We start from the raw sequence: 72,089 nt of genomic DNA, 5'->3' as shown, positions 1-72,089 counted from the left end.
CTGTGCATCTCTCTCCAACCAGGCACAGAGGCTCGACAGCTTTCTGGTATTGCTAGCTTAATTAAGCTGCTGTGACAAAATGAAAGCCAGGAGCCTAGGGAGACATTAGGGATGGAGAGGGAGGAAAGGAGGACGCACGGGTGGGGTGTTGAAGGAAGATGCAACCTGGCCGGGACAGAGTGGAAGGCGTGACTGCACCTTCTTCACGCCAGTCTTGGTCAGGGCTGAATGACTCCGTGGCCACCTGTGTGGCTGGAGGCTTCCAGAGTCTCCTTTGTCACCCAGGCTCTGTCATAGTTGGTGTCAGTTCTTCATGCTCAAGAATAGACCCAGAGCTGTGGCAGGGACATGACACTGTGGTCAACAAATACGGCCGAACAGGCAGAAGATTTCCAAGCCTGAATAATTATAGATCAGTAGCTTCAAATATGCAAAGGGGCATAAATTATATGCACTGAGAGCCAAGTTGTGATGTTCCCATCCCTGTTAAACTTGATTCTGCGATCTCAGGTCTCAAACCAAATTGATTTAATCACTAAAAAGTATGTTGCCTTCAGGTAGTAACGGCATGCTACAACTGTAGCTTCAAATGTTAAGGTTTATTTCTTACACTGAAAAGGAAATTAATACACTTAGAATTTTTAAGTCAAAGACAACATAAACAGAACCAAAATTTGTTTATAAGCCATTCAATTCAAGTTAAACTGAGCATGATATTTTGGAATAATATTTTGCTGTTATTTAAAACATCTATTATTTTATTTAAAACATTTCACCAAAGAGAAATATAAAGAATAAAACAAAACTGGCACCATTCGAATAACTTTTGCTGACATTTTAGGAACAAATTTTAAGTATAGAGAATGAAAAGACAAGCTATACACTGGGAAAAAAGATTTGCAAATCATAATCAGACAAAGCATTTCTATCCAGAATATATAAAGAACTCTCAGAACTCAGCAATAAGAAATCTCAATAAAGTCTGTCTGGAGCTTACCTAATCCTAATGTGCTTATGTCATCTTAACATTTGACAACTATGCCTCCATGATGAAATACAGTAACAATAGGAGAAACTGAGTAAGAGTGCCAAGGCAGCGCTCTGTTCTATTTCTGTACCTTTTCTGTAAACCTGAAGTTTGAGAAAACTCAACAGAATGGAAAGAACGAAGGAAAGAAGGGGGGGAGAGAGATAAAGAAAGAGAGAGAGAAGGAAGGAAGGAAGGAAGGAAGGAAGGAAGGAAGGAAGGAAGGAAGGAAGGAAACAAGGAAGAAAGAAAGAAAGAAAGAAAAAGAAAGAAAGAAAGAAAGAAAGAAAGAAAGAAAGAAAGAAAGAAAGAAAGAAAGAAAGAAAGAAAGAAAGAAAAAGAAAGAAAGGAAGGAAGGAAGGAAGGAAGAAGAAGAAGAAGAAGAAGAAGAAGAAGAAGAAGAAGAAGAAGAAGAAGAAGAAGAAAAAGAAAGAAAGGAAGGAAGGAAGGAAGGAAGGAAGGAAGGAAGAAGAAGAGGAAGAAGAAGAAGAAGAAGAAGAAGAAGAAGAAGAAGAAGAAGAAGAAGAAGAAGAAGAAGAAGAAGAAGAAGAAGAAAAAGAAAGAAAGAAAGAAAGAAAGAAAGAAAGAAAGAAAGAAAGAGAAAGAAAGAAATGACAGACAAGTCCTAGGTATACAGGGTATCTGCAAACAATCTCAATAGGCCAATAAACCAGCAAAGAGATTGAAGCAGTGATCAAAAACCTCCCAAAAAACAAGAGTCCAGGGCCTGATGGATTCCCTGGGGAATTCTACCAAACATTCAAAGAAGAAATAATACCTATTCTCCTGAAACTGTTTCAAAAAATAAAAACAGAAGGAAAGCTTCCAGACTCATTCTATGAGATCAGCATTACCTTAATCCCCAAACCAGGCAAAGACCCCATCAAAAAGGAGAATTTCAGACCGATATCCCTGATGAATATGGATGCCAAAATTCTCAACAAAATCCTAGCTAATAGGATCCAATAATACAAAAGGATCATCCACCATGACCAAGTGGGATTTATCCCTGGATTCAAGGGTGGTTCAACATTCCCAAATCAATCAATGTGATAGAACACATTAATAAGAGGAAAGAGAAGAACCATATGGTCCTCTCAATTGATGCAGAAAAAGCATTTGACAAAATACAGCATCCTGTTCTGATTAAAACTCTTCAGAGTATAGGGATAGAGGGAACACTCCTCAAGTTCATAAAACCTATCTATGAAAAGCCCACAGTGAATATCATCCTCAATGGGGAAAAGCTGAGAGCTTTTCCCTTAAGATCAGGAACATGTCAAGGATGCCCACTCTCACCACTATTGTTCAACATAGTACTACAAGTCCCAGCAACAGCAATCAGACAACAAAAAGAAATACAAGGTATTCAAATTGGCAAAGAAGAAGTCAAACTCTCTGTCTTCGCAGATGACATGATACTTCATGTGGAAAATCCAAAAGAATCCACCCCCAAATTACTAGAACTCAAATAGCAATTTATTAATGTGGCAGGATACAAAATCAGTGCACAGAAATCAGTTGCTTTCTTATACACTAACAATGTAACTGTAGAAAGAGAAATTAAAGAATCGATTCCATTTACAATAGCACCAAAAACCATAAGATACCTTGGAATAAACCTAACCAAAGAGGTAAAGGATCTATACACTAGCAACTACAGAACACTCATGAAAGAAATGGAAGAAGACACAAAAAGATGGAAAAACATTCCATGCTCATGGATCGGAAGAATAAACCTTGTTAAAATGTCTATGCTACCCAGAGCAATCTATACCTTCAACGCCATCCCGATCAAAATCCCAATGACATTTTTCAAAGTGCTGGAACAAACAATCCTAAAATTTGTATGGAATCAGAAAAGACCCCGAATCGCCAAGGAAATGTCAAAAAAGAAAAACAAAGCTGGGGGCATCACGTTGCCTGATTTCAAGCTATATTACAAAGCAGTGATCACCAAGACAGCATGGTACTGGCACAAAAACAGACATATAGACCAATGGAACAGAAGAGAGAGCCCAGATAATGGACCCTCAACTCTATGGTCAAATAATCTTCAACAAAGCAGGAAAAAATATGCAATGGAAAAAAGTCTCTTCAATAAATGGTGCTGGGAAAATTGGACAGCTATATACAGAAGAATGAAACTCGAACATTCTCTAACACCATACACAAAGATAAACTTAAAATGGATGAAAGACCTCAATGTGAGACAGGAATCCATCAAAATCCTAGAGGAAAACATAGGCAGTAACCTCTTTGACACCAGCCACAGCAACTTCTTTCAAGATACATCTCCAAAGGCTAGTAAAACAAAAGCAAAAATGAACTTTTGGGACTTCATCAAGATAAAAAGCTTCTGCACAGCAAAAGAAACAGTCCACAAAACCAAAAGACAACCGACAGAATGGGAGAAAATATTTGCAAATGACATATCAGATAAAGGGCTAGTATCCAAAATCTATAAAGAACTTATCAAACTCAACACCCAAAGAACAAATAATCCAATCAAGAAATGGGCAGAAGACATGAACAGACATTTCTCCAAAGAAGACATCCAAATGGCCAACAGGCACATGAAAAAGTGCTCAACATCGCTTGGCATCAGGGAAATCCAAATCAAAACCTCAATGAGATACCACCTCACACCCGTCAGAATGGCTAAAATTAACAAGTCAGGGAACGACAGATGTTGGCGGGGATGTGGAGAAAGGGGAACCCTCCTACACTGTTGGTGGGAATGCAAGCTGGTGCAACCCCTCTGGAAAACAGTATGGAGGTTCCTCAAACAGTTGAAATTAGAGCTACCGTTCGATCCAGCAATTGCACTACTGGGTATTTACCACAAAGATACAAATGTAGGGACCCGAAGGGGTACGTGTACCCCAATGTTTATAGCAGCAATGTCCACCATAGCCAAACTGTGGAAAGAGCCAAGATGCCCATCGACAGATGAATGGATAAAGAAGATGTGGTATATATACACAATGGAATATTATGCAGCCATCAAAAGGAATGAGATCTTGCCATTTGCAACGACGTGGATGGAACTGGAGGGTGTTATGCTGAGTGAAATAAGTCAATCAGAGAAAGACATGTATCACATGACCTCACTGATATGAGGAATTCTTAATCTCAGGAAACAACTGAGGGTTGCTGGAGTGGTGGGGGGTGGGAGGGATGGGGTGGCTGGATGATAGATATTGGGGAGGGTATGTGCTACGGTGAGCACTGTGAATTGTGCAAGACTGATGAATCACAGATCTGTACTTCTGAAACAAATAATGCAACATATTTTAAGAAAAAAGAAAAAGAAGAAGATAACAGGAGAGGAAGAAAAGGGGAGTATGTCAGAGGGGGAGACGAACCATGAGAGATGATGGACTCTAAAAAACAAACTGAGGGTTCTAGAGGGGAGGGGGGTAGGGGGATGGGTTAGCCTGGTGATGGGTATTGAGGAGGGCACGTTCTGCATGGAGCACTGGGTGTTATGAACAAACAATGAATCATGGAACACTGCACCAAAAACTAATGATGTAATATATGGTGATTAACATAACAATAAAAAATTAAAAAAAAAAAAAAAAAAAAAAAGATAAAAAGCTTCTGCACAGCAAAGGAAACAGTCGACAAAACAAAGAGGCAACCCACAGAATGGGAGAAGATATTTGCAAATGACACTACAGACAAAGCGCTGATTTCCAAGATCTATGAAGAACTTCTCAAACTCAACACCCAAAAAACAAATAATCCAGTCAAAAAATGGGTAGAGGACATGAACAGACATTTCTCCCATCCAAGTACTAACCAGGCCCGACCCCGCTTAGCTTCCAAGATCAGACAAGATCGGGCGTGTTCAGGGTAAGTTATGGCCGTAGACGAACAGACACTTCTCAAAAGAAGACACACAAATGGCTAACAGACACATGAAAAAATGTTCATCATCATTAGCCATCAGGGAAATTCAAATTAAAACCACATTGAGATACCACCTTACACCAGTTAGAATGGCAAAAATGGACAGGGAAAGAAACAACAAATGTTGGAGAGGTTGGTGGAGAAAGGGGAACCCTCTTACACTGTTGGTGGGAATGCAAGTTGGTACAGCCACTTTGGAAAACAGTGTGGAGGTTCCTCAAAAAATTAAAAATAGAGCTACCCTATGGCCCAGCAATTGCACTACTGGGTATTTACCCCAAAGACACAGATGTAGTGAAAAGAAGGGCCATATGCACCCCAATGTTCATAGCAGCAGTGTCCGCAATAGCCAAGCTGTGGAAAGAGCTGAGATGCCCTTCAACAGATGAATGGATAAAGAAGATGTGGTCCATATATACAATGGAATATTACTCAGCCATCAGAAAGGATGAATACCCAACTTCTACATCAACATGGATGGGACTGGAGGAGATTATGCTAAGTGAAATAAGTCAGGCAGAGAAAGTCAATTATCATATGGTTTCACTTATTTGTGGAACATAAGGAATAGCATGGAGGACATTAGGAGAAGGAAGGGAAAAATGAAGGCGGGGGGAACCGGAGGGAGAAATGAACCATGAGAGACTGTGGATGCTGAGAAACAAACTGAGGATTTTAGAGGGGAGGGGGGTGGGGAGATGGGTTAGCCCGGTGATGGGTATTAAGGAGGGCACGTACTGCATGGAGCACTGGATGTTATACGAAAACAATGGATCGTGGATCACTACATCAAAGACTAATGATGTACTGTATGGTGACTAACATAACATGATAAATTAAATTTAAAAAAATAAACACAATAAACAGTTTAGGCTTAAAAAAACCCCACAGGTAAGCTCACACTTAGTGGTGAAAGACTGAATGTTTTCCCCTTAAGATCAGGAGCAAGACAAAGATGTCAAAAGTCATCCTCATACCATATTCTATTCAACATTGTACTGGAGGTTCTAGCCAGGGCAATTAAGCAAGAAAAGAAATAAAAGCATCCAGATTGGAAAGGAAGAAGTAAAACTATTTCTGTTTGCATATGAAATAATAATATATATAGGAAATCCTACGAATCAAAAAAAAAATTACTGGAACTAATGAATGGGTTCAACAATCCAAAAATGAAGTTAAGAAAACAACTGTTTACAATACCATCAAAAAGAATGAAACATTTAGGGATACTTTCAACAAAGTAAATGAAAACTTCCATTCTAAAACTACGAAACATCGTTGAAAGAAATTAAGGAAGATCTAAGGAATGGAAAAACATCCCATGTAACGCTGTTAAATTTATCTCCAGATTCAAAGCAACCCCTACCCGAATCCCAGCTGTGACTTCTTTATGGAAATTGATGAGCTTTTCCTAAATCTGTTATGGAATTGCAAGTAACCCAGAATAGCCAGAGCAATTTTGAAAAAGAACAATGTAGGAGGACTCATATGCTCTAATTTCAAATCTTACTACAAAGCAACAGTGATCAGGAGAGTGTGGTACTCGTGTAAGGTATGTATATATATATACCCTACATATATATATATATTCATATATATATATGAAATAGAATTATAGTCCAGAAATAAATCCATACTGCACAGTCAACTCAAATTTACAAGGATGCCAGGACCATGTACTGGAGAAAGAGCAGTTTTCTAAATCCTCCCCTCCGTCACCCTTCACACTGATGCCATTCTCCTATTGATTAGGCCTAATACACAACGGAGTAAGAAGCAGGTTTCTCATCACAATCATTCTGGAGAGTGATTGTTCTGTGTTTGCTTTTGAAAATAAAGTCATATGGCAAATCTTGGAATTCTGGAAACTAAAAGGGACAAAAATCATCACGTAGGAGCTTACCTAATCTCTGCACTTTATAACTAAGGAACTCAGCAGTTTGCTCAAGGACACACAACCTACTATTGCCTTTGGAGAGAGGACTAGTCAGGTTTCCTGCCTCCTGATGCTGGGTTCTTTCCATGTCTTGAGTTTGCCTCTCTAAACTATGTCTCTTCCATGGAGATAGGAAGAAAACGACAAACCAGGTCAATATATCAAAGTGACTAAAAAAATAGACACACCACCCCCTTCTTGTTCTCCTTCTGCTGGCCTGGGAATTCATGAGCAAGCACCTCTTCTTGTTTAAAACATGCACAAATCTGGAAAGAATTTTTAAGAATATTAACGGTCTGATTGAGAAAAGGAAATTGGTTCTCTATTCAAAATGTAACTCAATATTCCATTTGAATTAACGCGTGGGTTTATGTGTCAGCTGCCGAAGATTTGACTTTTCCATGAATCATAAAGATCATCCAAAGGATGGGTTGTGTGCTACCCGTTCCTAGTTCCTCCCCTCTTCCCTCCAGACCCCGTGCCCTGTGGCCCACTTCTGAGACTGGGAGTTGTGCCAGAGGAGAGGGCCCACGTCCACACAGGGTGCTGGGGGCTTTCACACCATGAAATTTATCCTACGTTGATGGTAGAGAAGGTTACAGACATCCTCCCTTCCTCCCTCCTTCTTCCTTAACACAAAGTGTGCCACCTCATTCTCTTGGGAAAAGACTGAAGCATTCCTCTCCAATCACGCCTCCCATCCCCCCCACACCCCGCGAGCTAACAGGGTGATGGGCTGTCCTGAACCCGGTCTTTTCCTCTATTCATGTCCATACATGCGTATGCTAATATGTGCTTACTTTATTAGAATGGAACCCCACTCTAACACTGTCCCACCTTTGTAATAACACATCTGAGGTCGCCCTGCACACTGGCCTGCCTTCTTCTTGAGTGTCCCATGGTGAGACAGCCTGGACGGGCGTGTATGTTGCTCACTGCATGGAAGGACCTATTCCCAGGGCTTCCTGTGATTAGCTCTCTCTCCATCCCCACAGTAACTCTGTGAGACAAAGTCATTAGGCTGAATTTGTAGATGAGGAACCAGAAGAAGTTAGGTCGTTTTCCCAAAGACATGCAGCTAAGTGATGCAGAGGCAAATCAGGCCCGGCCCGTGTAGTGCAAGGATGCCACGCTTTTAACCGCGACGCTGCGTGACTTCTTCATGATGGAAATGCTCAACGATGCACTTAAATCCTTCCTTATTACAGAATCTTTAGATTGCTTCTAATTTTTCACCGTTATCAACAATGCTGTAATTACATTCTCGTCCATGTAATCAAGCCCATCAATCTTCCCTCGTACAGCTTCTGAATGTGCATCTTGTGTGGGAAGGCCTCTTTGGCCCTAGGTTATAAATAATCCTTCCCATCTTCCTCTAGAACGTCTATGGTTTGGCTTTATTCATTCAGCACTTGAGTCCCTCCAGAATTTGTTTTGATATATGGCATAAGTTAGAGGTTTAATTTGATTCTTTTCCATGTGGATAGCCAATTGTCCCAATATCATTTCTGAATAATCTTTCAAGGGCAGGGGTAAGGATATATTTCCCAAGAAAAATCTCTTAAGATTTAAAAACACTTTACGTCAACACATTAAAATCTACCCATGCTTAACCAACTGTTGAGAAATATCATCATAACATGGTTCATTACACAGACAGGAAAAAATCCAGTCTACAGAATGGGGAAAAGGAGGGTAGAAGCCAGGGATTCTTCCCCATGCCAAACGCACTGAGTGGATAATGTTATAATGGACAGACGCTGGACTTAGTTCAGGTGCTGGCTCTACCATTAAAAAAACAGGCGGTCGGAAGAACTCCCACAACATCTGTGCCTCTGTTCCCCCACGTGTGAAAGCCGTGACACTGACACTTGTCTCAGAAAGAAGGCATTGTGGTCAGCGCACCTGGCCCGCACTAGGTGTACCATTCACCATGAAAGTTCTGAGGTCCCATTTTATGTCGAGGAACTAAAGTGTCCCCATAGGCAGTCCTGCTTGTATACCCAAAAGCCTACATGGTGCAATGACCACTATTCGAGAAGTGCTGTTTGCTTCCATGGGACATTGTTCAAGGTGCTCAGTTGGACCCTGGCTTCCAGGGACAGGTTTCCAGAAGTAGGTGCAAACGTGCTTGTTGATTTCGCGTGTGCGCTGCACCCTGCCTGACCACCCCTGCCCCTCTCTTCAGCCTCTCCTTCTCTCCACTGACTCCTCTCGATCAAGTCCTAGGCATGTCTGGTCTTCACCACCACAACCCCCACTCCACACACCCCTCCAGTTGCTGCCCACCCAACAACCTAAAAGAGGGGGTGTAGCCTTGCTGTACTCACTTCCTGTCCTCCCTGGAACTCTCCGCCGGTTGCAACCTGGCTGTCACCCCCACCTCCAGACCAGCCTCATCAGGGTCGACAGGAATGTCCCTGTGCCCAATCCAGTGGATACACCCCAGTCCTTCTCCAGCTTGACCTCTTGGCATCTGTGAGCCCTTCTGACTACTTCCTTCTTCTTAAGATGCCCTGTTATCTGGGATGTCAGGATGCTAGTGCTTCTTGCTGGTGCTCTAAGCATTTTGCCACTTCTTCCTAGTCTTCTTTGGAGCAGCTTGCCCTCTGCCTGTAGCTTACCTGCAGTTCTGGTCTGGTCCGTCTTCCCTTTCCCCACAAACATTCCCTGAGAACGCCTATACCACGGCTGTAATGAACCTTCATGTGCTGGTGACTTCCAAAGCCATAAATCCATCCATATGCCCTTCTCATGTGTATGTCCAACTTCCTGATAGACAGTTCTGTTTGGCCACTCACCGTAGCACAATATAACCAAGTCAAATGTCACCATCACCCCCACCCCACCCATTAGCTCTGACAATGGCTGGATGCTCAAGCCATCCTTGTCCCTCTTCCCAAGTCCTGTCCGTGCTACCTCTAAACATCTCCCAAATCTGTCTCCTTCTCTCTGGCTCCATGGCCACCATCCCCATGAAACCACCTCATGTTGCAACTGGATCTCTGCTGCCACCTCCCAACTGGCCCCTCCCTGCCACCACCCCTCCTTTTTCCTGCCCTGTCCAACCTTGTGCTCAGCTCCAAAATCTCAAATCTGATCTTGTTATTCTTTGTCTTAAGTCCATCAGTGTGATTCCTTATTGTGCTTAGGAGAAATCAGAGTTTTTTAAACAGCTTACAACCCTGCATAATTCTGAATCTCTCTCCAGCATTACCCTTTACCACCCCCACTCCATTTCCCTGGCGCACACACACACACACACACACACACACACACACGCATGCGCACACTCACACATGCATATTCCACTTATACTGAACATTTTCTATTTCCCCAAATACCCCTTTTGCTGTTCCCTCTGCCTGAAATATTCTCTATCCAGCCCCACCATGACCACAACCACCTTCTACCCAACTCATGCTTCAGATTTCAGGATACAGCTCACCTCCTCAGGAAAGTCCTCCTGAACCCTCTCCGATGGGCTCCTGTGGCCACCGAGGCCATCCTTTATCGGGATTAGGTCCGCCACACTCAGTTACAAGCTCTGCTCAGCTGTCTGCCTCCCTCACTGGTCTGAGAGCACGGGAACCAGTCTTTTGCTACCTAGCACAACACTGGATCAGAGTAGAAACTCAGAACACTGAAGGGAACCAGAATCTGTCACCCCAAAACATGCTTCCTTGACATAAAAATTATTTTGAGCTGAAGGCAATTAAGAAGCAGCAAACAGGTGACAAGCTCTCTCTACCCTCCTTTTCTGCCTGAAGGCAGGATGTACGTTCTCCTTCCCCTGAAGACAACGGATGTACCAGAGGCGTCTGCAAGCATGGGCTGCTCCACTGGCTTCCTCCTGGGTATCCACCTTCCCGCAGCCCGCCCCCTCGGACGCCTACCACTCCCTTCCCGCGTCCTGTCCCTTCTCTGCAAATGCAAATGCAGAATAAGCCAGAGTTCTAAGACACTGTGTTGAGTTACTCTTCACTTGAGGCTTCTCCCATATGATGCATAATGCATGAGTTAGTCAACTTGATCTGTTAATCAGTCTCTGTGTTACAGAGTTCCAGCTGAAAATCTAAGGTGGGTGGGGGTGAGGGCCTGTCTCCTCCTCAGCATATTTCCACATGGGTGAGTGAAACCTGCTTTCGGGGTACTCACCATTTTATCAGGATATATCGTATCAACAACCATGGTCTTCTAACCAGATAGATAGGCGAGGTTAAGAGGGACATTTAATTAATATGGTCTTTTTTATTTGAAAAAAATCACCATCAGCATTTACCAAAACAAATTCAATTTTAAAATTATCATAGATGAAATGCCATTTATAGCAAGAATTGTCTTTAGAACAACACCCCTGGGTGCTTGGAGTGCCTTCCATCCCCCACTGCTCCACAGATGACCATTTCCAGGCTGACCCACGTAGGAAGCACCTCACGCATGGACCCCACAAGCCTGTCCCTGTCTTCAGGAGGCCTGGGGCATTTTGTCCTAATGACTGGACCAGAGGCATCAGGACTGAGCAGAGAAGTGGCCTCTTGAGGTCTTGAATCCTCTGGTTTTCCAGCTGTAGTATTCAACACCATAATACCTTATATTCCAGCTGTGTTCTCTGACACACTAGTGAACAGAATCACATTTTCCTGACATGGTCCTCTGAGCTGAAAATAACCCTGCATCCCATGTGTGCCCCTTCCTATGTCCATTGAGGATGACTGACCACTTGTCACAGCATCTCTCAGTGCTTTCTCCCAGCGAGGAGCAACCTAAAGAGTTACTTTACAAAATCACTGGAAATTTGCATTTTTCCCTGTCCAACTTGTCTATTAGGCATTGAAAGAGGCAACACTTTGCAGAGAACATGGAGTTGCAGTAGTATAGATCCTAGTTTGATCCTGATGATTTACCTAACCTGTCTGGGATTCAGCTCTCTTATCTGAAAGAATAGGAAGAATATATCAACTTCATAAGGTTGATTTGAGGATTAAATGAGATCACATATGTAAAACACCTAAAAATACATACCTTCTTTCTCTTCCCCCATATCCTGGGGATTCAGTAAGGTCAGGCCCAAAGAAAGGCTCCTGAGCTCAAGCACAGATTAGCAAACAATGCTTCCTAATTGTCAAGGCTCCAAGCTAGGCTCTAAACAAACTCTGAGGAAATCCCTTTTCACAACACAATTAAATGACTGAGCAGAGAAACCGTAGTGGGTCTGGGTATCCATCCAAGGGAGGGCCCCAAATGAGCTCAGAAATCCAGGTGGTGTCAGCCAAGAGACGAAAGCCACAGAGTCACACAGCCTTCAATGCAGAGGATCCACAACACTTTCTCTTGACCCGCAGTTGGGTGACCACCCTCATTCTCCTGAGACTCTCCTGTTTTCATACAAAAAGTTCTGTGTTCTGGGAAACCCCACAGCCCCAGGGAAACCAACATGACTGGTCACTCTACCCAAGACAGTGAAACCCCCGGGTAATGAGCATCCAACGGCAGTTTCTATTCGTAGGAACGTAGCAGCTATGATGGGGTTTTCAGGGCTTTCTGAGTCCCCTCTGGTGCCTGGAAGAGTCAACATCCCCCTGGCCAGGCCTTAGAATTCAGTGACTCACACCCATGGCCGCACATGTGGATCTCCTGGGGAGTCGCCCCCAGAGTCTGTGACTTACTTATTCTGATATGGGACCTGGGCGGGTAGTTTCAAAGTACCTCAGGTGATTTTAAAGCAGAGCCAGGGTTCAGGACCACTGGGTACATTCTTCACAAAAGTTTGTCTCCACGCTCATCCTCCAGAAACTTCAAAATGGCTTTTGAATATTAAAAGGGAGAGTTAAGAATATAAAAGGACCTTTTTACACATGTGTAAGCAAAACTAGGATACTTACGAACGGAAAATGCTAAGATTCATAGTAAAACTGTCCAACAATTAAGAATGAATACACAAGAAAGGGCTTTTCAACAAAGATCCTAGGGTTATTTATTTGAATTATATTGTCCCTTCAAAGTAGTTACTACATGAAGACAAGCCATAAAACCTATTTTAATGATGCTGCCACTATGGAAACATAAATTTATTAGAGAGAAATTGCCCTTTGAGACTGAGGTAGGTTTATTAAAGTGTCCTGATATTTGGCGGCAGATTTAACTTCTGGAATAAAATAACCTCTAGAACCAAGTTAGGTGAGTTGGTAGTTAACCAAACTGGGAGCTCTCATTGTGGGTGTGAGGGGCTCCCGCTGAATACTACAGCCCTCAGTGACTAGCTCCAGCTGGCACAAGGTACAGGTTCAGTGACTGAACTTAAATGAAGAACTATGACAGTGATCACAAGTGGCCTTGAAGGTCATTCTCAAAGAGGAGATGAGATGGTTGGGGCAATGTTGGCCTCAATGGAAGGTAGAAAACCCTGGGTAGTGTTCATGCCATGCGTTTGTTACAAAGACTACTTTAGCTCTTCCCAAAGATGTTGAGTGTCAAAGTCATGGTAGCTCCAAGAGATGATGGTGGCTGTGTCTTTCTTTGGTGCCTTCACAGGGGGACATTCATTACAGTAAACAACCCAGAGTGTAAGTCATACTCATGTCCACGCAGGTGCAACACCATAATTGCTAGCATGTGGAGAATGAGGCTGGACTCCCATTAGCCAGGATGCTGAGAAGAATGTACAACACTAGAATTCCAATTAGTTATGTTACAAGGAGACATACAACAGCTGACAGCCCAGGGGCCTCTGCTAGTTATGACCAGCGTGCTTTCTCCAAAAAAGCAGACCCGGGTGGGAAGCTAAGTTACCATAAGAAAATGGCATGGTGAGCAGGAACTCACGATGAGGTGGGTGAGCGGGTAAATTAAGGACTACTTCTCGTGGTAGGGAGGGTTCTCCAACGGGAACACAACACTCGACCACAATGGCCAGGATGCATGAGGACAAAATGGCCCATGTTCACTCCTCCAACTATGTTTTCATTTGTATTTCCAACATCTTCCAGCCTCGTTTCTGCTCATCTTGTCTTTTATCTGTTACACATTCAGTCGTGTTACATCAGATCCTGTGAGCCTTAAGAAATTTTTGTCTTTTTAAGATGATTTACACTTTTTGCTCTATTATGAATTGACCTTATTTATTATGAACTTACCTCTTATTTCCCTGTTTTCCAAGTCTATGAAGGTTGGGAGATATGCCTAGCCCATTATATTCTGACAACACTTAGTAGTATTGGAAGTCTGTCATGTAAAAAAAATTTTTTTAAGGAAAAACTCATTCATTCATTCACTCATTCAATGAATATTGATTGTGCCAGGTGCTTTTCTTAATGCTGGCGATTCAGTGATAAATAAAACAGAAAAGTCTTAAAACCTCATGGGGCTTACATTATAGGTGAACAAAGCAAATACATGGGAGAATAAATAGTTACAAGAAATAATTTCATATGGTGAAAAAATGAAAATAAGAGCACTGGGTATTAAAGAGGGCACGTACTGCATGGAGCACTGCGTGTTACACGCAAACAATGAATCATGGAACACTACAGCAAAAACTAATGGTGTAATGTATGGTGATTAACATAACATAAGAAAATTAAATTTAAAATAAAGAAACTCCTGTGAAAATGTTCATTTGTAAATAGGAGAAAACTGTCTCGCCTGGGAGATTCTAGAGTGTCTGTTATGTGAACCCAGGATGACTAGAAATAGCATTGTCAAGGCAGAAACTTGGAAGGGAGGGTCCTGCTCAAAAGAATACAGAAGTACGTGGGCTCAGGGGCCATGGGAGCTTGCGCACCCTGGATAAGATGGGCTTGTGTGCTCGGCAGTCCCAGAAATCAAGCCAGGAGTGTTCCTCCTGCCGGCGCTGCTGGGATTTCTGACAGTTTGCTCAGGATCTAGGGCCTTTAGTGATGCATGGAGAAGGGGAAAGGAAATGACATTTTTGTGCCTCACCTGAATGTAATGTCCAGCAGATATTATAATATCTCACAATGAGGGGTGGACAAAAATGGGGGCGAGAAGCACCTAAACGCCTAGAAATAGACCCATCATATTTAGCCTATGGGGAAGCAGCAGCCGGAAGTAAAGACGACCACTGTGGCAGGTGTCCCTCATCCGGGGCCGGCTGTGTCGGGCGTCCAGAAGAGGCATCGACACACTTTGCCCAAATGAATCCAAGGACCAGTGTAGGCCAATCTCCACGTGGTCACACCGAAGAAATAGATCCAACAGTCAGAGAAGTTTTAAAATAGTTCTGTTCATTATTTGCATTTTGAAATAAACTCCTTCAAACCCCCGTTTGTCTCCCCTCTGCGTTCACTCACCCTCTGAGGTCTGGAGCCCTTCCCGTCCTTCCCCACCATCTGCACCCAGAGCCGCCTGAACACCCACCCCAGGGACAGGCTCTTGTGCTTCTTTCTCTCTCCTTCTCCTCCCATTTCTCTGGTCCTCTATCGCTAGTCTTTCTCCCAGCTCTGCACCACCCAGAGGATGAGACAAGCAAGCCAGAAGTCGTCATTCAAGGTAGGGAGGGGTGACGTTGGAAAGACAAAGACAATGGTAACTTCACTAGGTTGGGACCAGGGCAAGTGTCAGTAAGAGGAAAGGCGGAGAACATCCACATGTTAATACGTATGAGAAACGATTACCATAATGGCCCCGGGGATCCCCGTCCCCATTTCCAGGTCCTTTGCAATGGGACACACCTCTCCCAAAGGAGCCCTGAGCTGGGAAGGAGCCCGGTCCAGCCTGCTGGAGTGTGAGCCTCCACAAGGGAGAGGAACCGAGGCAGCACCGGGGATCAGACACGCCAGCAAGGCAGGTGAACTCTGCAGCCCCAGCTCGGCCGCCTGATGACACGGCCCCACGGGGGCTCCTGGCAGAGGGCATCCGCATACACAGCATTAGCTCACGCAATCCTTCCAGCACAACGTCGTTCTCTTTAGTCTGGACATGAGACAGTGAAGGTCTACAAAGCTCAGTGCCTCGCCGAGTAAAACTAGGCTTGGCTCCCTGGTCTGCCTGACTTCAGGTCTCATTCCCACGTGGTCCTTCAGCTCCCTTTCTGTGAAAGCCAGGAGTGACGTCTCCTGAGGGCCCTTCCTTCTGTCTGCCGGGAGCAGTCTCTCACTGCCCATCCCCCACTTCCCCGCATCTGCCCGACTCGCTCACGCACGTCCGGACTGCCGGCACGCATCCCCCGAGTTCCAGCTGGTGTCTCGGTGGCGCTGTTTATGTGGTTAAGGACACCGTTCTGTCTCCACTTCAAGACATTCTAGTGGCTGTCCTAACTTCTTCATTTTTGTTCCCTGTTCACTCTCGTTTATTAGCTCTAATAATCAATAGCCATCATTGAGCATTCACAAGGGGCCACCCTACAAGCACTCGACGTGCATTGTTTCACCTGCCCCCCACACCAACCGGATCATGTTGCCGTTAGGATCCCTGTGTTGCCCATGAGGAAACTGGTGCTGAGAGTCATCCAGCTGGTAGGGGTGTAGCTGGGATGCGCTCCCAGGCCTTTGATGATAAAGTCTGTGCACTAAACCGGTGGATTATATTCGGTGCTGTTCTGGCTAGTGGTTCATGACTGGCTCTGTGAGAATAAGAAAGCCGTGCTGTGTAGCCTTTGCTGATTCCCACAGTGTAAACGCCCCCGTCACCAACGTCAGGCTGACAGAGTGACGTCACTGAAGCCAGAGCTGCGAAAAGCAGAGAACGTAGGAAGCACCCACACCCCAGGCCCCTCTCCAAGACACAGACATGGCCTAGGGCATGGAACGTGCCAAATCCTGGCTGGTGGCACCGCTGTCCACCGGCTGTCTTGAAGCGGAAACGCTGATAAAGAGCATGATCCAGAAAGCCCAGCCGACATTTAGATGTCCCAAACATGTTTGTTTTCCTATGGTGCCTCAACTGGTCGAGGCCACCGTCCCTGGCCACCATAGGGCAGGCCACATTCCAGGATGTGTCATACAAACTACCTTGTCCCGAGCTGGGAGGGATGAGTTCCTCCTCCGGATAAACCCTTTTCCCCCCACGGCCAGCAGAGGGTGGCCCAGCGAGGGTGTTGGCGTCATGACTTGGGGGTTCCAAAGGAGTGCAAGTAACGGTGTGGATGTCTCTCCGGGTGAGCACAGGGCGTGGACACTAAGGGGAAGCAAGTCAAGTCAAAGAAGAATGCAAGGCGTGTGGGCTCTGAAACCAGACACACCTGCACAGGATTCCCAATTCCACTCAGTATTAGTTGTGGGACCTCAGACGAGTTACTTATTCCTCCTGTACCTCAGTGTCTCCATCTATAAAATGAGGATACCAGTAACATCATCCTCACAGAGTTATGAGAAATATATATATCTTAACGTATACAAGGCTCCTAGCACAGTGTCTGGCACATAAAAACACTCAAGAAGGAATAGCTCTTGTTAGCAAGGATGTGGAGAAAAGGGAACCCCCTTGCACTGCTGGTGGGAATGCAAGCTGGTGCAACCACTCTGGAAAACAGTATGGAGGTTCCTCAAGAAGTTAAAAATAGAGCTACCCTAAGACCCAGTAATTACAGTGCTGGGAATTTACCCAAAGGTTATGAAAATACTAATTCAAAGGGATGTATGCACCCCCATGTTTATAGCAGCATTATCTACAATAGCCAAACTATGGAAACAGCCCCAGGGTCCATGGACTGATGAATGGATACAGAAGATGTTGAGATAGATAGATAGATAAGGGAATATGATTCAGCCATCAAAAAGAATGAAATCCTGCCATTTGCAGTGACATGAATGGAGCTAGAGAGTATGATGCTAAGTGAAATAAGTCAGTCAGAGAAAGACAAATACAATATGCTTTCACTCATATCTGGAATTTAAGAAACAAAACAAATGAGCAAAGAGGGGAAATGGGAGAGAGACACCAAGAAACAGACATAGACACTTAACTCTAGAGAATACACTGCTGTTCAGCAGAGGGGCGGTCAGGGGAGGGCAGAAATAGGGGACAGGGATTAAGGAGCACACTTATCATGATAAAAAAAAATACAAACAATAGCTCTGAGCGTTATTAGCTATTGCTCTAGGAAATACTGAAGCCCAGACGGCAAGAGTATGGAATGTGAACACTGATCAGCAGGAGCAGACAGATGACAGGGGAGCAGAATCAAACAGGGAGCTTTATGCAAACATCCTGATCTGAACTTTGTGTTCTAGAAAGAAGGCCTGGCAGGCAGGAAGAGTAGATCAGACCAGAGAAGGGCAGACCCACTCAACGAGTGCGCTCGGAGCGTAGGCACTAGGAGCGTTTGGGGGCTCCGAGGGGTGGAGGAGCCTGGTGGAGCTGATGGTGCAGGCAGTTGGGGCAGAGGAGGAATTCCAGGTTCGGGCGGGCCTGGCACCCAGCACGACGGAGAGGGTTTGGGAAGGACACAGAGGCGGCGGGTGTGCGGGAGGAGAAAAAACACGGCAGGTGGGGACTGTGGCAGAGGCCGCCGGGGAGGCGAGTCTGGAGCTCTGGGGGCGGAGTCAGGAGCTGGCCGGCCAGGGGTGGGGGTCCGAGCTCCTGCAGCCAGCCTCCTGCGGCTTCCCCGTCAGAGGCTCAAGCTTTCACCAAAATTGATCTAAACCTCCGTAGAGACTGAGTCCTGAAAAGCCAGCAAAAGGATAGAAGCGTCTTTGTGTGAGTAAGTCAGGAGGTGATAAACAGCAGGGGTGGCACGATGGGGGCTTTGCGGGCAGTAAATAGAAGAGAAATTAGAAAACCAAGACTCCATTTTAGGATGAATCTTTTCCCCATAAAATAAATTAGTTTTCCATTATTGTGGATATGAGAAGATTTTGAAAATGACCAAAAATGGAAGGATGGAGGAAACAATAAAAGAGCTTCATACAAACACTGCAGCTGTTAATGTTTTAGGGTTTTGTTTTGTTTTTGTTTTTTAATTCCAGTCCGTTTTGACTATAGTTACTCCTTCACGAGGTGAAAGTCCTCTCTTTGTACAGTTGACCTGTGTGTGTGTGAAATCTTTGTATTTTGCTTTTTCACTTACCACTGTAACAAAGGCATTTTGCAAGAATAATCAGGATAATCCATGCAGCAGAAAAATTAGCCTGAAAATGGACCATTTCGATGCAGAAGAATTTATCAGACTATAAGAGAAGTATTAATAACACAATGGGAGAGGGGAAATTTATCAACAAATGGTTGGAGAAAAGCATCCACTCATCTTCTCCCTTGCACTTAGATTGCTGATGGATTAAAATATGTTTTTAAATCAAATGCAAAAACTAGAGCAAATATAACTGAATATTTACCGAACTTCTGGGAAAGGACTGTCTCCGTTCTAAGCTGAGACTTGGTAGAATAAATCAAATATAAACTACAAACGATTAATATTCTCTGTCCTTGGAGAACTCAATCAAATCAATAAGAAAATCACTAAACCCGTCATGATAAAATGGCAAAAAAATATAAACAGACAAAAGAGAAATAAAACCAGTCAACAAATGGAAAAATGGTGGGACTCCAGAAATAACGGAAGAAATATAAATTAAACACAATGTTACCCTATTTTTTTTACCGATTAAATTAACAAGCTTTAAAAACTGTACTCAGTAAGCAATTGGGAGAGGCTGGTTATGTTGCATTAAGAACCAACCACAAGAATTCAGTGGCTGAAAACAAGGGTTGATAAACTCTCTCTGTAAAAGGCCGAATAGTAAATATTTCAGGGCTTTGTGAGCCAGAATCTTTGTTACAACTATTCAACTGTCATTGTAGGGAAACAGCAACCACAGATAATCCATAAATGACTGGGAATGCTGTATTCCAATAAAACTTTATTTAAAGAACATAGTGGGCCAGATTTGGATTGCAGGCTGTAATTTATCAACCTCCGACTTAAAATGGGTTTATTTCTCCCTAATTTCACGGATCTGCTGTTCATTACAGGCAGTAAGGGATCTGAGCCTACATGGCGGCTCCAGATTCACTTCTGTTCCTACAGTTACTTCATTGGGGGATTCTAGAAAGTCACACACAGGCTATTAAATGCTCCAATCTAGAAATGACCCACTCACTTCTGCTCACTGGCCAGAAGGAGTTATCCAGCCTGCCCAACAACAACGGGGCCGGGAAGATCAGGTTTGCCCCCAGCCAGAGCCGGTGACCCCCAAGTGGCACTATCGCCTCCTTTGGTACTAGTGAGGATAAGGGGAAGCCCAGCTCATGCATGTGAGGAGGTTGCTGACGTAGCAAATAAAGAGACAGGACACTCAGTCAAATTGAATTTCAAGTAGATAGCAAATAGCTTTCTAGTACCCAAGCACGGAATGCCCCATGTCTCCAAGATTGTGGCCGTGAGGTGACAAACCTTCATTCTGAGGACGTCAGACTGAGACAGGAGAAAGAGCTCAATCTTCAAAGAGTGCATTTTCCAGGTTCTTCGGTCCATTCAGACGTCTGGGTGTCTCCTGTCATGTGTGAAATGAATTCTCTGAAGTTACCCTCTACTGTCTGCTGGGCATACACGGTTGCAGACCACGCACAATAGGACATTGACGTCGACTTCTCTCTTTGCAATGAAATGTAGATTTTCCATTGAAAGTCAAGTCCTTCGTTTCTAAATGCTGAATAGGATGGCGCTTTAAAAAGAATCCCAGCTGGTTAAATTAGGAGGCTGAGAATTAAAAAAAAAAAAAAAAGAGCAGCCCAAGATTACTCACCCATCCCGAAGCCTTTAATTTGGTTATGAATGAAATGCATTTTCATTTATCTTAAGTGTGCAACTTTTCATAGTTTGTTCTGAAATCACTGCCAAACCCATGGCAGTGAGCCCTCGGGCATTTTATGGGTCCTGGCTATGTCTGCAATGGTTCTTCTGACAAATCCAAATTCTCCACCCTGAGATAAATGTACCATGAGCTTCCTGGGAGTGAAGAGGAAACACCGGGGAGGTAAGACTGGGGACCTGGGCAGAGAAATGGGGCTGTCCTCAAACCCCTCGTGCTGGCAGGTACTGATGGGCGAGCCCATCAGGGGTGATGCTGCCCAAGTCCCAGGTCTGTTGCTGTAGGTTGCCACAAGACCACGTCTGAGGGTAACTATAGAGCAAAACAGCAAGGCCTGTTGCTGAGATGCAAAAACCAAAAAGATGGAGCCTAGATCCAAAGGGAACTTGACATTTACTTATCATTTTTCCTTCTAGAACATTTAAGATCTTAGGGCTAAAGTCTCAGAGATTTTCTTGGCCATTCCCTCATGAACCCAAAATAACTACTGTAACTCCAACCATCACATCTGCATTCCAGGCCAAAAGAAAAAGCACATCAGCTGCATCTGCTCCTCAGTGGACAAGAGAGATCTTCTCAGAGAACAAAATGAAGGGTAGCCAGTATGACTGATTGATGAACCACTGCACTGTCAGAGAAGGACACTGTTTCCTCCCGTATGGTAGGACTAGCGATCACAGCATGTGGTTTCCCCGCTTCTCTCCTCGGGTGAGGTTTTACTGTGATTATCTGGTAGAGCAGGTATCGTGTTTTCTGCAAGTGGTGACACATGACAGGGGCTCAAGCAGTGAAGACATTGATGGTCTCACGGAGCAAGATGTCTGGAGGAGATGAGTTCCGGTTTTGGTGAGTAGTTCAAGGACGTTGTCAGGAACAAAGCTTTGTCAGTAAGTGGGCTTCTCCCCCTCATTGTATGTGATTAACACAGAGTCTGGGGAGGGCTGTTCTCTCGCCCCTGCTGGGGTTCCCATGCTGGGAAGATGGGAAACGGAGGCGTCTGGAAGCCAATTCCCCCAGCACACTGAGTCTGAGTGTCAGCAAGAGAAAATCAGTGCGTGGAGGGACGAGCCAGGCCTCAGACGGACAGACAGCACCATGGCAATGCCGTCTGAGCCCCGGGGCCCCACTGGCTGGAAGCCCACGTCCAGGTGTCCCTGTTTCCCTGCCCAAAGCTCTTCCTCCTTATTCTCTCTTCTCCTTTGTGCTTTAGACTGGGTGGCCCAGCAGCCCCGCTTCTGTGCGCACACCCAAGAGCACAGAAAGCAGGGGTTCAGACAGGCGTTTGCACACGCATGTTCACAGCAGCACCGTTCACAAGAGCTAAGCCATGGAAGCCGCCCAGGTGTCCAGCGATGGATGGACAGATAGACCAAACACGGCACACACCTGCGCTGGAATACTGCTCAGCCTTAACGGGGAAGGAGCTCCTGACACCTGCCACAACGTGGATGGACCCGGGCACGCCACGCCCAGTGAAGTAAGCCGGTCACCGAAGGACAGACACTGCAGGATTCCACTCAAGTGAGGTCCCGGGAGGAGCCGAGTTCACAGAGACAGAAAGGAGGTGGTGGGGCCAGGGCCCGGCTGCTGAATGGGGCCCCGAGTGTCAGTTCTGCAGGACGAAGAGCTCTGGAGCTGGATGCACAACCATGTGAATATGCTCCTGCTCACGAAGTGCAAGATGAATGTACCGGATTCTTATTTTTAAAGAACTGAGTGGGGTTCTATCATGTACAACTGAACGAAGAGGAAGAGGAGACGGAAGCCTGCTGTAGAGACACACCGGGGCAGGGGGCAGCGGGAAAAAGAGCAGATGGTGGAGCTGCCTGGGGTGGACGCTCCCACAGACAGACGTGAAGAGACAAGAGAACCCAGAGCCGGAGAGAGTCTCAGGCAGGACGGACTGGTCAGCAGGGGAGAGTGGCCTTCCCGGCCGTCAGTGTTGGCAGAGCTGACTCGGGGACACCCCAGAGAAGACCTCGACTGCAGTGGGTCCAAGAGCGAAGGGAGGTGAGGGGACAGGGAGCCTAACTCTGAGACCGCCCCCTGCCCGCGTAGTGGGCGGGCAAAGAGTGGAAGCAGGGCTGCCCGCGGCCCCAGTGGCAGCAAAGGCCAGGAGGCCCATCCCAGGGCCCGTCCAGGGAAGCTGCCCCATGCACCCTGCTCTGGGGTCCTGGGCTGGCCTGCTTGCTGCCCTGGCCTCTCCCCTCCCTTAGCGTGCCCCGTGGACCCCACCCCTGGCTGGAGTCCGATGGTGGGCAGGAGGGCTGTAAGCAGGGCCAGCCTCACACCATGGCTCGGAGCCCCCACCCCTCAGCTGCTAAGCTGACCCCACCCTTTCTGCCTCTTCCTGCTATGGAGCCCCCTCCTCATGCCCCTCCTGCCCCAGGGAGGCAGTGGGGGCTCTGCCTTGCTCCTTCTAGTTATGGCAAACACCTGTCCCCTCCTGCTAGTACCGGGAGACCTGCCCATCCTCCCTGGTCTCTCTCCTCCCTAACCCCGCCCTGGGCAGGACCCCCGCCACTACCACCACGAGCCCCTCCCACAAGGCAGACCCCTCTGAGACCCTGTGCATGTGGTGGCTTATGAAACAGTCACAATAATCCAAGAAGGGTTGTATCGAGTGGGAACTGGTGTCTGGACAGACTAACGGAAGGATGGCGCCCAAAGCGGTGGGAGTGAGCTGACCTGGGCGTCACAGCCGAGTCCTGTGTCCTTCCATGCCACACCCCATCAGCCCCAGTGACAGACTCCTGCAAGGGCAGAACCCCGCACCCGAAGACCACCCGCTCTCTGTCCCTGCTAACCATCCCTCACCACCTGTGCCAACGCGCTGGCCGCCCCTTCACTCTCGGACGACCGCTTTGCGCCTGAACGCCCCATGCCTGCCACCACCCCGAGTACCCCACCCATCGTGGTCCACGGACCAGCGGCACCAGACATCATCGGGAGCTGGTCAGAAACAGAACGTGGGCCCCCCCCCCCCCGGATGCCCCGGATCTACCGAGTCGGAACCTGCATTTCAGCAGGACCCCGGTGCTGCTGTGTTTTCCCCGCTCACCGGCTTCCTCTACCAGCTGTGGCCACACCCTCCCAGGCCCTCCACCCAGTGGGGCAGATCTCCTCCCAGGCCCACTGGCCTCTGGTTAGCCCTGTGCACACTGCAGGGCGACCATGCCGTACGGAGCAGCCCAGTAAGACCTTCTGGAAGAACCTCTCTCTGTAAGCTGGCCTGCATGCGTCTCTTCTTGAGTTCCTTCGTAGGATGTGAGTATTTGCATCTGGAAGGGATTTTCATTTTTAGCCCACTAAAAATAAGCCAAGGCATGCTGTCCTTCCTCGCACTGTGTGCCTGGCGGCCCCTCATTCATTCCTCGGCGCTCACAGCTGGAGCAGCCCGTGCCCCACCCTGTCCACCCTCCCCGGCTGCGGGACCGTGTCACCACCCCCCCCAGGCCTGCGGGCCTGACCTGGCTGAGTGCCCGGGCCTCATGCAGGGCTCTTGCTTGCATCCTGAGCCCCATCGACCTGCCTCAGCTTCTGCTTCTGGTTGGAGGCTCCCGTCCTGAGTCTCAGGGTTGTTGCCTCCCCAAGCCTGGCCTTCCTGGCTCGGTCTGCCAGGCGCAGAATCGACGGGCGTCCCCCCTGGCAAAGACACCTGCCACTCATCTTGCCAGTGTCTGTGGTATCCCCCAGAGTCTGCCATAACCTTGGAGGCCCACTCTGACTTCAGTCTCGGACTGATGGGCGGAGGGAGAACATCTTGGCAGGAGGTCTGAGAGGAATTTCAACAGGATGTGGCGAGCTTGTTTTTTCTGAGATGAACGGAACTGACTTTGTGTCACCCCAGCTTTCCCATGAATTCTTAACACCCTGCAAACCATCCTACTTCAGATCACTTTCCTTGCGAGGCTGTCTGGGTGCCCCCGACATGGGGGGCTGCCCAGGGTTGATGGGGACAGTGTCTGTGGGACGTGGACGGCACCAGCATGGAGAGGCGCTCACACTCACCGCCCGGGCGTGCTGCACATTTGAGTCAAAAGAGCCCTGGGATGAAGGTGGCCCTAGAGTCACAGCCCAAAAATGTCAAATGGAAAAGGGAGGCAGACAAAGAATTAAAAGTCAGGTCTAAAGTAAAGTATCTACCACTGAAATCAGCCAGACAGGACAGGAACAGGGGGCAGAGTCTAGAAAGTTCCTGGAGGTGCAGGTGCCGAGACAGTGGGAGGGGAGGGTGGTTAATGGAGAGCCCATACACCTGCCAGAGCAGGGGTGATGTGGAAGGGTGAAGCTGGTTCTGACCAAGCAAAGCGGGACGGGGATGCTTGCTGGTGCTACCATTCATAGATCCTGGGCCAATCACCTCACTGGAAAGAGATCAGATGTAGGTCATTCCACCAAGCTGACATACCCGCCAAAGTCAGCAGTGTGGCATGACTCGATAAACCATGGAGAACACCCAACATCATTACTCATGAGTAAAATGCAAATTAAAACGACATGAGATATCACTACCCACTCATTAGGATGGCTAAAATTTTTAAAACTGACCATAGTAAGTGTTGGCAAGGATGTGGAGCAACGGGAACTCCCCTAAACCACTTGCGGGGGCAGGAGGGTATAAACTGGTACAACCACTTTGGAAAACCGCCACTCCCAGGTATGTGCCCGAGATAAATAAGAGCCTAAGTCTCCACAGATATCTGCACCCAAATGTTCTCACCGTCTCCATTTGTAATAGCCCAAAGCTGGAAACAACCCGAGTTTCCATCAACAGGTGAATGAATGAACGATCTATCTGTGCAGATTAGTCACAAGAGTCCGGGGATGCCTACAAACCATGATCTGAAAGAAGCCAGTTGAAAAAGAGCCCTGTAGGATTCCCTTTACAAAAAATTCCAGGATGTGGGAAGCCATGTGCAGTGGCAGAAAGCAGGTCCGTGTGGCGGGAGGATGAGGTCGAGGGAAACGAAGGGAACGGGAGACGGAACGGTTCATTTTCTTCATTGTGGTGATGGCGTCGGACGCACGCAGGCGCCAAAATTCGTCAAGTTGTGCCCTTCACGTATGTCGTTTATGATACTCCAGTTATACCCGCCCCCAAACTGAATGAAAGCAAGACAACACAAAACAAACAAAACTCCAGTGCACAATCCACCACCTTCCCTCTTCCCTCCCGCCACGATGACCAGGGACTGACAGAGGGCGGGGAAGCCCCTGTTGGCCTCCGTTCCTGGAGGACACGCGGGAAAGGTCTTGAGTCTCTGCGTGGGAGGAACATGCAGGACACAATCCGTTGGTGTCATACGCAAGTGAAGTTTGGGGCTATCTATTACTGGAGCACAACCTAACCCCCTGAACGATGACAGCCCCAAACCCAGCGTATTGCCTACAGTCTCACAGAAATAAGAAGCTGGCGGTCCAAGCCACCACAGAGGGTGGGACTCCACGGTATATATGAGACTTGCCCGTAGAGTTTGTGAAGCATGAATCAGACCGCTAGGTGTGCAAGTGAAGTAATAATCAAGTCTACCCATCAAAACGTGTGTGGTTACTCGGGTACAGTGGGAACGCTGATGTGCCACACCCACCTGCGTGTGACATGTGGCAGACCGAGGGGCACGGGGTACTTTCTGAAAAAAGAAAAGGCAGTATTATAACGACTGCCGAGGTGAGGTGAACGGAACTGTCCTTCTGCTCTTGGGGAAGAAATGGGAGGCCACACACTCTGATGGCCCCGTCCAACCCAGACGTTTTAGACGAGACTTTCTCGGGTAATATGGGTGTAGAAATGACATCAAGATCAATGCTTAGGAGAGATGCAAACTCCTGACAAGACACTAGACTGCTGACCCAGGAGAAAGTTAATACTTGGTTTGATAAAGTATTTTTCATCTCAGGCATTTCAAGAAGGAACCGGATGCCGTCATCCCTAAAGAAGGGAGACCGGAATGGGGGTCCAGCCGGGGCTCAGGAGGAGATGGGACAACAGAAGGTGCTTTTGGCATGGAGCATTCCACCTGCAGCCCGTCAGCAAACCCACAGCCTCAGCCAAGTAACTGACTCTTCCCAACAGACTGTGTATAGGACACGTTTGTGTCGGAAGTGTTCGTCTGTCAAATGTTAAGTTTTGAAATGTGATCATCCCGGCAACGACGCTCACCTTCCCTTCACTCCGGCCACAGTGAGGATGGCCCGGTGTTCTCCGTGGCTGAGCAGCTGCAGACGGCGTGCACGCTCGCCCCTCAGCCCTGACCCTTGGGACGAGGGCGCCGCTGCCTGCCTCGGGCCCGCGACAGTTCAGAGCAGGACTGCTGTGCTGGTGGAGGCCGTCAGAGGACGGAGCCCTGGGGGGCGCCTGGGGGGCTCAGTCGGTGAAGCCATCGGCTCAGGTCATGATCCCAGGGTCCTGGGGTTGAGCCCCGCATCGGGCTCCCTGCTCAGCGGGGAGTCTGCTTCTCCCTCTCCCTCCACCTGCCGCTCCCCCGGCTCGTGCTCTCGCTCTCTGCCAAATAAATTAATAAAATCTTAAAAAAAAAAAAAAAGAAGAAGATGGTGCCCCTCTGAAGTGGGCTACAGGCGCGACAGGAAGAGGCCCGTGCAGAAGAAATGAAGGAAATAAGGGCATTCACGGAGGAACCCCCGCCCCGGCCCGAAGGCCTCCCCTGATGCCACAGTGTTCCAGGCGATGAGTCGTTGGTACAAATTCTCCAACGCTGGGCTGTCATAGGACACTCACTGGGGTGCCCTCCACATGGGTCACCTCAACACCCACCAGAACTCGGAGCTTCCCCCCCAGATTTGCCCGCGGTTCAGCCTCTGGATGCCTGGAGTCACATGCTCTCCCTCCCTAGTTCCCTGCACTCGCCCCCACACCAGGGACGGCCCAAAGACGTCAGCCGTCCCCCAGGGGTCACGGGGCTGGAAGGACAGCCCGGCCACAGACTCGGAGGGTCCGCCCGAGCTCGGGGTGGAGGGGCATCGTGACTGAGCCCCGACGTCTTCCCCGGGACGGCGGGCCAGGCCGGACCCCTACGCTGCCTGAGACTCACTTCCCGACCCTGGGTCTGGACTCAGCCTTATTTTAAGACCAATCTCTAATTAGACTGCACACAGCCTCAGTCTCCAAACCACCTGATTCCTGTGGGAAGTATACAGGGAATAGAGTCAGGGAAAATATATGGACAATTAACATAGCAAGACCATAAGGGGGAAACATTCTGCAGAATTCTTCCTCTGGAGACGTGGAAATCATGCTGCATCCGGACAGCCCGCCCTCCTTCACCCAAGAGCGGCGACTCCCTCCTACGAAGACAAACAGGAAGTGGGAAACTTCACCTCAAATCAATTCCAAATCCAGCTGGAATGGAGGGGAGAGAGTGAGGGCATGGTTGGTCAAAGATGGCCACTGATTTTCATTTTTTAGAAATCCAACAGCCATTAAGAAGGCATAATTATGACGATCACAGAGTAAACAGAACAGGCTCACAATATGCCAACATAAATGATGACGTCCCACGGTCGAATTTTGTGTGTGCTCAGGCAAAAGCTGGGGCCAAGCCTGAATAAATATGAGTAGCTGATCTGTCGTAGCATTCGGAGTACGTTTTTTTTTTTTCTCAGTTTGGTTTCCGTCAATGCTGTTTGCACGACAAATAATTTGTAAAATGCCATTAAGGTGCCTTGGTGACAACTGGCAAACCAATTATAAATTCCTGCATCTCTGAAATGAGCCCAGTCCAGTGGTGCAGAGCCAGAGCATGGGGAAGCCAAGCCTCTGCACCCGGGCTTTTTCTTTTTCCTGAATAAAAGGAAGGCTTGATTTAAAGAGAAAAGACATTTTTATCTGAGCATCACTTACCTATGTTTCATTCTAAGAACATGGCCTATTTACAAAGGATTGTTCAAGTGGCCCCTCGGCTTCAGCGCACATACTCACCACTGGGTGGCTTTGTGAGATGCTGACCCACTGCCTCTGTGCCCAGGGGTCACTGTTATGAGTGTCCTGGGCAGACCATAGCTCTCTACAGGGCCTTCCAAGGGCACCACGCTGGTACCTGAGGGAGTCACATGACATTAACTGCCCCATCCCCAGGGCCCCGGCAAAGCTGGCTTCATTGCTACTCCCCAAGCAAAGTCCCCCCGTGTCCTGAGGGCAGGGGCCAGGACTCAGGGCCCAGGAACTAGCTCACCACACCCCCCAGGACTCAGGGCCCAGGAACTAGCTCACCACACCCCCCAGCGTGTAGACCAGTCTGAGTCAATCATGGTGCTCCCCATCTCTTACCCATGAATGTGTGGAGACCCAGGGCGAGTTTATCAGCACAGGGTTCTCCTCCACCGTTGGGTCGACCTACTGGGGGGGCCAACCACTCTAGGAAAGAAGCTGCTAGAGTTTCTCTCTTTTGAATGTGGCCGCATCCATGCATGAGGTCTGGAACTCCGTGCGGGCCGGGGAAGAGCGAAGCCAGCAGGATTGCGGGAAGACAGAACAGGCGCCCCTGGATCAGGTCAACCTCGGGAGAGCCCCACCTCGGAATTCCAAGTCACGTGGCCCCTGCCGCTCATACCAGCTCAGATTCCTCTGTGTTGTACCTACTCGGTGTCTACATTGCATCTCTGGCCTCCCTCCTGGGCAGGACAGGGGAACCCAGATGACAGTGAAAGGCAGGCAGACGAGATGCAGCTCCAGAGATGCTCTTCCCCTCTGTGCCCCCAATCATCTGCACACTCACACACACACTCCTGGAACTCTCAGTTCAAAGGACAAGAAGAGTGAGATGGGCTGGAGACACCACCTTCACAACTTCTCACAATACTGATGAGGAAACTGAGATTTAGGGCCAGAAGGAACTTGCCAAGTACTCTTCAGAGAGGCAGAACCACCTCAGCTGATACACAAACAAAAGTTCAACTTCTTGGCAAACCTTTCCCCAGTGATCGCCTCCCCCACCACCACCGCCCAGAGCAGGATTGGTTTTGCCTTGTTCACTGACACCAAGACATGTTGCACCCACCTTTACTGTAAACAACCTCTATGACTTTGCACCAACATTGGTCCCCACTGGACCGTGTAGCTGAGCTCTGACATATAACATTATGTTAGTTTCAGGTGTACAACAAAACGATGCGATGTTTGTATATACTGTGAAATGATCACCACGGTTAGTCTAGGTAACATCCGTCACCACACAGAACTACAGAATCTTTTTCTTGTGATGAGAACGTTTTTAGGATCTACTCTCTGAGCAACTTTCAAATATACAATACAGAATTATTAACCATAGTCACCATGGTGTACGTGACATCCCCAGGGCTTGTTTATTTTATAACTGGACGTGTGTACCTCTGGCCCCCTCCACCCCCCACCTCTGGCAACCACCAATCTGTTCCCTGTATCTGTGAACTTGTATCAGTGGTTTGTTTGTTTTAAATTCACATATTTTCCACTCATATTTCTATGAGTTTAGTTTTGGTTTTGGTTTTGGATTCCACGTATAAGTGAGATCATATGGTATTTGTTTTCTCTGTCTGACTTATTTCACTTAGCATGATACCCTCAGGGCCCATCTGTTTGTCACAAATGGCAGGATTTCTTCCTTTTTTATGGCAAAATAGTATTCCATTTTATATCTGTACCACATCTTCATCCATTCATCTGTCAATGGATATTCAGGTTTTTTCCATGTCCTGAGTATTATAAATGTTTCACTGAACATGGGTGTGCGGATATCTTTCAGTTAGTGTTTTTGCTTTCTTCAGATAAATACACTGCAGTAGAATTACTGGATCATAGGGTAGCTCTATTTTTCATTTTTGGAGGAACCCCCATACTGTTTTCCGCAGTGGCTGCACCAGTTTGCATTCCCACCAACAGTGTAGGAGGGTTCCTTTCTCTCCACATCTTCGCCAACACTTCCTATTTCTTGTCTTTTTGATAATAGCCATTCTGACTGGTGTGAGGTAGTAGCTCATTGTGGTTTTGATTTGCATTTCCCGGCTCATAGTCAGCAAGCAAATAGGGACCGCAGTCCTACAGCCATTCAGGACCGAATTCTGCCAACAACCTGAAGAGCCTGGAGGTAGACTTACTTCCAGAACCTCCAGATAAGAGTGCAGGCCACAGACACTGTGATTCCAGCCTGATGAGACTCTATGCAGAGAAATAGCAAGCTTGCCTGGCTTCCAAACTATGAAACTGTAAGATGATGAATAGAGAGGAAATGCTGCTTTAAGCTACTAAATTTATGGAAGACTAATGCAGAGGGGGCTTATTTGGTGCCTGGAGGTAAACAGGGAGTGTTGCTAAGCACATGATCAGAATAAACCAGATTTCAATTCTGATGTTAACCTACTTAGAAACAACTGGTTTCCAGGCATTTAGTAGGAGGGACTTGGGAGTCATTTGGCCCTGGGGAAATAGGATGCATCTCAAGCCAAACCCAGTCCCAACCAGCATGACTACTAGGTGTGCCCTGTTGTGGGGGCCAAGCCTGGATTCAGGGTAAAATAAATCTGTGGTTAAGTAGCAGCACCTGCCAGGAGCCATGAACGTGGGGTAGTCACAAATAGCTCCTGTTCCTACTCTAATCTTAACCTACCAATTTGGGAACCGCAGATCCAGGGAAAGGACAAGATGACACAGTCAGTAAGAGTAGAACTAGGAACTCAAGCCTCCTAGCACCCAAATCTAATTTTCTTTGCACTGTGCAGCTTACTACCCTCTGCTGAGCTAGAGTATTGATGCTGTTCTAATGCACACCTCATGACTCCCCAGACTGGCAGCAGCCAATGGCTCACACTGTGAGCACTAATGTCCATCCAGGGCCAGAACCCTTCCCCGGGCACCTACCACCCTGCAACCCACTGCCTGTGGTCAGAGCTGGCCAAGGGAAGGAGGACATCTCTCCCTCTCCACTCCCTCACGTCTCCCAGGAAGGTAGAAATAAGCCACAGACCTGGGATGAAGTGACAAGGCTGAGAATGGAGACGTCAGTCCACTGGGGACACGAAAGAAGCCTCAGAGACACAAGGTGAAAGCGGAGAAGCAGAGAGGAAGCAAGCAGCTCACAGACCATAGGGAACTCCCTGAGCTGCCCAACTCGGCGTTGGTGGGCCCCCCTCCGGGCAGCTGAAACGATTCTCCTGGGCTCTTATCAGGGTCCAGACAACGGCCATTTCTTACTCAGGGAGGTGTCCGCTGTTTGGTTTCTTCTGGAAAGCCTGTGATGACAACTGAACAAACTGAAAAGCAGCTCCTGCCAAGGTCTGTCAGAGTCTCTCTCCACAGACTTATTTCTGGGGTGAGGTAGATTCCAGACCCATCTGTGTGCTCTGGAAGCCTGCTCCCTCTTCCTGGTTTCTTTGGGCTCTGCCTAATGGACTTCTGATTATAGCGGTCGCAGAGTGAGCCCAGCTTATATGTGAGGAGAGGAAATCAGCAGGGAACACTCACCTTATGATGCATAGAGAATGAGCTTCTCACGGGAAATGCAAATTTTGAAGGATGAAAATCTTACTTTTGAATACATAATGGTCCCTAATTAGCTCACAGGTAATTAGAGCAATTACCAGGGGCCAGCACACTCTTAAAGGCTTTGTGCCTAGATCTCCTTTCCCTAGGGAACATGTACCCAAATGGTTAAAATCCCTTTTCAGCGAAGATTACATTTTCCCATATATTAACACTGAACCAACTTTGGTTGTGTAAGTGTGGTCACATACATTCCTACTTACAGCCTTCTCTGTAAGTCATTGCTGGTAGGATCTTAACTGCACTCTTGGCTCTGTAATGAGGAATGACAATCTGACTCAAAGACATAGAGACACTCACCCATGGTGTAAGCCAAGGGTCATGGGTGGGCTGATTTGAAGTCAGTTATAAAGTTCTCAAGGTCTGAAAACACTAGTGCGTAATGCGACACAACACGAGTCACTCTTCTTTTTTGTTGGAAGAACTCCAAATTCATTCAGAATGCAATGTGCCCACTCCCTGATCATCATTTATTTGAACCAACCTGGGAGATCCTTTTCTCTAAGCTCCGAAGCTCCCCTGCAGCTAGAAAAGTTCATGTGATACTTTTGGGGGAAAAATGATCTAATGGGAAGTCAGCCATGTGGAATCCAGGCAAGCTTTGCCTTCCTGATAAAAAGTGGAGTAATATGACAGGCACTTCCCCTTTCCCTTTCTTTCCACGTTGGATGTAGATGTGAAGTCCAGGGCTACTGCAGCCATCTCGTGAGCATGAGGTGACCGGCATGAGGAAAGGACCAAGAAATTCAGCCCTGTCTTTTTGAGTCACTTGAACCAACATCAAAAACTACTTTCCGTTTCTATACATTTATTTGTTTAAAACTCTGTGGTCAGGTTTTCTATTACTTGTAACCAAACACACACCAACTTATCTAGGATGCTGTACTTGTCGATTTATATTCCTATCTCACTGGATTTTTACAGGAGGGGTTTAATGCTTGTTTTGTATTTCCCACTCACAGATAAGTTAACTGAGCCTAAGTGCCTTACCCAAGATCATCTCATTGTTAAATCTCCAAACCAGAATTCATACTCAATCTTTATCCTGGAGCCCGTTTCACCACTTCAAGAGCAAACAGTGTACAGAATACAAGGGGACTGAACCGCAGAGAAAGGGATGCCAAACCGTGAGGCTGGTGAGAGGTGTCGAGTCCAGGTCGTGGAGGGTGATGTGTGCCATGCCTGCCATGCTTGGCAGGTTCTGACCTTATTGTGTTGGTGACGGAGAGCAGCAGTGTGGGAGGACCTACACTTCAGCAAAAGTTGCTGCCATGCTCCTAAAGCCTCATGCAAGCTAGAGCTCAATAAATATTGAATGAATGAATGAATGAATGAATGGACTGAGCAATAATTGGACAGCTTGTCTTCTTCAGAGAACATTTTCACTGGGCCATGTGGCTGACCACGATCTTCAGTGGTTTCTAACTCCCCCTAGAATACACCCTACAGTTCGCCACCTGGTGTTCACGGCCCTTCATTAGCTTCCAGTTCTAAATCTTCTCCACGGCAACTACTCATCCAGTGCCACGGAATAGAAACGGAAGTCAATTAATTGATTAATTTGCATAACATATAATCATTTACAAATGCCTCCATGTACACTATTTATTTGTTTGGATCTCCCCTCATTTGCTATTTATTGTCTCCCAACAACTGTGTGAATTACGCAGGGGCGGGACAGGGCAGTGACAAGTTACACGGTCTTACGGATGAAGACACCAAGATTCAAAAAGACCAACTGTCAAGTTGACCTCTTGGTCAGACCCTCCCATCTGCTGTCCCTGCAGCTTGGCCGGTTCATTCCTGGCCCCAAGGTCATGGTCAGCTCGCTGAGCTTATGGCCCCTGAACAGAACTCATGCCTGGTATCCGCCCGTCTCTGTCCAGACCTGAGATGAACTCATGATCAAATCCCACACCCAGACAAATTTCCTAGCAAAAAAATTGAAGTCATCACTCTTAACCCAGAAATTGGTTTATAGATCTTTGTCCCACACAGATGGATCATAACACTCTGTCAAATATGAAACTTCAGAGAGCTTTTTAATGGACAAAGATGATTCTAAATCTTTCACGAATCCTCTCATGATTATTGTTGCAAATATTTTCCCTCTGGCATGAATGTATATCAGTATCTGGAGTTTTTCACTAACTATAATTCATCCTTCAAAACTCTGCACTAAGTCTGCCTCCTCCAGGAAGCCCACTGGAGTAGAGTTGGCTTGCTGTGTGTCAAAGACCCATGCTTCCTTTCTATAGGTTTCAGCTGTTTTTGGAGAAAGTCTGCGTGGCCAGCGACTGGGTGCATCTTCCCGCATCTCCCCGTTCTCCCACCAGCTGGCTGGAGTTAAAACACTCAGAGAGACCCTAGCAGCCACAGCGTGTTGAAGATGCAGGGCTTTTATTGGCCCCAACCTCCAAAGGTGGAGCAGAACTTCTCCATCTCCTCACTGCCTCACCCCCAACTGCACCTCCCACGACCAAGAGCGCCCGATCAGCTATTACACGAGTAAGGACTATCTCTTATAATGCCAAGCCACGGAAAGCTTGTGTTTTATGGTTCTCATGGCTGCTGTTACGTTATCATAACTAACATACCCTTCAAATCCCTTCAGTGTTGCTCAACATTCTTTCCTTTCAGCCCTGCTCGTTTTGTTAAAAAGCTGCACTACAGTGAGATTCCACGGCTGCTCATGTCCCACTGTGATGTGGCAGAGTCACTCGCGTGTCCGCCTTTCCTACCAGCTCATACCTCCTCCGGGGAAGGTATGGGATCTTTCCTGACTCTGCATCTCCAGCTACTAGAAGAGTGGCTAGTCATTCGTGTTTGCAAAATTAATTTCTGGATTAGTAGGTTAAATTCTATAATGTTTACCAGTTTACAAAGTGCTTCCCCCTTACTGGATTTCTGTTCTTATCCCCCTTTATCCAGTGTATATTTGTGTAAAATTATTTTGCTCTCTGAGCAGGGAGACTATGGTAACACAATTCTTATTATCCTGCTTTAGCAAAAGAAAAAACAGAAACAAAAACCTTCGAGGCTCTGAGAGTCTAACTTGTCAGGGTGGCCTGGCTGAGTACAGACACCAGGTGCCACATGGTCTGGTGGTCAGTAACGACGACCTCTAACTCATTCCCACTTAGGTGTATGTGGTCAAGGTGCCCTAGTTAATGACTCGCCTTCTGATGTAACAGTGTTTTCTGCTTTTTGCTCTTTGAGACATTACCAAGGGATTTCACTGCCTGGTGGGGTGTGGGAGGGATGTTTGTTCTGTCATCCTCAGACCTGCCTCAGCCCAGCCTGAGCAAATGCCATCTCAGAGACCTGGGAAATTGTGTAAATTGTAGACAGAAGAGCAGGTGAGCCACTGCCTGGTTTCCTGCCTGCTGGGTGTGGTGCAGCACCGTTAACTCTGGAAAATTAAAATGCAATACTAGATGCCAAGGGTCAGCAGCCGGACACCGGCACCGTCACTGTGACACCTTCGTCTGCTTACTCCATGGGCATCCCCCTCTTCTGCCTTGCTTTTTCCCCAGGGACTCCGACCTCCCCCCACAGCCATGGCCTCCTGCTTTAGGAACAGGCACATGACGCAGTGCTGGCCGATGAGATGTGAGGGGGAGTCTGTTGGGAACGTTCGATGAGCGGGAAAAAGAGATGCAGGAGGAGGTGGCCCTTCTTTCTGCAGAGAATGCGGCCAGGTTTGGTGGTGATGCCTATAGAACTGCTGTGGCTGACTTGAAAATGAAGGCTCTGGGCAGAGAAGATCAGAGTCAGAGACCACGGAGGAGGACAGCTGGAGCTCCCAAGCGCCACTCTTCAAGTCTGTCCTATCCATGGGCTCCTTGTTGTGCAAGATAAAAATCCTCTGGTCCATCTCATACAATTACACTGTTACTACCTTTATTCGTCCTAGGAGCTCTCTTAATGTTACTCTCTGGACCACAACTAATCAGTATGTTGGCATCCTTTATCTCCTCCGGGCTACAGGCTATCAATTTCCAACTGGTCTTCAACCAAGGATCTCAACCTTTAGATGCCCACGGCTCTTTCCCTTTCAGAAGTCCCTGGGATGAACACCACCAGCCACCACTGTCTTCTCTCCTCGAGAGTCAGCAAGTGACTGACTCCCAAAGCCCCCTAACAGCTTGAAGAAACCAGAGTGGTCATCATCCCCATTCTCAATGATTTGGGGTCCAATCACTTGAGGGGGAATGTCAGGCTGTTAGTTAAGCATGAGCAAGAAGGGAGAAAGCAGATGCTGACCACATCCTCAGAGCCACCCCCAAGGGCTAACAGAACTGGAAAGGCCTAGCCATAGAACAGGCTCAAAAGTCACCAGGAGACTTCCAAGAGCTGAGCATGCACACAAAAGGTACAACTTGCCCTTAAGGTCGCAGCAAAGAGCTCATTAGGAACTCATAAGTATACACTACAGAAATAAATACAATTAGAACAGAATACAACATGGTCAGGCGCATGCGCAGAAGCCAAAATGTTATATAAGCACCAGCTGTCAATCAAAGCCCAGTTTACATACACAGAAAGCAGATAAGTCTGCAGCTAGAGCTTCTTGGGGCCACTCTTGCTCAGGCAGAGGCCCGCTTTCTCTCTTGAACATGTACACTATTAATCCACTCAATAAACTCTATCTCTCCATTCTGGTCTTGGGTCTCCAAATCTTTGGTGCATCTGGGACAAGAACCAAGGGGCCACATAACACATTAAGCCATCTTGGGTGGATGTCATGTCTACTTGCATCTGAACACATCCAAAACAGCACACTGGCAGCAACTCAGCAACTGAGTCTGGTTGACTATAACAGAAAACTAAATTAAGAGAAGCTTAAACAAGATAGGAAATCATCTCTCTTCCATAACAGTAAGTCTAGAGGTAGGTGATTCCCGATGCTGGTTTGGTGGTGCAAGGATGTCTGGGCCAGGACCTCTGAAATTATCTTGGCTTTTCCCTCATATTTGCAAGATGAATGCTTCAGCTCCAGCCATCATACCTGAGTTCTGAGAACTAGGAAGGGCCAGAAGAAGGAGGGCATGGTATATCTATATCAGGAAACTAAAACCCCAGAAAATGTTTGCTTTTACAATGACTGGCTTTAAGGATGGTGTAAAGTAATAATCTTTGATCCAGGCATAATGCCATGCTCAACACTGGGGCTTCATTAGTAAGTAAGAAAGAAAAGAATGTCCTTGGCATAGAAACATAGCAGTTTCTGCCACACCACTTTGTAACATTCAGGGCTAACTTCCCATTGAAACAGAAGCAATATTGGGATATCCAGAACACAAAGTAAGCAAGTAGCGGTCGAAAGGTACCAGGCATGAGTGGTCTCTGACACCATAAAAAGTCCAACAACGAAGAAATTTTGACAAAGGAGACACAAATAATGGTTCCAGACCATAAAGATCAGAGACTCTTCCACCCTGTCTGCTTCTCTTGTGGACACCTTGATGACATCTAGGGCAAAATCCATAGCTTTCTGGTCACTTTTAGGCAATTATAAAACAAGTTCAGTCTTATTTGAAACTGGAAGTTCTTGGGATCCTAACCCCCTTCCTGTTGGCTGCACTGACTGACCCCCCGCCACGTGCAGGCACTCAGTGCTGGTGCTCAGGGGAACCCACCTCGAACTCTTCAGAAGGTGCTCCCCACTGCACCGCTGCTCAGTGCGGGAGACAAACTCCAGGCTGCCCTCTTCTGATCCATACTCAGCTTCTGCCATAAGGTAGCCCCCCAAAGCTTCTTCTCGCTGGGGTCCCTTTACCCAACAGGCAGCCCTCTTGAGCCAGGAACTGGTAAATGCCCAAGTCTGACTGCATCCCCAGCGTCCTGCCCACAAGCAACATCGTTGCAGCCATGACCCCCTTCTCCCTGCTCGGAAGGGCATGGAGGGGAAGTCAGCAAGCCTACCGCATAGCGGCTGTCCGCCCAGGGACGACATCCTAGCATCTCCTACTCGCAGGGGACACCTATTTCTTTTTCTTTTTTTTTCTTTTTTAAGATTTTATTTATTTATTTGACACAGAGAGAGAGACAGCAAGAGAGGGAACACAGCAGGGGGAGTGGGAGAGGGAGAAGCAGGCTTCCCGCGGAGCAGGGAGCCCGATGCGGGGCTCGATCCCAGGACCCTGGGACCATGACCTGAGCTGAAGGCAGACGCTTAACGACTGAGCCACCCAGGCGCCCCAGGGGACACCTATTTCTGAAGACACTTGTGTCGAGCCTCCCCCTTGGCACTGAGGCAAGGCACGGACACCTCCCTGCACTCCCAGGCTTCTGCTCACTGGTGTGTCTGACGCAGGAAGGCATCCTTTTGTTAGCGGTCCCGTCCTCTCCAGGACAAAGTTATTTTCAGTCATAAACAATTAATTAATAATAAGCAAGGAAATAAGTGTATAAATAAATTTATAAAAATAATGAATATACATGGAATAAAACAAGTCACAATAGCCAGAAAGTAAATGCCGGTGAGAAAAATGTTCACTGGATGCCATAAAAAATAAAATAAATATTAAAGCACAAAAAAGCTCAAAAGCAGTTGGTTAATACTTTTTAATGATATTAACCCATTTCTTATTTTTTTATTTTTTTTAAAGATTTTATTTATTTATTTGAGAGAGAGAGAATGAGAGCTAGAGAGCATGAGAGGGAAGAGGGTCAGAGGGAGAAGCAGACTCCCCGCTGAGCAGGGAGCCCGATGCGGGACTCGATCCCGGGACTCCAGGATCATGACCTGAGCCGAAGGCAGTCGCTTAACCAACTGAGCCACCCAGGCGCCCTATTAACCCATTTTTTAAAAAGGAAAACCTAATACCAACATACCGGCCTGTTGCAGTGATGAATCGTAACAACACAGTTCCTATTTTTAAGGCTTCATTTCTGCAAATTTGTCAATGACTTCTAAAAATTAACTTTCTTTGCATGTTCACATTTTACAGACAGTATAGCCAGATTTGTCATATAATTTTGCTGGTAGGTGAAAACAGTACACTTTTTATAAATTCTAATTTCAAAACATTTCTTTCACACGGAGCAACAGACATACAGATAGAAAATCTTAAGTATATGTTTGTCGACTTCATTAAACAATCCCATTTCACAGATAAGTTCCAAAAATCAAAATCACGTCCGTGTTTTTGTTTCTTTGGGATGGACTCTATGCTCAAATGAAGAATTCGGCTCCGTTTGTCCCGCTGTCACTGGGCTGGGGTCCTGACATCTTTCCAAGCCTCTGATCGAGTGCAGACTGGAGAGAGCAGGGGGTGCAGAACTCAAAGGACCCGGATCCGTTGGAGCTCGCTCTCCAGAGGAGCATGTGTGCCGCGGCGGGCGAGCGGTCTGCCGCGTGCAGGCAGAACACTGTGTCGGCAAGAGCGGGTCATAAAGAAGTGTGCACGTGAAGCTCACGCACACACGCTGATGAAACCCAGGAACGGCCCCGTTAGGACACACACAGAAGTAATTTGGAGCAGGACTATTGCCGCGCGGACACTGTTTGCAATGCACTATCCTTCAACGTGTGAGGATAACATAAAGTGGACGCTTTCAGTTGGGGTGCACGGGGGCCGCGGCTCACGCGGCTGGTGCAGGGGTGAGTCCTCCTGCTCTGCACCGACACACAGGGAGACCGTGCGATGTGGAGCGCCGTGAGTAGGAATTCCAGAACAACACGGGCGGTCTCGCCTGTCATGCCGTCCCCAGCAGCTCCCCAGCTCTGGGATAACCTCAGAGACCGAGCCCGCATCCCCCATGGCCACCTGGCTGCCCCAGCAGCTCCCCACGACCAGGAAGGGCGGCCACAGCAGGGAAGGGGGACCCGAGCTACCACGCGCCCGCCACTCCGCGTGAGTTATTTTATTTAAACTGCACAATTCCCTTGCGAGGCAAGTGTTACCATCCCAGTGTTTCCACGGAGGACAGGCAGGTACAGAGACATTAAGACCCAGCAGCACGGGTGTAAGTGTAGCTCTGGGATCCGAACCTAATTCTAAACCCAAAACTGGACCCTGCGCCTGCATTGGCTCCTCAGGCGCAGCGGGTCCCACGACCCTCTGAACCGCCTTTCAGGGCGGACCTTCCGCTGCCTGTGAGCTGGGGCTCCCCACCTCGGCTGCACGTTGGAATCACCTGGGAAGCTGTTCACACACAGGGGGAGAGAGGACCAGACGGCTCGTGGTTTTAATTTGAAGGGGCAGCCGAGACTGAGATCCACCCTCGCACCCCCGCTCCGCTCTAACCCCACTGAAATGGGTGGGGCTCTCCCACACAGGGCGTGTCCGCTCACACCGCAGGGCCTTTGCACTCACTCTGCCCCTGATTAGAATATCTCCCACGTGACTTGTCTTTCTGCCCATCCCGCACGACTCAGCCTGGAGTGACCTCCTCTGTGGTCCCTCCCCAGAACCCCTGGCACGGTTTGGGCCACTTCACCTCTCAGGCCCTTTGTGCACAAATCTGCCACTGTCATTTATCCTGAGCTACCTGTATGATTATTGTCCTGCCTTTCCTTCTAGAAGCTGAGCTCTGTGAGGACACAGGTGGCCATTGTCCTACGTGTTCTCCATCACAGGAGGCCGTCCGTGAGAGGCGAACAGGCCCTCGGATGTATTTGTTAAATACATATGTTCGACTTTCATAGGAATAAAAGCTACTACCAGGCAAGGAAGCCCTACTTACTTGTTCTCTGATTCTGTTATTTCCACCTACGGTCAGCTTGACCTTGAAGCTGCACAGGTCGCGGCCATGTTCCTTCACGTACCAGGTGACCACCATCCCGAATTTGGTCCTGACATACGGACAACAAAGTAGCCCCGGGAGAGAGCTGGCCTTGCAAACTCAGCCCCTCCAGGTGCCAGCCGAGCTCCCCCACGCTGGCCTTTCCCTGGGCTTCTGCTGCCCTTCTGGGAAACATCCAATTGTGGGGTTCAAAATTCCCAGAAGCACCCCGACTTGGAATGGGGCCTGTGAGCCAGTCTTATATACCCTCTCTCGAGCTTCTAAACTACTCTTGAACGTGACATTAGTACCCTTGTTTTACAAATGAAGAAACGGGCGGAGGGAACAAGGGACTCATCCCACATGACACAGCTAATCAGAATCAGAGACAGAGCGGGTCCAAGGCCAGGTCCCCCGACTGCGCCGCCCACACCCCCGTCACGGGGTGCTGCCTGATCTCACCGAGGGCAGGCCCAAGGAGTCCCAGGGGCTTCTCCACTCCACAGGACTGACACAGGACTCCTCTGCTGAGGGGACTGACGCCGGCCCTGTAGGATGGTCAGCAGCCTCACTGGCCTCCAACCACCGGATGCCGCCTCCTCCACGTGACCACAAAGAGCCGACCCTGGAAATGGCCAAATCCTCCCCGAGACACAGTCAGCCCCGGCTGTTTGCCAAGTGTGAGGATGTGACCCGATTCCGGTCACAGGTCCTGCTTGCAAACGACGACAGCTGAGCCTGGTTAACTTACGGGAGAAAGAGAGGGCGTGTGGGAAGGGTACCGGACAGCGTCAAAGCCGTGGGGACTCTGGATCGCCGTTCGGAAGAAAGGAGACGGACCAAGGGAGGTCAGGCTGCCCAAATCATATCATGGGAAGACTTCGTTCCTTCCTTCCACAAATATTTAATTTAACTGTGTGCCAGGTACTTGGGACACAGCAAACAAAACAGACAGAAGTCCTTGTGCCCGTGGAGTTGACATCCTAGGTGCAAATAAGCAATAAATATAAAACAATAAGCAAATAACACAGTATGTTAAAAGATGGCAAATGTAGACTTTTAAAAATGCAGAGCAAGGCGTGGGGGTGAGAGGTGCTGGGGGCGAGTTTGCCAGCCGGGCCTCGGGAAGCTAAGCGTCCAGCCGAGCCATCACCATCAGCCCAGGTCACTGACCACAGGGACCACTCATGTCTCTGCCTCCCCGAGACATGGGGCGTCACTGTCGGGGGGATAAATCTACGCCCCCTGCTTCTCTGCCTCACCAGCTCCAGCCTCACCGTCTCCGCTGGGAGCAGGTGCTTGGACAAGCCTGGGTCACACGACCGACCACACGCCAGGTCCCAGGATGCGGGAGAGCGAGTGTCTGGCCATTTTGGCTTCTGTAGTATGAAGCAGGCACCCTGTCCCACACGAGATGCCCGGCAGGAACAGTATAAGGGTGCCCAGCATGAGGACATAAGCCAGAAATTGGGCCAGCAGCAGGGCAGGGGAGAGGAATGGGGGACAGACGTCAGAGCACATTAGCAGTGTGTTGAGGAGATGAAGCTTGCGTAGAAGATCCTGGCTTCAGAGGCCGGCTCAGTGGGGGCCATTATGTGTCTTCTCATCAACAGATCCTTTTTAAAAAAACCAACAAACTGTAAATAATTCTGTACAAACTAGGTTTCCACTTGAATGAGTCTGTGTTCAGTAAAGTCTGATGAAGAAAAATGAGCCATCGACACGGCTGTTTCCGTGAGCAGAGCCGAACGTCTTCCTGAGACGTGCAGGACAGCGGCGGGGCGCAGGGCGTCATCATCCGGAACACAGCGTCCCTCCCCTGCCTGGTAGGAAACACCTCCTCTAGCTGAATCAGGGCCCTGATTCATCCCCTGATGGCCGTCAAGACGCAGTTCAGCCGTGAAGGTTAACAACCAAACGTCTAGGTCAGCAGAGAAATGAGCATTTGCGCGCCTTCCCTCTCCGTCCCTGTAGTCAGGGGCCATCTGCATTCACCGTTTATGAGACGGTCACACCCGTCTGGCGCGCACCGTCCCGGCCATCCCTCTGTGCGTGGCGGCATCTTCCAAGACTGACCCGAAGCTCGGACATGTGGACACTTGGGATTTTAATTCGAGCCGGGGGAGGCTTTGGAGTAGCTGGCCCTTCTTCCACAGAAGCCATGAAACTCACACAGGACTTGGAAGTGACCTTGCGGGGCGTGCAGCCCACTCCCAGCTCCCGGGAGAGAAACGAGCCCCGAGAGAGGTCAGGACACAGGGCGCACCCAGGCCTTCCTGGCTCCTGTGCCGGCCCCCGAGGGGAGAACCCGGCGTGCCAGCACGGCCAGGCCCCAGGACCACTTGTCCAACACAGACAGAACGCAAGCCATGCGTGATTACAATTAGTAGCCACGGGATTCTTAAAAAGTAAGAAGAGGAAGAGGTGACACCAGTGCTAATATCTATTTAACTCGACGTATCCAGAACATGGCCACGTCCACATGTAGGACGGCTCACCTCCCTGCCTTCACAGAGTCCCGGGGCCGCAGTGCTCTTGGTTCGCCGTGTGTCTCCGGCAGCAGTGGCCACCGTGTGAGGCCGTGGGCGGCTGTGTTACTTTTCCCTCTGGGAAGTGCCTTCTCTGATCTGCCCATCAGTTCTCAAGACATCTTTAAGACTCAGCAGAATGGGAAAAATCCGATTTTTAGAAATGTCAGGTGAGGCAGGTGGAAGAATTTCACGGTCTCAGAATGTGTTTCCAGCAAAGACGAGTGCGTTCCCCTCTCTGGAACTTTAAGGAACAGTTCAACTCAGGAATGGCCTGGAAGCGCCAACCTCGAGCCAGGAACCCTGCCGGCCTCTCAGCTCCCGCCCCTCGGTGGACAAGCAGCCCGTGCAGGGTGCGCTGTGGGGGGCCAGGCGTGGATGACCCCACGTGGGGCCCTGTCGCTGTAGCGCTGCTCCGTGAAGCTGGTGGCCACAGGAAAGGGAACAGAATATCGCGACCTGAGAGCGCTCCTTAACCATCTGTCCTCCTCTAGCGTCTGAGCCAACTGGGAGACACCCAGAACTCAGGGGGGCATCCTGCGTGTCCAGCTGATGGCTGCTAGCTAGGTCCTAGGACAAAACAGGCTGTCTTCTCCTTCCCCGTGACTTAGATGGCCTCCGAGTCACGGGTGTCCATGGCTGGACACCTCCCGGTGGGCGTGGGACATGGAGGAGCCCCCCACCCCCAGCCCCAGGGGGAATCAGGCCAGGGCCAGGGCTACGGGCTCCAATCTGGGCGATCGGGTCGGACGAGTCACTCCCCGTCCCTGCCCCAACCCCCCCCCCACTTGGGGTTCCCAGGGCACAGGCTGCCCAGCAGCTGCCAGTAAGGGCATGCTGGCTCCTCTTGAACCCCAGCACGCCCACTTCTGTGGCCTTGGCATGCAGGCACGTGGCCCGGCAGGAGTGCGAGTTCCCCTGTGAAGTGGGACAAGCCTGCTCCCTCTTCCTGGGCAGACGCCACTCTGCAGACACCAACCCCTCCTTTGGGACCAGCGGGGGACTGTTCAGCTTTTGCCCCTAAAAAGACCCTGAAGGGGATCCACACAACACAGTAACGAAAGGCCACTCTGAACTGCAGGCCAAAAAGGCCCACACTGCTCTCGTTCTAGTTTAGAATGATGCAGAGCCACACTGCCTAGAATGGGCCACTCAAGCTGACAACCGCAGGTACAAATGACAACAGAATTTCTCCAGGAGTTACAAAGCCCGTCCCGTGTATCATGCCCTGGACCCCTTCCCACCATATCTCCCAAGGAAGCCTGAGGCACAGAAACAAGGTCCCTCCTCTTGTCACTGAAAGTTGGTGGGAATCTTCACAAAGGGTTCTCTCCCCAGTACCCTCCCCACACCCCGTCTGGTGATCGGAGTCTGGGTACAGAGAAGCCCCTTTCAGCAGCTGGAAGTCTGTGAGGTCTTCTTCTGGAGTGGTTGGGGCTCCTTCAGGCTCCATCCACATTCTAGACCCCACGTGTTGGTGGGACACAGAAAGCTAGCGCCACGCCAGCCCTCAGCCATTGGCATGCTCAGTCTGGAGCGGGGGCCCCGGGGAACCCTGGGCTTGCAGATGCCATGCTCAGTCTCCGGACCCACACTGCTGTGTCAGCAGAGGACCTAGGAGAGACTCCATGGCCTCTTGGGGAAACAGACAAATCCCAAGACAGAAGAGAAAACCTTCTTCGTTTCAGTCCTATGGGATGGGGGCCTGTCTGTGCCAGTTGTCTAGAGTTTCCAGCCAATGAGCATTCACTCGAGTGAAGGAAATCCAGCATCAAGGGGGTGGTTGTACTCCCAAGTCCTTGTCTTTCCCAACCAGGCAGAACGGCAACAGTCTCCCAGGCCCAGGGCTCCCCTGAAACCCCAAGGAGAGGCTGTGCCTTCTGCCATGTGCTTGCCTTTGGCTGTGAATGTCCCCTGTCGTGCTGAGCTTCTTCGCTCTGCTGGGAGCAACCCGGTTCCTGTCTCCCTGGAGTTGGATTTTTCCTGGACACCAGTCCTTTAACCAGAGCTAAGAAAGAGGATGAAGGCAGAAAACCACCAGAAAACGTACTTACCTTATACCCCCCCATGCTCAGCAGCACATGTACCATATCTCGGTCCCCAGCTAAGAGGAAGGGGGCCCCAGGAGGGCTCTTGGACCCAGAGAAGCTGACTGACTTGTTCAAGATAATAGCACCCAAGCCGCCTGAGATCCCAGACCTCTCAGGGCCCCAGCGAGTGCTGTATTCTGGGACCATGTAGGTTTGTTTGTTTATTTTGACACTAACAACTACTGAGCACTCACCATACGCCAAGCACAGGGCATCACACTTAAACTACACGTGAATCCTGTGAGGTGCGGACTACTTTGTGACCATATTAGAGAGAAATTTGCTCACGGAAACGTTAAAGCACTTACCCAAGATCACGCAACTAGTAAAAAGACAGAGTCAGTCTGTCAACCCAGATGGTCTGGCTCCTGGCTGTGTGCCTGCTCCCGAAATCTAGACCCACGCCTCAGTCACTGTACGGCCCCACTCCTGCCCAGCATGGCAGGGGTCTGGGGGGCCGTCCGGGAGCATCCCCCCACCCCCGGCACCTGCGCAGGATGACGCTGAGCTCATCTCCTCCTGCGTTCACGAAGACACCACCAGACGGCTTCTTGGCTCAGAGGGAGAGTGGTGAGCAAGAGAGTGACCCTGCCCACAGAATTCACAGTTCTCTCAGGAAGGCCAACAGGGAAACCGAGTCCCCCAAGACCGTGTGGTGTGTGCTGAAGCAGGGGCAGACACAAGACGCACAGAGGCAGTGAGAACATGATTAACTCCGGCGTCGGGAGGCGTCCTGGCAGGACTCACAGGACACACGCAGACGGGGACATCTGAAGAGAGACTGAGAAAAAGGGACCGTCAGCAGGGGTGAAGGCAGAGATTAGCCACGAGACTCAGGATGGCCCGAAGCCACCACCCTCCCTACGTGGGCCTGCTCAGGCCTCTCGACACATCTCCCCTTTTCAGACTCCAGCACCTACTCAGTACCCCCAGGAAAGGGAACCCTTAAGAACCGTGTCTATGGACAGCTCACTGGGTCCCTGTTGGTATCCACAGAGAGGAGCACAATGGCAATTTTTTTTATGTTTTCTTTTATTTTTTAAGATTTTATTTATTTATCGAGAGAGAGAAAGAGCATGCTGAGGAGGAGCAGAAAGAGAGAGAGAACCCCAAGCAGACTCCCCGCTGAGCATGGAGCCCGACACAGGACTCGATCTCACGACCCTGAGCTCATGACCTGAGCTAAAACCAAGAGTCAGACGCCCAACCAGTCACCCAGGCACCCCAGCCATTTTTTTTTTAACTGCTTTTGGCTTCTGGATGTGTTTGCTGAGTGCAATTTCGACTTCTCCTGAGCTGCCTGGAGCTCTAGCTGTTTTGTGGGGTACATGTTGACATAAAATCACGAGTTCTGTCGGACACTCGGTGGAGGCAGAAGACACAGGGGCTGAGTCTTTTGAAAATATAGTTTGGAGCCAGACTGAGAGTATTCTCGTAGTCTATGGACGCCCGCCAGGGAAACTCACAGAAAGTCCTGGATCCAACCCAAGAAGTGAGGGCTGGGCCGGGGGCGGGGAGGGGAGAAGATGCACGTCCTCGCCTGGGGAGGGGAACAGCAGGTGGACGGACGGAGGCAAGCACACACAATCTGCAAGGACGGAGGGACACACAGCTGGGGGTCCGAGGGAGGGCTGCCTGGAGACCACGGTGCCTGCCAGAAGGACTGTGCGTCAAAGAGCTTTGCTAGGATTGATGCCGAAAAAGGCAGAGCCCCCGGCTGGCATGAGGCACCACCGGACCCTCCTCAGGTAAGGACACCCTGCTGTCCTGAGGAAGCCAGGAGTTGGAGCCCAGTAACAAAACAAGCTCGCCAAAGCCAAGCCACCCAAGTCCGATGGGAGGGCCGTGTTTACGTCGAGAGGGGCTGCTTTCCTGGCCTCGAGGCAGTGGGGAATCTCAGGAGGGTCATCCAGGGGAAGGTGGGCCTGGCACCGCGTGTTCTCCCCTGTGCCCTCGGCACTCACATGTCCAGATGCCTGTGCACAGGGCACCCGTCAATGTGGGGACCTGCCCCGTGGCTGGACGGGCCTTTGGAATCAGTTGCTAGAAACTGTCCTTGCCCCAGCGCATCGCCAAATCGAGGGTCCTGGCCGGAGTCTTGAAGGGAAAGTCAGATATAAACTTTTGAAGCTGAACGAATTTGTTTTTAATTAAACCAAGTACCCAAGTACATCAAGCATTGGAAAGGTAGTTCTGTTGAACTGACGTTTCTGTTATTCAGCCGGAATTTAATGAGCCCCTGTCTGAAATAACATCACCGAGAATGCTTGCAAATCATGTTTGCTGAGAGTAAACAGCCAGATTTTCAATACACCCCACTTAGAAATTAGCATAGTGCCTTCAGAGTAATTAAACATCATTACTTTAGCACCAAAATGACCCACACAGTGGGAAAAATAACTGCACATAGAATGGTCTAGACATCCTTTTTAACAAAGGAATTCTCTGTTTACACGGAGGCTGGGAGTTGGGGCTGGGAGGACCATCAGGTCGGTGGTGGTGTTCGGTATTCGGTACGGACTTGCCTTGAAGCCCCACAGCAGTGCTCTGCAGCCTCAGTGTCTTGTTTTCCACTAAGAATAGAAAGTTCTTTCATGTTGACCTGAGAGGTTCATATTCCCTCTTCAGTATCTTCATCTGTCTTATTGCAAAGTTGGTGTTTACCCATACCACCTGCTCACTCACTCCAAAGCCCTACAAACCCAGCGAGCCAAGACTCCTGGTCTCGGTCACTTGTAAGCACATGTGCACGCGCACGCGCACACACACACACACACACGTGCTCACACAGATACACACATACACACACACATGCTCACACAGATACACACACACACATGCTCACACAGATACACAGATACACACACACACACACACACACACACACACACACACCAAGGCTTAGAGCAGGGTTCCTCAACAGTGGCATGATTTATGTTTGGGGCTGGATAATTTATGGTGGGGACGGTCCCGTGCGCTGCAGGATGTCTAGCCGTGTCCCTGGCCTCTCCTGCCCGCTGCCAGGAGCACCCTTCTCAAGTTCTGGCAACCCCAAGTATCTGCAGACAACACAGGATGTTCCCTAGGGGCATCAGTGTCCGGGGGGAGCACGTCCAGCGTAGACAATCTGATGCCCCGAGGGGAGCACGTCCAATGTAGACAATCAGAGTGGGCATGGAGCCCTGCCTCTTTCCCGAGGTAACTGTGAAGTCAGGGGCCTGACTCCAGAGAGAGACCCTGCACACATGTGCTCTGTGCTCTCGGACGGACGCCAGCCAGGACCCCTCAGCCTACCCGGGTGGTGTGAGGGGATCCCGAACCGGCGTCGCAGCGCACCCCCCATTTTATCCCATTGTGACTTGAGTGTTGAGAGGAATGTGCAGCCCGGCTACAAAGTGCCCGACAGGAAGCCAGACGTGGATCAACTATGGATAGCAAGGGGGGGGGGGAGCGGGCCACGGTGCTCTGGCGGAAGGCCTCCCCCACAGGAGGAGGCGCGGCGGGAAGGGCACCAGCACCTGCTGGAGCCTGCCCTGGACGGAGAACCTCACCCCTGAGGACAACGCCTTTAGGGTCACCTTGTCTTTGAAGAGTTGGGTGAAAGTGAGGCAAACTCTCTCTTTCAGGCCCAGAGAGGGACTGAATGTGTGCCAATCCTGGCAGCCTTCAATCCTCACGGGCCACCCCCTCCAGCAACCCCCGCCTCACTCCCGTCTCTTCCCGCCCGCCTCCTCCCCCAAAGGCTGAAGTCTCTCTTCGCAGCTTTCTCAAAATATCCTTTTATTTCTTCCCCCCCCTTCCTTCTTCTCTTCCCTTCCATTTGTCTATTCGTTTTTCAAACACATAGTTGTTGACCACTTCTTACGCACAGGCCACTCTACCGGGCATTGAGGATGAAACAGTGGGTAAAATCAGACACACACGCGTTGAACTCATGGCAGAGAAGCTGGGCACAAATCAAATGAGGCTAGGACTTCATGTGCAATCGTAAGAACGACAAACGAACAGCTATGGGCTCGAGAGCATCCGGCGGCCTGGAGAGCCGGGAAGGCGGCCCCGCTCCGGGGACATGCCCACAATCTCTACCCCGGCGGACGGGACACACCCGCGCGCAGCCTCTGACCCAGCGGCAGTGAGAAGTGTTGGCGGAAGGACGGACTGGGGTGGGGTGGAGAGGCAGCGGAAGGCACAGATGTGGGTTTCTTTAGTGAGACATACCTTACAGACCAGTGAGTGTAGTACATGTGATCATGGGTATAAGCAACACCCGAGTAAGACACAAAACAGCTGATGTCTCTCCAAGGAGCCCCCAAACACCCCCACCATCGACCTCCTCCCCTCAGCCCTCGATACCACAGCTCCGACACCCCTCGGTACAGACTCCTCTTGCCCTATGCTCAGAAGTCCTGGGACCCCCACAGCAGATACTCTTTCCTGCCAGGCCGTTGTGTAGACAGGGGATCGAGACATAACAGTGATATGCAGAGGCCCAGGGACAGAGGAAGACCGCTCCCTCCTCCACGCTGATGGTGAGGTGGACAGGAAGTGGATGGGTTAACGAGGGAACTAGATGGAGGTGAAACCAATGGCCAAGGATTGGATCTGGAGGTTGAGAGAGGGAGGTGTTGTGGTCGGCACTCGGCACTTGGTACACGTTGAAGGCTTGGGGTCCTGGGAAGGCCAATGGAGCCAGCAACTTAAACATGCACACGAGCATGTTGGTTCCTCAAAATATTAAAACCAAATTACCACAGATAGGATCCAGCAATTCCCCTTCTGGGTATTTACCCAAAAATATTGAAAGCAGGCATCATGATCTTGGTGTCAATCTATAATTGGAGACCGAAAGCATGCAGCAAGACAGAGAAGACTATTATATATACTGAAGGCCATAATGCATAATGAATTTCCTACTGTTAGTGATCTCCATGCCCAAAACAGCAGAGCGCCAACTTTACGAAGCAGAACCTATAGAAGATAAGAGAAAGCCTGAACAAACCCGTGCTAATTACACGAGAACTTAAAACACCTCCTTCTGGCCGCTTGTGTTCCTGCTCTCGCTGTGTGTGTGTGTCTCTTGCTCTGTCAATTAAATAAATAGGGAAAAAAAAAAAAACACCTCCCTCTGATCTAGACAAATTAAGGAGGAAAGATCTAGCAAGGATAGAGAAAACCTAAATAAATCATCAGTCTTAGAGCTGTACGTCCAAGCCGGCATCGTGATGATACAGCCTATTCCTTCTTGTCAAGTGCGTTTAGATCAATTATGGAAATACATCATATTCTAACTCAAAAATAAGATAAATAAATTCCCAAACCAGAAACATTATTAAGAGCATGCCAACCAGAATAAATAAAATAATAAATTACTAACAAAAATTTTACAATATGCTCTTGGGTCAAGGGAGAAATGCACAATGAAACTGCACAATTTCTAGAAAACACAAATGAAAGCACATCTAGAAATACAACCGAAGTAGTATGAGTACATAAGAAAAATCCATGTATCCTTGAATAATCAGACCAATAGGAATAAAAATGAAAATAAATTAATTAAGTATCCAACTCAACAAACCAGAAAGAGAAACACAAAACAAGCCAAAAGAAGGTGTAAGAATGACATTTAAAAGGATAACAGCAGAGAGGCACCTGGCTGGGTCAGTAGGTAGAGTGTGTGACTCTGGATCTCAGGGTCATGGGTTCGAGCCCCACAGTGAGCATGGAGCCTACTTTAAATAAATTAATTAATTTTAATAAATAAAACAAAAGGATAAAAGCAGAAATGACTATTAAATAGAAAACTGCAGGACTTATGCATAATTCTTTTAATTTAGCAATTACAAAAGGGGGAAGGGTAACCATGAATTCAAACGTAAGAAATGTCAAGGAAGAAAGAGACTTCATGACAGATGAAATTTTTAAATAATAAGATATTACCTTCTATAAATATGTACAGGTAAAGAAGTTTGTTTTATTCGAGTGCAGTTGACACACAGTGTTGGATTAGTTTCAGGCACACAGTGGTGATGTGACAAGTCTGCACATGATGCTGGGCTCACCGCGGGTGTAGCCGCCATCTGTCCCGTTACCTCGTCATTACATCATTGACTGCATGCCTTACGCTCTGCTTTGTATTCCCGCGACTTACTCATCCCATGACTGGAGGCTGTGTCCCCGTCACCCCTTCACCCATTTTGCCCAAACCTCCACCGCCCTCCCCTCTGGCAACTATCAGTGTGCTTTCTGTATTTTAGATCTGATTCTGCTTTTTGTTTGCTTATTCTCTTTTTAGATTTTATTTATGAGTGGAAGCATATGGTCTTTCTCTCTCAGACGTATTGCACGGAGCACAATACCCTCTAGCTCCATTCGAGTACGTCACTTGTTTCCCGGAGCTAAGGGAACATGCAGGTGTTGGCCCCATAAGGTGATAGGGCTGAGAGGGGGCTCTGCAGGCACATCGCAGCGACAATGACCCCCGAGATGGCCTCCTAACTTTCCAACCTGCACTGTCTCCCCCGTTCAAGGTCATCGTCCACACTCAGGTGTTGGTATAAATTATAAGTGACTAATAAGACAAACTCATCTTTCAAAACATAATAAAGATGCCTCTTCCTCAACTGCCCTTCCTGGAATTGACCCTACAAATGTATCGGCCCATGCACTCGCTAGTACCTGTCCATGGGTGCTCACTGCAGAATTATCCCTGGAGAAAACAACTAAAATGCCCACTGGCCAGAGACTGGTCAGGAAACTATATTACCACCGTGCAACAGGACACCGTGCACCAGGCAGAAAGGAAGAAATCAGGTGGATGTGCACTTGGAGAGATGTCCAGGATATATTGTGAAGTGGGGGAAAAAGTTTTAGAACCATATGAATAAAACAACCCCTCGTCTTTTTTATAACTGTGTTTGCATATAGGAATGCATTATTATCCAAGATGTTACATATCAGCTGCAAGCTCGTAAAGGAATTCAAAATCTTTAGTAAGAAACTGTTAAGGAACTCACCCCCAGTAAATTCGCCCCCAGACGTACCGCCCAGCCCAGCTGGCCGGACTTGCCTCAACTCCTCCTGACACCCCCGCCAGCATCTTCTCTGGGTTGACACTGGCCCGTGGGGAGCCCACAGCCTGTTTCTGCATTATTTTCAGAGGCACTGGTGGGCTCTGGTGTTCCTGTGCCATTACCCTATAGGAGCAGTTCACTAGGGGACCTTAAAAATCATCAGGAAATTGGGTCTGTCACTGGCCACGTAACTTGCTTGCAGCCACATTCCTAGGTCGCATGAAAGTCGCCCGCGTGGTGGTGCTAGTGTGTGTATCATTGAGCTGGTCACATCCCACCCGTCCTTCTGGACTGCCAATCACGCTCACGGCGTAAGGTGCCATACGGAGCGCCTGGACAGGACCAGCAGGAAAGGGCACCGCAGAGGTGCCCCATCAAAGCGCCCACACGTGAGGAGGGGCCCCTGGACATCTGCCCTACCTTCCAAGGTGGACTGTCTGCAAGGAGCGCAATCCCTTTACCGAATTCCATTTCCTGTCCCTTCCAGAGCAGTGATTCATTAGTAAAATGTGCATCCATGCAATCATTCCAAACTCAATGAAAAAGTAAAAAAGAAATTGGATGAATGAAATGGACCCAGTTATCATACCCTTTGTCTTGGAGTCCAAAGCACTTCTTCACATGTGTATTCACAGCCGGACGCTCCAATTTCCAGGCTGAGCCGGCTAGCAGCTGAAGGTGGCCAGCCAGCCAGTTCCCACCGCACTCCCGGGGGCTGCACCGAGGGGCATGGTGCTCAGGCTTCCTTCCAACCACCTGCCACGGCACTCCCTGGAGGGGACGAGGAACTGAGTTAGACGACTACTTGCAGCAGTGGGAACAGGAGCTGAGGGGCCCCATCGACTGGTGGCTGAGCTCCTCTTCTGATTCCAGGCTGCTCTGGCCCCCAGGGGGATGCACGATCCTAACGTCCAGCTCCCTGGACTTGGTATTGCTCAAAGCAGCCATCAGACCATCTGGGTCAGTACAGGGCAGCACCCAGGGGTGACACCTAGTTCCGTTCTTCCAAGGCAGGCTACGTCAGGAGCCCCCTTTAGGTCACCCTGATTGGCCCCAAATTCCTGGCCTTTCCTCTCTGAGCCCGTGCGCCTTCTGACCAATCAGGAGCCACAACCATAACCCACCTGCCCCTGCTTACAGCTCTTCTTATCCTCCTTCCCCCACCTGACACTTGGAAATCCTGGTAAGATCTCCAGAGCCAGCAGAGCAAAAGCCCATTGGTTTAAAAAAAAAAAACAAAAACAAAAAACCACCCCTGAGTCTCAAGCTGATGAGATGACTTCAAGAAGGCAAGAGATCCTTAATCCTTTCTGGCCGACACGCAATCAGCAAGTCATGTCATCACAGACCTGAGCTCCTTGATGTTTCTTAGGATGACACCACCCTGCAGTATTGTCAGAAGGCAGAGCTGATGACCACCGCGTCACCGCTAACCACTAGTCAATGAGTAAACGAGGGAGCACCACTAAGACCAGACAGCGAGGCAGAGAGGAACAAAGAAGGGAAGGCCCCGGCTCGTCTGAGGGCTTTGGCTGGAGGACTCCGTGTGGTGGCCTCTGCGGAGGTCTGAGCGCTGAGTGGGACGCAACGGGCTCGTAGCAGGCCCGCAGAGCTGGGAGCTGGGAGGAAGGGCCCAGGAGGATGGGGACGACGTGACTACACTTTTCACCGTGTTAGGACCTGTGGTCCATTCTGCTTGAAGTGCCTCTGCCCCCCTCTTCCATCTGGCGAACTCCCTATCACCCTGCAAGGCAGTTCGGGTCCATCGGAGGACAGCTCTGGCTCACGTGCTCCTGAAGACAGACGCAGGCTCCTCTGTGGGACAGCTTTGTCAGCATTTACCTCTTTCCCTTCTCCATGCATCTCCTCCACCTTGAGGGCTGGGTCTCTCATCCTTACCGACTCCATCCCGGCTGCCCCAGCACAAAACTATGCCTAGGAGCCCACACCGCCCGGATGTAAGGGTTAGGACAGCCCCAGGACCTCCGAACCAGTCCAAATTCCCGACATCTCAGCTCTGAGCCTGGCCAGTTAGTGTTTGAGTTTATACCTGCTCCTTTGTATATTCTTGTTCTTTCCCAAGTAGCCAGTAGCAGGCGCCCCTTAGGGGTGGCCCTGCCGGGGACCCTACAGATAAAAATGTCTCCCACCCAAAGAAGTCATGGGGCAGCCTGTTAAGTCACAGCCTAGGAATTATATGAACTTGCTTCTCTGGATGTGGTGCCATTCACAGTGTTATTTCTCAAAGGAGGGATGACGTGGGGAAGGAGATGCAAGGGGCCTTTACCTTTGTACCTTGTCTTAACAGTGTTCTCGAGATATACTTCACATACCATACAATTCACCCATTTACATTGTACAATTCAGCGCTTTTTTTAGCACATTCGGAATTGTGCAACCAATACCACAAAGTATTTCAGAACATTTTATTCATTCTAAAAAGACACGCTATACTCCCCCCAACCAGCCGGCTGTTCTTATGCCTTCTGGGGTGATGAGGTCCCTAGCTGAGTATTTCACACACATGGCATTGCACAACATAGAGCCTTCTGTGTCTGGATTCTGTCACCCAGGATAACGTTTCTGGGGCTCATCCATGTTGCGGCGTGTGTCAACATTCCCTCGTACTACAGAGCAACAATCTGCTGTCTGGATTTAGCACAGTATATTTACCCACTCATCAACCGATGAGTATCGGGATTCCTGACACATTTTGGCTACTCACACACTACATGTTCATCCATGCACACTCATATTTAAGCTTTGGTGCAGGTCTGTATTTTCACGTCCCTCCTTCGCGGGTCAGGTCATGAGGAAACACCTAACCATTTTTTGAAGCATCTCCCCCATTCTGTCGGCAACGTGTGAGGCTGCCAAGTTCTGCACACTCACCCACACCTGTGATGCCCTGTGTGTTTTCTTTTAGACGGATTAGTGGTTGTGAAAAGTATCTCGTTGTGGTTTTGACTTTTCATTTCCCTGCTAATGAGCGGGGTGAATGAACATCTTCTTCTGTGCTTACCGGCCATTTGCATAACTTCCTTGGAGAAACGTCTCCTCAGACCCTTCGCCCATTGTTAACACTCTTTTTGTTACTAGGTCCTAAGAGTTCTGAAAACCAGGCCCTTTGCACATGACTTGCAAGTATGTCTTCCATCCCCAGGGTCGCCCCTTCGCTTCCGCGATAGCGTCCTCTTGGACACAACATGTCTAATTTGGATAGAGTCTAATGTACCTGTATTTCCTCTGGTCACATTTGCTTTGGGCATCATGTCTAAAAGACCATTTCCTAATCCAACATCGTGAAGATTTATTCCTACGTTTTCTCCTAAGAGTTTGATCATTAAAGTCTTTTTATTCCTTTTGAGTTAATTTTCACCCGTGCTTTGAGGCAGGGGTCCAACCTCATTCTTTTGCACGTGGATATCCAGCTGTTCCAGCAGGTGTTGAAAACACTGTTCCTTCCCCCGTTGAATTCTCTTGGCACCCTTGTCAAATCTCAACTGACCATAAACGCGAGGGTTTATTCCTGGGCCCTCAATCATACCCCATTAACTTCTATATTTATCCCTGTATTCGTGTCACACTCTTTCGATTACTGTAGCTCTGTAGGAGGTTTGAACCTGAGAAGTGTGAGTTCTTCAATGAGTTTTTCATGGCTATTTTGGGTTCTTGGCATTTTTTTTTTAAGGTTTATTTACTTATATTAGAGAGAGAGTGGGGGGGGAGGGCAGAGAGAGAGGCTCTTCAAGCAGATGCCTAAGCACGGAGCCCAGTGTGGGGCTCAATCTCACGACCCCGAGATCATGACCTGAGCTGAAACCAAGAGGTGGACACTTAACCAACGGAGGCATCCAGGGGCCCTGGGTTCTTTGCATTTCTCTATGAATTTTAGGATCACCTTGTCCTGGTCCTAAATGGCAGCTGGGATTTTGGTAAAGACTGTCCTGTCATGCTTCTTCTTTTTTTTTTTTTTAACCTGCCCTTATTTTGCTTCATTTGGCCTGAATGATGGGATTGTGATTCATGGAGCAGGATTTTGATTCATGTAGTTTGCCCCTGGGATGCCGGCCGACACCCTAAAGTCTGCAAAGTGCCCCTAACAGCCCCCGAGCCAAACCAGTCTGTCCTCCCTGTGTCACCGCGTGCATCCACAGGCCACAGCTAAGGGGCACACAGTCTGAAGGAGGAGACAGAAAGTCCTTCCCGACCCCCTTCAAACACTCGTCCAAACTAGAACCCCTATCCATCTGGTTATTGTGATTAATGTTCTCAAGCCTCGAGGGAATATAAATCAGACCTTTCACTAAACCATAGCAGTTTGAATCTGTACCTGCCACACATACACACACACACACACACACACACACACACACACACACACACACACACACACACACACACACTCAGCCCCCAACTCCCCCGGCAAAGGCTTTAAAGTGCTAGAGAAGCTCGATTACATCCAGAGAAGGGCTTTCCCCATCATAAAGGTTTTCAAGGGGGGCCTGGCAAAAGCTGCAGCTCAGCTGTGGGGCTTCTGACCGGACATAAGGGACAATAAACAAGGAATGCTTAGTATGTTGGTCAGATTTGCATATGGAAATTAGGCGAGCATCCCTAACTTCTCTCCCTCAGCAAAAATATGGTAGGGGATGCCTCAGTCTAATTAAGTTTAAATATTCACCTAGACCTCAGCCGTCTTTTGGTGAGTTAATAGCCAGTATATCAAACTGCATCAGAGAGAAAATCATTCTCACATCTGTGTCCTAAAAAGGGACCAACTTTGTTTTAAATAAATTCATTTTTAACTCACAATGAATGTAAAGGGAGGCTGACTCCATGGATAAGTATGCGTAGTTGAAATTCAAGCTCAACCATGTACTAAATGAATTCTTATTGGATGTACCCTTTGAGGACCAGACCTGTATGCTCTGCACATTCTGGACACAGAAATCAGGTAAGATTAGTAACACATTGCCAACCCTGCAGACTCTCATCTCTATAGGTTCACTTGTGTTTCTGGAGTACAGAGAACTTGCAAGTAGGGGAAAAAGGTAAGTAAGTTAGTTTATACAAATAGTACTTTATAATTGATTATGTGATTTTTAAAATGTTAGCTGTTACTATATTACTATCGTGGTGATTATTATCAGAGCAGAAATCGGCAGGCCTTGATTCTCCTCTCTGGCTACAGTATACCCTTTTTAGTTTTCTGATGCTTTGGGGCACCCTTGACCAAAGACAACAGAGACTGACCTTTTCCATCACGGTACCCCCGTGGGCAGATCAGGATCTTCACGCCACAAAAAAAAAAGGGATGAGAGAGGCCCTCTTCTCTCCTGAGTCGAAGGCAACAAACTTCCGGACTTTGGGGGTAAGCCGTAGAGCCTGACTCCAGGCACTCCCCTCTCATCTCGCGCACTGTTCCCTCCCGGTCCTGCTGCCCTCCGCCTCCCAGCCACCACCACCGTCAGGAAACCTGAGCCGCCGCGTGAAGAACTGAACCTTGGAAGTACAGCTCCTCAGTGACGGATGCATGCAAGCCCACAGGACTTGAGGGGGCACAATCCCCACTATCCTACTCAGCAAGCTAGAAACTGTGACTCAAGAGATGGGGTAAGATGATGAGCGAATAGTGCTCACGGGTCTTGGTTTGGAGTCAGGGAAGAACACCATACGGATCCGGCCGTACAGATGGACCCCCATGTCCAGGTCCCCAGGCTGCTAGACACGGCTAGTCTGGGTGTGGTTGCTGCAAAGATGGAGGAAGAGGTGAGCTCCTTCTCCAGCCACTAAGTGGGCATGAGTGCCATGGACTGGTCTCCGCGGTGGCACAGAAGACCAAGGGGGCAAGGGAGTTCTGCACAAATCCCACCAGAGGCAGAAAAAGAGGAGTCTTCCTGGCTCCCTGGCCCCTAGGACTCCACTGCCATGGCGAGTTAGAATGGAAATGCTCCAGGGTCTGGAGACAGACATCGTGGATTCAGGTCCCAGCTCCCCCGACTTGGTGTCCATGTCACTCTGGCTGCTCTTTCAACTCGTGTAAGTGTTGGTCTCTTCATCTGTAAGATGGAGATCCCCGAGCTACCAGCTGACAAGGTTTTGGTGAGGGCCCACGAGATAATGGGTGGGAAAACCCTTTGAGCAGAACCGTACTCCGCCCACGGAGATATTCCTGGGGCCCCACCACCGTGAGCTGCTGAGCACATCGGTGTTAGCCGCAGACAAAATCACTGCCCGGGGCCGTTTTCCCGGCCCGCGGGGCCAGCGCAGGACATGCAGACGTCTCTGCGAGGTGAGCCAGAGTACAGGTAAGGGGAACCGTGGGTCCAGACACGGGCATAGCTGTGCTCACCAACAGCCCTTTCCGGGAAGAACGCGCCACCTTTTCATCCTATTCCAGACCGGTGCCCTGGCCGTGACCTTGCACCTCACGGACCTCCAACTCCAGAGAGTGATTGCCCTATGACTCCAACTGCCTCTGAAGTCCAGCCTCCGGTCTGTGCCAAAGGGAAACTCCCCCGACGGCGACAGAGTACCTGTTGCCAGGGACGCAGAACTCCCATGGCTGACGTTGGCTCGGGGACCTCCCGTGGCTTTGTCAGGCCTTCCTTAGACTGCACGGCAGCCTAGGAGCTTTGTCCGCCTCTGCCTCCCAGTGACCCTCCTGCGGGGCAGACTCTTCACCAGAGACCTGCTCAGAGAGGACACATGCCTGTGGACCGAGGCCCCCCACAACCACAGTATTCTGTAGCTCTGTTTCCATTTGCCCACAGAGGGATGGGCCAACGAGAGGTAATGGGGAAGAAAGTTAAGCAGAGGAGAAGAAAGACTTTTTTTTAATGTGAAGGGAGATCTATTTTTAGAAAAAAATAGTAGAGCTTTATAAAACCATCCATGAAGCGCTGTCCCACGGTGGCATTGGCTGGCTGCCTAAGGAAGCAGGGAGGCCCCTATCACGGGAGGTGTTGGGTCACAGGACCGAGGCTACTTTGCAGGGATTTGGGCCACATGGCATGCGGGGCTGCTGAACGTGAGAGCCTGTGAGGTCTAAGGTTCTAGAAATCACTCAACTCAATGCAAAGGTGAGTCTGTCCACTTGGAGTATCTTAGCACTGGGACAACGCAGAGTCCCCACCCCAAATGCCCGCTTTAGTTCTTCCGCGAAAATGACCGCTGTCCATCAACTCTTCCATGCCTTCCTACTCTAGACCTTGAAGGAAGCCCCAGTGACCAGCGAGACTCCAGTCCAGTCCCACCGTCCCCAGGGGCACGGGCACTCTTGGTGGGTGTTGGACTGGACAGTAGGCACCCTGACGGGAGCTCTGGGTCCCGGGGCTTCAGAGCCTCCGACTGTTCACACTCCACAGGTGCCACGTTGCTTGAGGACACACATCGGCAGTGGGCTGTCACGGTGCCAGGGCAGTGGGGAGGCTCCAGGCACACATAGCCCTGGGGAGGCCACCAAAGGCTGGCCTCCCTGCCTCCCCCAGGAATTCGGCAGGTTCTTTAGCTCATGGGGATGCGCTGGAGGGGAAATGGCAGATAGGTAAGGAGGGGATCCATGCCTGGAGTGAAAACCAGTCTTACAGGAGAAGAAGTCAGGCCCAGCCTGGCTGGCCTTTCCCCGGCCTCATGCCATTGTAGGAGGAGTCACCTGCACCCCTTCTCCAGGGCCCCGCCGCACTGCCCGGCCCTCTGTGGCCCAGCCCCCATCACTGCACGACCTTGCTGTCCTCGAGGCTACCGTGACCTCCAGCTTGCCAGATCCGAAAGGCGGTTCCCTGTCCAGAGAATCTGCCAGCATTGGCCACCGCAATCTGTCTCCTCCTTTGCTTTCTCTCCAGCTGGCCTCCTACAAATATGGCTGCCAGGAGCGCGCACCAGGCGCTGGCAAGATGGTGGTGACCGATTCCGATCCCTGCCCTCTAATGCAAGAGTCATACATCCACCAAACAACCACACGAGTAAAGGTCAGATTGCAACGGTAAGAACCGATTCATCGGAGAGGGACACCGCGCGTGGGGGGGTCTAGTATCAGGGCCTTTGACCCAGCCCGGGAAGCCAAGAAAGCCTTCCGCCTGAGGAAGTGATGGCCGCTGAGCGCTGGAGCCGGGCTCAGCAGATGAGCCGGAGCAGGAAGAACATCGAGGCAGAGGGAACAGGTCACAGAAAGGCCGTTTGGCAGGAGGGGGATGTGGGGGGCCCGTCTGACCGGTGTCTTCGGTCACGTTTGCCAGACCAAACCCGAACAGGGATTTGGGTGCACGTGGTTTACTGCGGGTGCACTCAGTGTCCTGAAGGAAGCAGGATAAGGAGCAAGGACGTGAGTCACAGCAGGCTTGGTTCTGTAGCCAGGCTGTGGGCACGGGGGGCCCAGGGGCGCACAACCCGCCAGGGAAGTAGCCCCCATTGACCAAAGGCAGTACTCCGGAGATGGGGCAGCTGTGAGCCCATAGCAGTGACCACGCACAGCAGCTGGAGCAGGGATGCCCCGGCCCCACAGGCGGATCCGAGCCAGACCCCGACTGCATCTACTGCAGACACCACACGGCCAGGGTCCCCAAAAGAACCAAGCTCACCCCAGTCCTCGGCCCTCCGCTAAGTCCTTCCCCGTCTCTTGCCCTAAGTTGTCCTTCCTGTACAATCTTTGAGTGCCTCTCTGGCCCATTCACAAAACACGGCTGTTTTTCCATGTCTCGGCTCCCAGGCCCGGGCTCACTTCAGGATACATCCCGGCCCACCCGCCGCACGGCCCCAGGGGTCTGCTCTCAGCATCAGCTTCCCGCCCTGCCACAAAAGAACCACAGGAGAGTCATGTCTGTGCCTAAAGGTGAGATCTGAGGGCTCGGGGTCCGCATGGGGCCGGCCACCCCGTTAGATGAGACACCGGGAGCCCAGATGCGGGGAGCCAGGCGTCAGAGCTGAGATGGAGGGCAGGCCCGGGAAGATAGGCTGAGCCTGGCAGGTCTCGGTGCGGCTGGGGCAGGGACATACGTGGAGGAGCAGGTTCCCCCGGGAGGCTGCGGGGCGGGGGTGTGGGGGCTCCGCTTCCCTTGGGCTCCTTCCCCCACCTCGTGGGGCTGCTGCTTGGCAAGCGGGAGCTTTTCTTCCTCCTTCGCAGCTCCTCACAGGAATTTCCACCGAGCTAACACTCCTATTCTGTGGAATAGGCTGAACACTAAAAACTCAAAGTCAGCAGACAACGCAGCCAGAAGAGGAAACCAGAAAAGGGAAAAAAAAGAAAAAGAAAACAAAAAGGTTAGGGTTTTTAGCTTTAAAAACAGTCACCATGTATACATGCATGTACAAAGACCTGTGGGCAGCCTGCTCAAGGCAATCCGCAGCTAAAACACCGAGCGGTACCACGCCCGCGCTCTTGCAGCCCGGTCCGCTCCCCGTTCCCGCTGGTCCACGGCGAGCACGGCAATCCTTCCGTGGGCAAGCACGCCGGGCTTCGCGCCCGCTATTTAAATAGTGCCAGGTGTTACACGAGCATCTTCCTCATCCTTCCCACAAGGCTCAGGACGGTAAGGCACGCCCATCTCACAGATGGGAACGCTGAGCCTCGCCGGGCAGCAGGCCGGCGGCGGGGACTCTGGGCGCCCGCTCGGGTCTGTCTTCTGACCACAGAGACGCTGACGGCACAAACATCGGCTCTTCCCTATCCCAGCGAAGCTTGCCCGACTGCAGCACAGCCCTCCTGAGACACAGCGTTGCGAGCCCGAAGCAGTCTGCTGGACATGCTCACTGTGGCCAGGCTTTGTCTCCGCAGAACGGAGTGGACTTTCGAAGGTCGTACGGAGCAGAGGCTGGGTGGGTAGGTGCAGGGCCGGGGCCGGGGCTGGGGCCAGCGAGACACAGAGCACACGGGTCCTGGTGCCGGCCCAGCGACCCTCTGTCTGGGAGGAACGGCCTCCCCGGCCTCCTGACTTCAGGCCCCGTGTGCGGCCTCACCCTCCTGCCCACGGTGGTTGGCCCAAGAAGTGGGCACAGGGACCGAGAAAGGCAGCTCACACGTCCTGTGATTCAGTGAATCAACGTTGGACAAAATGGTTTCCTTTCCTCCGGATTGTGTGTTCCTTTCTTCCATCTGCTGTAACACACCCCAGCCAACTCGGCGGCTTGAAGACACGTGCCTTTATTCTCTCACAGTTCTGAGGTTACAAGCCGAAAGCGGGCTCCCTGAGCTAAAATCAAGGTGTCAACAAGGCTGTCTCTCTCTGCGGCCCTAGCAAAGAATCTGCTTCCGGGCCTTTTCCAGCTTCTCGAGGCCACTTGCCTCCCTCGGTTTGTGGCCCCTCCTCCATCCTCGAAGCAGCCACTCCGACCTCACCCCCGTCCCTGCCTCCCTGGTGTAGAAGCCTCCGTGATTACACCGCATCCACCTGGGCAGTCCAGGATAGTCTCCCCATCTCCGTCACAGATAGGGATAGGGATAGGACGCTGACATCTTTCAAAGCCGTTGTTCTGCCTAGCCTGAGTTTGGGGGGCTCTCGAGACAGCCATGTGCGGGAGCCCGGATGTGGGGAGCAAGAGGAAGGGGGCGAGAGAGCCAGCTGACAGCACCTGTGAGCCTCTGGGTTCCACTGGCCCTGAAGGAACGACCGCGCGGGGCCCCTGAGTGGAGGCGGCTAGCCGGGAGATGGGGAGAGGCACGGTCAGGCCCGTGGCCCCGCTGGGCTCGGGCGTCCAGCGTGTTTGCGCCACTGGCCATCAAAAGTGAAACAGTGCCATGTTTTGGTCAAGAGGGAGGTGTGACCACCACTTTTTAGTGTCAAGTAACTGCCCCCAAAGCTGGTCCTCAAAGGTAAGCATAAGGGGGAGAAGCGAAATAGGGGGAGGGTTTTGGAAAAGGTGCCTGGTACCCAAGGGGACCGCCTGAAAACAGCATTCATCTGGGAAGTTATATCTCCTTGTAATTTTTCCAAATGATGTAATGTTTTATAGAAGAGATGCTCACCATTGCTCCCCCTTCTCTTTCATCCAATTCTTAGGAAGTACATCCATGATTCATTCTCAAAGGGCCCCTAGCCACAAGGCCACTGCAGATGGATCGGGGCAGCACCCAACCCAAGCTGACTGCCTGGAGCCTGGAGCTCAGAGCCGCTGGTTCCAGCTAGCCGGTACATACACCGACTTTTCCAGCACGTCCACAGAGGGTGGATGAGAGGAATGACGTCAAAGCGCAAAGAAAACGCAGGGTTGGCAGACCAGAGAGAGACAAAGACAGAGACACTGAGGGATGCACGCGGACACAGAGGCCGGGAAGGCAAAAGCAGGCACACACAACAAAATTATAATATTTGGGGAATCTGGGATTCTTTGTTCTGTTCTTACAACTTTTCGGAAAGTCTGAAATCATGTTAAGGTTTTTTGTTTTTTTTTTTAAGTTTCAAAAGTAACGCAAACAATGGAAACACTCGCAAGTACAAGACACTGTTAAGAAAATGACAGGGGAGGGCAGACTAGGAGGGAACCTTTTCAAAAGCTATATCTGACAAAGGACTTACACCCAAAATGCATAAAGAACCCTGCCATCCACGTAACGAGAAGACAACCTCAATTTTCTCAAAAGGACAGTTTGAACAGTTAGCTCACCAAGGATGAACAACTGGAAGCTGGTATAAGACAAGTTGGTCAATGTCGTTAATCATCAGGCGAGCGTAAACTAAAACCATGCTCGCTGGCGGAAAGTAAAGACTTCCGATACCACGGCGGGTGAGGGTGTAGAACCACCCAGGCTCTCACACACTGCTGAAGGGCCCGCACGTGGCACACCCTCTTTGGGGGAGTTCGGCTGTTTCTTAGGAAATCAGACCCACACTCGCTCTGAACCCAGCAATCTCACTCCTGGGTGTTTATCATGAGATTGGAAAACCTAAGTCCACACAAAGGCGCGTCCTTTATTCGGGGCTAGACACAACCCAAATATCTACTCCCCGGTGAAAGGTAAAAGAGCATCCACAGAGCCGCGCAAAAGACGGGAATGTGGATGGGCAGCAAAAGCGTTTCGCTAAGGGAAAGAATCAGACACAGGCACACACATGCTGCAGAATCCGTGTAGGAGACACTCGACTCAAAGCAAAAAGCCACGACCGAACGGAGAGATGCCAGGGACCCACGTGGGGTTGGGACTGGCCGCCAAGGGGCACACGGGAACTTTCGGGGGATGGAAGTGTTCTCTATCAGGACTGTGGCAGTAGTTACGTTACTGTGTATCCTTCTCAAGGCTCATCAAATTGTACTTTTAGATTGAGGTATCGTATGTAAATTATCTCAACGAAAAGGATTTAAAAAATCTTCGCCTCTCCTGGAGCAGAGGATACATCAGTCCTCCAGAAGAGGAGGAGCCCCTTGAGAGAAGGGCGGAGAACACAGCTCACTTCTCCGGCAGGTAACCCCCCCACTTGGAAAACATCTCCTTTCGTCTTGAATTCATTTATCGCACTTGGAACCAGAAAGGCTCCGACCACGATACTTCTTGATGGGCAAAAATTAAGTTTCTTAAGTAACTCAGGAAGTCCAAATTACCTAGAAATAGAATAGCATAGAATCTGCTAATACCGTATTCAGACGGCTTTCTCCCTTCTGCTAATTTCAGCTCCCCCTCCTCCTCCGATCACTCCGCACATAATCAGAGCGATTCACCATCCAAACTGGCAGCAAGTCCGTTTGAGAACGAAACTCATCAGACTATAATGATCCCCGAAATTAAGATGTTCTGGGCAGAATGGTCTCCGTGTTCATTATTCCTGCAGATCGCACAATTTGAAGTTCAATTCTCTGTGATCGCTCGGTTGCAGGAACGGTGCTAACACTCCAAGATGCAGTCGCGCCCACGCTGCCCCCATCTGGACCGCAGCATCCGGGCAGCTCTGGGCATCCAGAGGGGGAAGGCGGAGCACTAAGTCCCATCTAATCTCTGGGGGTCCTGGGGCCCCCGTGACTGCCCCACAGAGACCACGTCCCTCCTGATTACTGGCCCACATGCACCAGCTCAGAACCACGGCACCGCTGGGCCACGAGCACCACACGGGGGCTGTCACCCCCCACGGCGGGAGGGCTAGCCTCAGCATTACAATTCCACTGGACGCCAGGAGTTTCGTCCAAGGGAACCTGCGGCCAAACATTCAAGTGTTTGTATCATGACAAACATAATAATGAGACAGAAAGGGCCTATTAGTTCTACTGTGCAATTTTAAACCTCAGACTGCCAAAAAGGAGCCTGTCGTTACTGCGGGGTCCCTAGCGCTCACTCGGAGGCTGGGGAAGTGCCCTCTGTGAGCAGACAAGGCCTCGTGCCATGCTGGTTTGCGTGTCTGAGCAGTTAAGAAACAGGAGGGCGGGCCAGACGACCTGAGGAAGCCCCCAGATCCTCTCAGCGTGGGTGTGCGACGCTGGACAGAACGTGTGCGACTCTACTGTTTGTTTTTAACCGGGAACCCGCCGTTGCTAACTAACAGGTGTGTGTTTCTGCCCGTGTGGGTCTGAATGTGCACACACCAGCCTTTGTGGGTTCGCATGAGTCTCTGGGGACCTGTGTGTGATCGTCTACGCCGGTCATCTGCGTACGTCTCTCTAAGTGCTGGTGGTCTTGGGTGTGAGGTCACCCTCCACGGTCACTGACGTGGTGCAGACCCATCAGCCACAGCCTCCTCGGGGGCCTGGTGATGGAAGGAAAAGTGACCTGAGCAAGGCCAGGCCTGCAAGTGGCCTGGCCAGCACACCATGAGCGCCGGGACCACGGCCCCCACCACCATCCACTTTCCTCTGTCTGTGCCTGAAGATGTGCATCTGCCCAGCCCACGGCCGCACGAGCCCCCCGGGACCCTGCCCACACTGCACTGATCTTAGAGGCCCCTGCATCCTGCCGTCCTGACCTCCCCGGACATTCTCCCTCCGACACTGGGACCTCACACTCTGCTCCCCAGCCTGGGACACTCATCTTCCAGGCCACGGCCGGGGTGGCAGACGAAGTCAGCTCAGAGCCCCTTCACCACCTCACGTCCTGCTCCTTCAGGGTGTCGTGGTGGCAAAAGTTCACCTTTGTCTGGTGGGTGGCGTGTCCTGTCTCTAGTGCGTCTGCCTGGTGGACCGGAATTCCAGCGAGGCCAGGCCCCAGAGCCCTGTGCCCAGCCTGAAGCATGAGAGACCCTTGGGAACATCGCGAGCATGAGTGTATACAGAGGGGTCTGCGATAACCGTGCAAGAGGAAGGGGCCGGGGGAGAGAGACCGATGCTCTCGCTGGCTGTCCTTCACCCACCCTCTAGGCCTCTCGGCCGTGGCCCACGCCCCTCCCCAGCCAGGACACACACTGCGCTGGGGGCTTCGGAGCCCAGCCTCTGCCCATGCTCCCAGGAGGCACCGGGTACGGCTCCAAATAATACCCAGCCCCCGTGTCCAACCCCCTCTCTCCTCTCCCTGCCCCGGAGAGGAGCCTCGCCACATTCCAGCACCATCTGCCCCGGTGTGCCAGGGCCAGGCGTGCCAGGCTCCCCCTGGCTGGAAGGGCCCTGTGGGCAGCGAGGGTCCCCAGGCCACCTGGAACCAGTACCCGCAGTCGGTGGGCAGAAACCAGACCTGTGGCCTGGGGTCAGGGACGCGTCCCAGCTGCTGAGGCCCATGGGGGTCGTGGGATGGAAGTCCCCAGGAAAGGCACGATTGTGGAAGGGGCCAGCTCTGGCAAAAATGGCCTGAATTCACAACTGACCACAGCAATGAGGGACGGCATCCTGCTGGCCCTGGCTGTGTCCTGCATTCAGAGGATAAACGTGAGAGAAGCTTCCAGGCTGGACAAGGTGGGGAGTCTGGCTCAGCGCCCCGAAGGCCTGTCTGGCTGGAAGCAGGGGCCTGTGACCTTGTCAACATGAGTGGAGCTCCGGCGGGCTGTCAGATGGTGAGCCGTGTCTTGAAGGGCCACAGGGAAAGTGAAGTGGGGAAGTGGGGAAGTGGGGACTCACAAGTCCCGGAGGACGCACAGGGCAAGCCGGAGGGGCTCACGGGGAGCTCAGGGCAAGGTGCAGACAGAACGGGAGCAGCGGGACCCGGGGCACATGCCTCTATTTGGGTCCATGCGGGTGCTTCTGGGGTTCCCGAGCTGAGGCAGGACTGGCTGGTTCGCACCAAAAGGGGCAGGGTTTCGGTGAACCCCACAGGGGTTTTCTCTAAGGGGCCACATAAGGGGAAGGACCTGGGAGGCAGGAGGGGCTGTTTCCACCAGGGGTACTGGGAGAGGCATGTCTGGAACATAGAGACTTGGGGCCCAGCGGGCTGTCACTAGGGTGTGCACCTGAGGGAGGAGCGTGTCCCCTCAAGGCCCCTGCGGGCTGCTCAGCCACGGAACAGATGCCAAGGCAGCCCTTTTAGGGAGTAACTTAAACTCTCCATAAGGGGCTAACGGTGCATCCTCATGTACCCACTGGAGTCAGGATCACAGGCCTCCATGAGCACAAGGGGACAGGCCACCAGCGGCAAATCCCGGGTATGGGGGCCACGGTGCGGTTCACCCGTGGCCAGGTGCTTGGTGCCAGGCACTCTGGAGCAGGCTTGCTGTGTGGTGCTCAGCCCGGTGCAGCAGCAGCTGGGAACGTCAGGAGAGCAGAGGGCACAGCTTGTTCCTGGGGAGATGGGGGCCAGCTCCATCCTTACTGGCCGTGCGGCCTCAGCCCAGTCGCGTCACTTGTCTGAGCCGCCTCAGCTATAAACTGGGAATGGCAAGCTGCCTCACGGGGCCAAGGAGGCACTGAGGTAAGGGCCGACCACGTGCCAAGCGGTGAGCGGGACTCCGGCGACGTGACTGTGAGCAAAGCCAGGCTGGCTCCTGCCCTCCCAGGACTCACAGCTTCGTGGGGCAGACGGACATCCGGCCGCGTACCCCCCAAGGAAATTCTCACCAAGACCGCAGGAAAGCCAGGATGCCCACCGTCGCGGATCGTTAGGGAAAATGCAAACGGCAGCTATGGCGAGCCGCCCCCCTGGCTCCCATGAGGACAGCAGCCAGCACATATCGGGAGGAGGATACACGGCAGCCGCCGGCAGCGAGAGCAAATGGCGCAGAGCCGTGGGGCCCAGCTCTGCTGCGCCTGGCACGCACCCTGAAGGGGGAAAGTGGGGCTCACACAGATCCTCGTGCACCCACGGCCGTAGCAGGCAGACAACGCCGTCGCATGGATAAATGGACTGCGGCCATGCATCCGGTGGAAGACCAGGCCGCACCTGCCTCCAAGGAAGAACCCAAAGACAGTCACAGTGAGCGAAGCATGTGGTCATCGGAAGACAGCACCGTGTGATTCCCGCGCCAGGAGTCGCCAAGTTCACAGGAGCAGAAGCGGGCCGGCCGACGCCAGAGCCCGGGGCTCGGGGTGTAACGGGACTGAGCTTCAGTTCAGCAAGATGAACAGAACGCGAGAGCCGGGGAGGTGCACAGCCACGGGCCGTTCACGCCACCACACGGCACACTGAACCATGGGGAAGGCAGTCGGTTTGTTACGTATATGTTAACATGTACAATTTTATTTGTTTTTTTAAAATTTTATTTTATTATGTTAATCACCATACATTACATCATTAGTTTTTGATGTAGTCTTCCATGATTCTTTTAAAGATTTATTCATTTATTTAGAGAGAAAGAGCACACAGAGGGAGAGAGAGAATCTCAAGCAGATGCCCCGCTGAGCGGGGAGCCCGATATGGGGCTCAACCCCAGGACCCGGGGATCATGACCTGAGCCGAAGGCAGATGCTCAACGACTGAGCCACCCAGGCGCCCCATCATATGCCATTTTAAAAGCTGAAAAAGCAGTAGGAGAAGCTGGAGACGGGGTAACAGAGGCCTGGACCTGGAGCAGGAAAGGGGGGGTACAGGGTCCTCCTGGAAGAAATGACATCGTGGCTCTCACAGCTGAGGGGGTCAACGAGGTCGGCCCCAGAGAAGCACATCCCAGAAGAGCGAGGGGCAGGAGAGGCCGTGCACAGGTGGGAAGGAGCTGGCCCTTCGGGGGCTGAAAGGAGGTCACAGACGGCAAGGCAGAAAGCGGCTGGTGGGGTGGGGTGGTCAGAGGGCACCGCCCATCCTGACAGGAGGCTGCGGTGGGCTCCCTAGGGCTGGCGTGGTCCCAGCACGACACGGTAAAGAGCACCCCACTGGACGCCAGGCCCAGCACCCGCACCTGCCCGGGGCGGGTTCTCATTTAGTAGACGCCCCCCTCCCCCAGAGCATAGGGCAGCCTTCATCTACTCTCTTGGTGGTAAAATCTCCATCCCTTCGCACCCAAATAGGATCTTAGTCCCAAGAGGCTGCTCTAGGATCTCTCAGGAAGCCCAGCAAATCCTCAGGCGAGCAGGGCTCCGGGAGCCTGGCCAAGATCCCTGGCTTCTCGGGACAGGTGTGCACAGAGGGGAAGCTCCCCACCTGCCCGGGCACCCAGCCTACTCACTCAACAGGACTGAGCGTGGTGCTTGTATCTGGCGCCCCCTCCCTGTCATAGCGGGGTCCTTACCACTCACTCCTTCGCTCCGTCTCCCAAGACCCCCTTCTTGGAGTCTCGGCCCCTGAGCCCACAGCTACCACTTTCCAGAAATCGGGTGCCACGTGGCAGTCTCCAATTTCCCATTCCCTTTAAATCTCTGTCTTCTCTCTCTGTGTCTGCTTCACGTCTTCTGGGTAATTAAAACAAAAAAGCCTAGAAAACCCCCTTCTAATCAATAATTCAAAGTGTTGGTCTCCTGTGACATTTTTTTTTCATTACAATTCTCTGGGTCAGGCATTCATGAATTCTCCAGGATGGAGTTCCCTGCTGGGACATTGAAGTAGAATTAATATCGTCTTTGGGTAATTATGTATTTTTAAATTATCCTTGTTTTTTTTTCCTTAAGTAGCCAGAAAGAATTGTTTATGAGTAAAGGGAAATGCTATGGTTTCATGAGTTGAGCACTTGCAAAGAAAGAGACATTTGGAGTGTTTGCTGAGTCAAGAAAGAGGTGAAAATAGTTCAAGCCCCATTTAAAAATTCCTGATGTGACATTTCGGCTTTGTAATGAGCACCACTGTGTGCCCCTTCTCTGCTCACCCCACCCACCACCTCTCTCTTCCCGGCTGCAGAAGATGGTGCCAGTGGCTCTGCCAACCCCCGTTCTCTCCTTCCCTCAGTGTTCTATTTCAGTAATGGAATACTGATTTTGTGCAGCATAGCAAGGTGTCCAATTTAAAATACTTCCCAACTCGACCACAGCCAGAGGTGACCAGGTGAACGTGTCCAGCCGGTGAGATGCAAACCGAAGTCTACTGTGTGAGATCTCAGGGAAAACGAAGCCGACTCACTGGGCATAGGCCTGTGCCCTTGCCTGTCTTTCTCTGCCTGGAATGTGAAAGTGATGGCTGGAGGAAGGGCAGCCATTCTGCAACCATGAGGATAAAACACACATGGTAAGAATGGCACAGCAGAGAGCTAAACAACACGCACCCTAGACTCAGCTGCAGTGGTCCTGAACAGACGTCTTTGGGAGTCGTGTGATCTGTGAAAAACCAATTCCTTGTGTTCAAGCCACTGTTAGCTCACTTTCCTGCCACAGGCAGCCACGCAAGCCCCGGATGACACATGTTTCTGGGTAACAGGACACTCGCAGAACCAACTAAACCAGCACACCCGTAGGAGCTCTCCTCTGCTGGACCCGGCATTTTGTCGACTCTCCATGCTCGGAGGAGACTGGGCATCACCCGACGTCATCCTCCACACCCGAAACAGGCTCCACCAGCTGCAGGCCAGGAATGCAGAACTGAGTAACACGGTCTCTGAGGACGACCACCTCCGGGGCCACAGTGAGCACCTGCCGTGGGGGTTCAAGCCCCTCAGTGCCCCCACCGGGGCTCGGGCTCCTCAAACCCTCTGCGGGGGCACGCTCCCTGGCGCCTCTGGCTGCCCGAGGTCACTGGCCTCGCAGACAGTCTGACGCCCAGCACCACCTCCCTCTCTGGCCTGCAGCACCCTCTCCTCCCGCTTTGCCCCCTGTGGCCCCCCCCGCCGGCTCTTCCTCCCTGGGGACTACTGTTTCTCCCCCTCCTCGCCCACTTGTGTTTGGAGGATTTCCACAGGACCCAACCTGGTCTCCTTCCTTCCAGGGACCTCCCCCAGGCCGGGCCGTACGATCCCGTGTGCCGGGGACTCGATACCTTCTCTCTTAGGCGCCACAGCCCGATGCACGCCGCGGGCTTGACACCACCACTGGACGGCTCCGAAGAAGCTGAGGCCTCAGTGTCTGCACCTGAAGGTTCATCTCACGTAAATCAAAACCACCGTGAGGAGCACTCGCGCCCATTAGGATGGCTGTTATTTATTTATTTTTTTAACAGACTGGAAATACCCAACGGTGGCCAGGGTGTGAAGAAATTACTGGCAGGAACATAAACTGGTGTAGCCGCTGTGGAAAACAGGAGGGTGACCCTTCAAAAAATTAAATAGAGAATTAGCGTGTGATCCAGCGATT

The 72,089-nt window shown here is 50.4% G+C and overlaps 1 long non-coding RNA gene across 1 annotated transcript; it reads right to left on the bottom strand.

Annotated features, from left to right (window-relative positions):
- Positions 1 to 38,897: 38,897 nt before the first annotated feature.
- LOC113909798 lies at positions 38,898 to 53,328 on the bottom strand. Its single transcript, XR_003515826.2, has 3 exons — positions 53,194 to 53,328; positions 40,878 to 46,315; positions 38,898 to 39,560 (listed from the first exon to the last, which is right to left on the bottom strand). It is a non-coding gene; the product is annotated as an uncharacterized LOC113909798 (long non-coding RNA).
- Positions 53,329 to 72,089: the final 18,761 nt, after the last annotated feature.

The sequence above is a fragment of the Zalophus californianus genome, chromosome 6, assembly GCF_009762305.2.
Source record: "Zalophus californianus isolate mZalCal1 chromosome 6, mZalCal1.pri.v2, whole genome shotgun sequence".
NCBI lineage: Eukaryota > Metazoa > Chordata > Mammalia > Carnivora > Otariidae > Zalophus > Zalophus californianus.
This window is presented reverse-complemented; position numbering and strand designations above follow the sequence as displayed.